We start from the raw sequence: 72,089 nt of genomic DNA on the forward strand, positions 1-72,089 counted from the left end.
ACATGAGAAGCAAAGTAAAATCATTATCTAATTATTTAATTGAGAGGGAAATAATTTCCCAGCCTACAAAAATCACAAACTTAACTTTTTTTATGCTATTTCTCACTAAATCTGTATTGCACACAATTGGAGTGCACATGTATAGTGCACTGTCTGATTTACCAGCATCAGGCACATGTTTCCTACTCTAGTTTTCTGTTAGCCATTTAACCCGATATCTATCCTACTCACCTCCTTATGGCTCCATCTGTCTCTCCCCTGCTTCTATACAATAGCATTTTAAGGTGTCCCTGCAGATATTCTTGAATTTCTTCATATCCCCTTTTATCTCTGTTAAGGCAATTATTCATCTTTTGATTGTTCTGATATCTTGCACAAAGCATACTTGGTTACCTCTTGTCTTCCTTTCCAGTTCCTCACTAAGATGATTTTTACTCCATATGTCATTTATCTTCATGTCAACATATTTAAGTTTACATTCTAATTCCCCTGCTTTTTTGAGTCTCCACATGTAGTGCTCCCATGCTGATTTGATTTATTATTAGAAATATCTTTTCCCAATTCTTCCTGGCAATTTCCAATACCTGCTAGGCCCAATTGCACTCCTAAAACATATGTTTCATCCTTGTTCCCCTCTTTCTGTAGTATTTCAGGTATCTAGAACAATCTATGGAAAATCCTCTGTGGTGTGGTTAGATAATACTCAGGTCTGTAGATTTTTCATGGAATATTGTCAAGATTAGAATCTGGCTATATTACCAAAATATTTTGGGGTTGGTTTGACATAATAGTTAAGGTTTTCAATTCATGGGTACAGAGTTTCATTCCATCCTCAGGTTATTGGCTAGGCTTAAAATGGCCCTTCAGGGCAGTTAGCCTAGTATTTACACTTGGACCATCATTGTTGTTTCCCCCCATTTCTTGTACCTTGTTGGCACCTTCAGCTACTCTCATCAGTTTATCCTTCCTCCTTCCTACATTTCTCTCTCACTCACCTTAAGACTACTTTACTACTTTACTTTTCCTTGTTCTCACACCCTCATAAATGTTTATACACCTCACCTGGTTTATCTTTTCCAACTTTTCCATGGTGCTTTTGCTCCTCTTCTTTCTGTCTCTCTTGCCTTTCTTTGTACCATATACTTCTGGAATGCTATGTAGCGCAACCATTCTCTTTAGGCATCTTTATATTGTTCTGTCAATTCTAGCGTATCTTGAAACTTCCTTATCCATCTTCTGAAATATGCTTTCTTTTGCACTGTATCCTTTTCCTCTTTTATGATCAGCTCCTTCCACTCAGCCTCTTTCTTCTTTTGTATTTTCCTACTCCATCCTTCATCGTCTGATAATGACCTCTCTTCTCTGTCTTCTTTTTGCATTTCCCCATCTTCTTATGAACGTATTACTTTGTGTCTCCATAATATTTATCCAGCTTCTTTCTCAATCAGTTAATTTGCCTTTACTTTCTTTCTTCATTTGTCTAATAATATTAAATGTCAGTGCATGCATGTGACACTCACGGTCTTCTCAATGCTCACGTAGCCCCCAGCCTATTACAGTTCTTTGTCCCTTTCCTTTCTTCACTCATCTCTCCAGTTTGTACTGGAACTCCCATATGTCTTTGTTGTTTAAGTCCATTGGAAAATCTCTAAGCATTTATGCTATCAGTGGGTTTACCACTAAATCTATCCCATTCACAAACCCTATTCCTTAACACTTAGTTACTTTTTACCTTCAGGTTAATCCTTGTTGTGTCCACTGTGGTGGCATTGCCTACAGTTAGGCCCAAGTATTTACAATGTTGCTCCTGTCTTATTTCTTTGCATTGCCCTGTTCCTTTTAATATTTCATTCAGATTATTAGTGACTTGTTTTGGTTATATTTTAAACCAGAACTCTCCTCAAATCTGCAAAAGATAAGGATTGCTCTTCCCAGTCCCATCTCTATAATCTTGAATGGCAGAATAGTCATAACAAGAAAATGAGATTTCATTCCTGTCTCCTCCCTCCATTTTCCTCATCTCCTCTCTCACTGCCATTTCTAGTTATCATTTTGTTAGGAAGAATTGACCCAGAAATATTGGACGGCCTTGCCTTGTATTTCTTAATACCTTTGCTGTGGTGAACTGCTTCCACTCAACATTTCCTCAAGTCATTTGTTTTTCTGCATTGTCTTTATCCAACAAATGCATGTTTCTCCCACTCCATTGATTTGTATAAAAATTCCCATCTCACTAAGTCGAATGTTTTTGGAGGTCAAACAGCACTGCTCCTCATTTTCTCTTTTTTTCTGCTCCTCCTTTTTACGAAGTCCATTAGTTTTCTCAATTGTCCTATAGTTTTTAGTCTTTAAGAAATGCATTCAGGCCTTCCTTTATTATTTTGGGGAGCACTGTATCAAATCTTCCTGCCAATACTTAGGCAAATATTTGATAAGTTCCCCCTGCTAGTGTCTATATCCATTACCAACAGACCTTTCACTACTTAATGCTTCCATCTCTGCAGCAGTTCTAAGTTTTCATTTCCATTTCAGATTTCAAACAATTTCCTTGCAAGATAATTCCACCACCCTTCATCACCCTTATTTATGATCATTGCTGCTGAACCATGATCTGATATGAATCTTTTCTGTAATCTTTATCTCCCTCATCCGTTTAATCAAGTTTCTTTGTACCGATAATTTTTTCCAGCCCACTGGACTTTACCAGGCTATTCTTAGTGAACATTTACTCTTTTATCTCTCTTTTTCCCATCATACATCTATGTACCCTTCTCTAACCATCTATTAAGCACTTATGCACTGTTCCAGTGTATTATTCCCTACTCACATAGCATATCTTTATTAGGTTCCATTTTCTCCCTTGCATTACAATTCCTCGACTATTTAATATAGAATTCTTCATTGTCTCTGTTTGGGGCATATGTTTTACTGATTGGCTACCTTTCTTCCACTAGTTTCCTTTCCAGATTTCCCATCTATCCTTTGTGCTATTCCTTACCTTCTTCTGGACTGCATTTCCTCTGGGTGCTCCAGTTTCCTCCCACATCCCAAAGACATGCTGTAAGTGGATTGGACACTCTAAATTGGCCCTAGGTGTGAGTGCGTGCATGTGTGTGCCTTCTGTGGAAGATTGGGCATCGGGCTGGTGACCCCTAACTGAGAAAAGCCAGAAGAAGAAGATTAAAGTCTTGCCTGCATTTGTGATATGAATTGAGATCTGTGATATATCTCTTTTTATATAACCGTTAGGATTTTTCTCCTCAATTCATTCACCCTCCAAATCTATAACTACCAGGGGCAGTCATATTTGTTTGGTGAAAGGTTTCTAGTGGCCTTTGAGATGTCTGATATCCTGGCACCCAAAAGACCACTCACTGTCACCCGGCCTTTGTCTAACCTAGTTAGTGGTGAATCAATGTGTCTTACTATGGAATTACCATTTAATAAAACACTTTTGTTTGTGAAATAGTCAGGTGTACTGGATTTAAGAAGTTTATTCTCTCATTTAGTTGTTAAATATGTGCGGATATGATGTTATGTTTGATTTTTGCTGAGATCTAATCCTTACAGGTCTTGGATGGTTTGGTAATGATATTTTTACAGCATCATCATATGACAGTACATTTGGTATCAGAGTGGAGAGTGCAGAGTACAGTAAATCAGTGTGTAGTTCACAGACTGTGCTTTCTGAGAGTGCAGCCTCCATGACTCTTAAATAATCACATTTTTCTCAAACAGAACTGTTTGTGCTTAGTAAGAGTTCATTGATTGTGGGCATAAGGTAGCTACTGTACTGCCTGTAAGGACACCTAATGCTATGAAACTGGCAGCAGATGGAAAACAAGTAGGCTGACCTTCCATATTTGCCAGACAGTAGTAGAACTTGATTTGATTTACAGAGAGTTTTAGACCATAATTTACTAAATTCAAAGCATATATTTTATTGAGATAGTTAATAGTTTTAAGGCAGGTTAAGTCTGGCATAGGTCTATTCAAGTAATTTAACTTGGGTTGATATGTTACCATGATGTTGTTGCTATTGTCTTTCAGCTTTTCCCGGTTAAAGGTCACCACAGCGGCACTCCGGTCCACTAATGATTGGCAGTAGATTTTCACGAAAGCCGAGGTGCCAGCTCGACATTCAACCTTCAATGAAGGCACGCCCATTTATGCATGTCTTTTGAATGCCCACCCAACCACAGGGAGGACATACAGACTCCAAACAGAAGGCACTCTCCGCACTCCAGCCGAGAATCAAACGGGAGAACTTCTTGCTGTGAGGCAACAATGCTACCGCTGCACCACCACATATTATTGCTATGTTACCATGATAAACACAGAAAATTTGAACAGCTATGGGTTAATTTGGGTAATGTAGCATGGTTATGGGCTGCACACATCTATGCACTGTGTACCTGTACATATCAACAGCACTTTTTACTTAAAATATTTGGTTGAGTAGATTGTAATTAGTAAAGATTGAAAGTGAAGGTGTCTGTGTCTAAGGAGAGCATATTCCTCAACTGTGCACTGTAACATAAGTACAGAAATGAAAGAATCAATGAAAAATGGCTAAAAGTTGAACAAAGCACTACGTGATCAGCTACGCAGAACCGTAGTAATTACGCTACTGTCACAAGAATAACTACTAGGTTTAGATTGACTCACACACCTTGCCAAACTGTCTGCTGTAGAAATGAAAGTGAGATTAAAAACAAGGCAGACAAATGTAGGAAAAATTAGTAAACCACTTATAAGCACAGGAAACACTAAAAACAGTGAAACAGTAAAACAACATCAATTAATAGCTGGTGTTAGCTGTAACTGTGAATCTTAGACAAAATACAGAAAAAATGTAAAGAATGGCAAAAACACTTAATAGCAAACACTTAATACCACAATAACACTTTAAAAACAGAGGAATTGTTAAATGGTTCCAAATAAAGGCTGTATGCAGATGTAACTTGTACAAAGCCCTTTTCAGCATGTACCTTACCAAGCACATGCAGCAGCTGGAGAGACCACATAGGTTCCTGACCAGGAAAATCCAGGGTCTCAAACACCTGTTGTATACTGATAGGCTAAAAGCCCTGTCCTTCTACTCAGTCTCATACAGACTGCTCAGAAGTGACCTGTGTTTGTCATACAAGGCCATCTCAGACCCAGACGTGATGGAGTTGCTGCATATCCGTAAGTCAAACTCTTCTCACACAACCCACACGCAAGACCTCAACCTGATCTGTGACATTAATAGAACTTGTCGGTGGAACAGATTTCTGTCTCAAACATTCCTCCATCTATGGAATAGACTCCCTGTCCATGTCAAGCATAGTACATCTCTAGTCTTCTTTAAGAGGAACCTGGATGACTGGGTGGGAAACAGAAAATACACCCCTGGGATCCCATCTGTGTACCTGCTGGACAGGGGAAACAGGTGCTGACTTTGTGGGAATATGGGCAAAATTCTTGACTAGGCTTATAAGGGCCTCTGGGCCAATAGCCTAGTATCATCCTATGAACCTATGACCCTATAACGTTAAATCTCACATAAGACAAAGAAAGTACAATGCAAATAACAAAAAACACTTCAAAGTAGTTTAAATAGCAAGGCAACTATATGTGCAGCAGAATAAATGTACTTTCCTGCTTTTTTGATGCAAATGAAGTGAACACACTACTTTACTCTAGTTTCAGCTTGTACACAGAATTGCTTCTGGCAGTCTTAGAATAAAACAGCAATGATGTTCCATTCCACACGCCTAAAAACATGGAAAGTGAAACTATCAATGAAAAATAGCTAACGCTTTTACCAATAGTGCTTATCTCTCCAGAATCACAGCAATTATTCTCCTGCCTTTACAATAACCACTGCTAACTCTAGATTGACTTACTGTCCAAACAGGCTTATTTGCTGTAGAATTGAAACTGAGACAAAAAGAAGGAAGAAAAGTGTAGCAACAATGAATAAACCACTTACAACAAAAAATGCTTTAAAAGCAGTGGAACACTTATCCATCCCTTACATGAGTTGTTAAACCCAGGTCCAATATGCCTGAGTTGGTGATAACTTTGGTGGATATAAAAATTCCATGGTACTTATTGAAAAAAGAGTAGGGAAACTTCTCTGGCTCCCAGACTGAACTGACACAAGTACGTATGAATAAGACCTCAAGTCTCCCTTGAAAAGGGGCCATTGGTGTATTGGGACAAGCCCGGATGACAAAGTGTAAATATGAATAATGAAGATTTATGCAGAGGTTTGCCAAGGAGTTAATCACATCTAAACAGATCCTACAGTGTCACCTATAGTACATACTCCAAGGAAAATTGCAGGAGTTCTGACAAGTAAATTCAAAAGGGAGGTGGACTAAATGAAGAACGTGAGAATGCCTATGAAACAGACACAGCCTGCTGAATGCAGCATGGTTACTGCTGTGAGGCCAGATAAAATGTGTATATGCACAGATGCACACGATGTTAATAAAGCTGAAAAGTGGAAATGCTATCTACTTTGTACAATAAAAAAGTGGTTTTAGCTATGTTAGGACAAAGGATTTTTGCTTGATTGATGTTCTCCAAGAACATTGATAATGTAAGCTTGACAAGGAAAATTTCATGCTGTTTACATTTATCTTGTATGCCAGGAAGGTACATATTTTTCAGACAACCATTTGACATTTGAGAAGTGGCTATGTGAGGGTGGGTAGCAGTAAATTGCTGAAAGGAATGAAGTATACCAATACCTTTCTTTTAAAGATGATATTGATTGCATTCAAGGCTTGATGTTCAATGTTGTACAAGTATTTCAGAGAGTTTTTGCTTAAAAACAATATGATTTATACTGCTCAGACAAGCTCCACGTGGGTATACAGAGTGGTCCTAGCAGCAAGGAACTCGAAAAAGCGACTACTTTCTGGATTTAAGTATATTTGCTTTTTTTTTCACTGGAAATAGCTTCTGTTCCTTACTTTAAACTAGCCTGAACTGTTTTTTTTCTGATTACTGCATTTATTTTTAAATCTGCACTTAAAGTTACATTTAATCGAATTTAATCGAAAGTTTGCTTGTTTGTTTGTTTAATTTAACTGTGGAGGCTGCCCACTAAAGTGTGCTAGCCTGTGTAACTAATTTATCACTGTCTCTGCATTTTCTGTGTATTTCTACAAAAAAACAAAAAAATAATCCTTGTTTTCCCGCCTTTCTCGACTAGTTTAGACCAGTATACAAGCATTGCTGTATTCTGGGCTGTGGTGTAGTTCCTGTGTTGTCCATTACCTTACTTGGATAGAAGGAAGTTTCTTTGCTCACCAGTGGGAGTGGGGAGCCTTGAGCAGCCTACCTGTCCTTGGGGGAAGTGACCTCAGCACAAGAAGCTGTAGTAATTGGTTGTTTGGGACCATTCCTAGCTCTTTTGTAGTTCACTGCTTAAAATCCGTCTTTGCACGGCTTTGCGCGGTCGTGCGCATAGCCTCTGGGCATTTTTTTCTGGCTATACTGCTCAGACAAGCTCCACGTGGGTTTACAGAGTGGTCCTAGCAGCAAGGAACTCGAAAAAGCAACTACCTTCTGGATTTAAGTATATTTGCTTTTTTTTCACTGGAAATAGCTTCTGTTGCTTACTTTAAACTAGAACCAAAAACAAGGTGTAGGCACTCGAAACCAACCAATAAATGTTAAAAAAGTGCCCAGGTCCGCTTGTAAGTATCCACACAGTATTACACCAAGAAAACCAATCACTTGAAAAGATGTTACGATAGCAGCAGGATCTCATCCAGATAGCAGCAATACTTAGAAAAAAAAGCAGCGAAACCTCCAATTGAATGAACGCTCTTTAATACACTTTACAAACTGCGTTTTCGTCACCAAAGACTTCATCAGACAACATAAAAACACAATAAACACATTTAAATACTCCATTGAAGTGATTAAGAACTACTGGATTGGATAAATTTTATTCCAAACACACCTATTATTTCAATACTTCGTGTAATTCATGAATATTCATGAGTTTCTCATAAAGTGCTACGTGCTTTGTTAAAAACTCCTATGTTAAAAACTCCTATGTTAAAACCAGAATTTGTCTTATAAACTGTTCCTAAATGAATACTTGCTACAAATTCATATTATAAAGTTAAAAAGTACAAAAGCTAATTATAAAAACTATATTGTTTAAAACCACTTTTGGTATAGAAAATATATATATATATATATACCCATAATGAGAGAAACCAATGGATCCTCAGTGTTTATATGCCCTCAAGTGTCCACAGTTGGAATTGCATTATAGTTTATTTGCCCTTATTTTTAAAAGGGGAGTTATAGTTAAAAAATCATTTATTCCTGGGCTATTGTTGGAATCCAAGTAAACCTGCCACCATAGTTCTCTATTTTCGAGGATTTCTTCCCATAATCCTCCCCTACTGTCAGGTTTAACCTGGTCCAACACAAAAAATACATATTTGGCTCCAGTGCATGCAATGCTGTGTTTGTATAATGCATTGGTAACTTTAGCCCTGGAGATGTCATAATGATGTTCGTAAATTCTACGTTTAAGACATCTCTCAGTCTTTCCTACGTAAAAAGACTGGCAAATTTGACAAATAGCTATATACACTACCCCCCTACTTTCACAATTATAATGGTCCTTACTTATAATTCTTTTTTTCCTACTGTCAATGTAAATTTCCGACCTGTCAACAATATGTGGGCACTGATGACATCTACCACACTTATATGTCCCCCATCTCCTGTAAATGCCCTCCTTTTCTTTTTTCTTATTTCTTTCAAGTATATTTCCTATATTAGGTGGATTTTTGAATACTATCTTGGGTGTCATTTTAGTTATCTCATCAATGTCCGTTATAGAACTGAATTTATTCCATTCTTTTCTAAAGATGTCACTTAATTTTGCATTGGAATTATTATATTCCAACACTAAACTTCTCTTATAATTGAGATGATTATTCTCATTATTATTATTACCTTCTGCAGTTGGCCCTGTATCCATTTTAGTTTCATTGCCCCTGCCAGATGAGAGATGTCTTAAACGTAGAATTTACGAACATCATTATGACATCTCCAGGGCTAAAGTTACCAATGCATTATACAAACACAGCATTGCATGCACTGGAGCCAAATATGTATTTTTTGTGTTGGACCAGGTTAAACCTGACAGTAGGGGAGGATTATGGGAAGAAATCCTCGAAAATAGAGAACTATGGTGGCAGGTTTACTTGGATTCCAACAATAGCCCAGGAATAAATGATTTTTTAACTATAACTCCCCTTTTAAAAATAAGGGCAAATAAACTATAATGCAATTCCAACTGTGGACACTTGAGGGCATATAAACACTGAGGATCCACTGCTTTCTCTCATTATGGGTATATATATATATATTTTCTATACCAAAAGTGGTTTTAAACAATATGGTTTTTATAATCAGCTTTTGTACTTTTTAACTTTATAATATGAATTTGTAGTAAGTATTCATTTAGGAACAGTTTATAAGACAAATTCTATTTTTAACATAGGAGTTTTTAACATAGGAGTTTTTAACAAAGCACGTAGCACTTTATGAGAAACTCATGAATATTCATGAATTACACGAAGTATTGAAATAATAGGTGTGTTTGAAATAAAATTCATCCAATCCAGTAGTTCTTAATCACTTCAATGGAGTATTTAAATGTGTTTATTGTGTTTTTATGTTGTCTGATGAAGTCTTTGGTGACGAAAACGCAGTTTGTAAAGTGTATTAAAGAGCGTTCATTCAATTGGAGGTTTCGCTGCTTTTTTTCTAAGTATTGCTGCTATCTGGATGAGATCCTGCTGCTATCGTAACATCTTTTCAAGTGATTGGTTTTCTTGGTGTAATACTGTGTGGATACTTACAAGCGGACCTGGGCACTTTTTTAACATTTATTACTTTAAACTAGCCTGAACTGTTTTTTTTCTGATTACTGCATTTATTTTTAAATCTGCACTTAAAGTTACATTTAGTCAAATTTAATCGAAAGTGTGCTTGTTTTTTTTTTTTAATTTAACTGTGGAGGCTGCCCACTAAAGTGTGTTAGCCTGTGTAACTAATTTATCACTGTCTCTGCATTTTCTGTGTATTTCTACAAAAAAAACAAAAAAAAAAATCCTTGTTTTCCCGCCTTTCTCGACTAATTTAGACCCGTATACAGGCATTGCTGTATTCTGGGCTGTGGTGTACTTCCTGTGTTGTCCATTACCTTACTTGGATAGAAGGAAGTTTCTTTGCTCACCAGTGGGAGTGGGGAGCCTTGAGCAGCCTACCTGTCCTTGGGGGAAGTGATCTCAGCACAAGAAGCTGTAGTAATTGGTTGTTTGGGACCATTCCTAGCTCTTTTGTAGTTCACTGCTTAAAATCCGCCTTTGCACGGCTTTGCGCGGTCGTGCGCATAGCGCAGCGCCGGTTAAACAAGGTTAAACTTGGTTAAACAAGGTTAAACTTGGTTAAACAAGGTTGAACTTTTTCTGGCTCCGCCGAGTCTGCTCTTCAGTTTTTCCCTTTGAACTGTTCTACTTGCAATCTAAACAGCCTATACTCTATCTGAAAAGCTCAGCACTTGCTCCTAAAGCATTTTTATACAGGTAAAGCACTCTTAAACAAAAGAAAGTACTTCATTCACCTAAATTCTGTTGAGTACACATCTCCCTATAGGTCCTTTCTGACTCAGTTACACAGCAATCTTTTTGACTATTTCTAGCATGTCGAAGGGTCAGTTGCTGGCGTCCTCTCCTGTTCAGCTGGTGAATCTGGGAATCTTGAGGCAATGTTACAATTGCCTCATGTATACAGACAACCCTCTTCTCCTCCCAACAAATACAAATATATGCGAGAGATGCAACTATATAGCCAAACTGGAGGCTGAGCTCTCTCAATTCAGAACTGGCAAGACCAGTCAGGAGGAGAAGGTAACCACGCACACCACAAACCCAGTCTCACATAGAACTATCACAACAGCAAACCAAACACATAAACACACAAAACATACTGGAGGCTGATTAAAAATCTACCAAAACAACAGAGGCCTCCAAAGCAGACACAACCACCACCTCAAGACATAGCACATGCAACACATAGTTCACAAAGTCAGTGTGCTAAACAGTCACAGCCCTTAAGGCCAAACAACATGCCAGACACACTTGTAATAGGTGACTCCATAGTCAGACACACTGACGTCCCGCTCACCAGACTGATCAAGGAAAAGGTCACAGTAAGCTGCCTGTTGGGAGCTAGAATCCGCCACATAACACAAGCACTCAGGTCACTCCACAGCAAGTACAAATATGACTCAGTCATTGTACATGCCGGTGTGAACGACCTGAGACGTACCTCCCTGGACTACATGAAAAGAGACATAGAGGAGCTCTCTGATTATGTAGCCCAAGCCGGTATGACCCTGACCCTGAGCAGCATCTTACCCTCACCAAGAATGATGCCACAGTACAAAGACAAAATGATCAGTTTTAACAATTGGCTTAATTACTGGTGTCATTCTAAGGGGATCCAATGTCTGTCTGCTTGGGATGACATGCTTGACAAGCCACGCTGCTTCAAGGGATGGCTTGCACCTGTCACCCTGGGCTTCGGATATTGGCCAAGGCTCTTGCCACCCCATAGTGCCTTTTTTAGGCAAGGCTCAAATGACAAACCTACCTCACTAGAAAACACAAGTGGAAAAAAACTAAGGGTAATGCTGCTCAATGCCAGAAGTCTAAACCTCAAGATGCACCCTCAAAGCCCTCCTCAGTATGGAGAACATCGATGTCTGTGCAGTGACTGAAACCTGGTTCAAGGCTCCTGAGAGCACCCCAGCACTATCAGGTTTTACCTCATATCATGCTTTCCGGCCCCAAAACTTGGACCGAACCACAAAAGGAGGAGTATCCATTTTCATCAAAGATACCCACACCTCCAGGTTAATGGCAACGCGAAGCATCGGAGACTATCCAGGTGCAACTAACCATAGACAAAACTGCCTTACAGTTTGTAGCATGCTACAGACCACCCTCTCAAACTCAGGAACCCCACACAGCCTTCCTGAAGACACTGGAGAGTATGAATGTCTCTCCAAATACCATCATTTTGGGAGACTTCAACTACCCAAACATAGACTGGGAACATTACTCAAGCCCAAACACCCTAGCCCAAAGGTTCCTAGAATTCATAAACTCAAATGCAATGGAACAACTAGTCACCATTCCCACAAGAGGAGACAATATACTAGACCTGATCATCACAAACATGGGGACAAAATGCTCCACACGAAGTATATCCCTCTTTGGTAAGATCAGACCATAAATTAATCTCACTGGAAATCCACATACCGCCCCCACCCCCTGCACAAAAGACCAGAGTGAAGAACTTCTCAAAAGCAAACTTCACACTTCTTAAGACTGAAGTGGTATCCTTCAAGGCCCCTGGGCCAGTGGAAACCACAACCCACACTGCTGAATCCTTTGCAAATGCCTTCTATGGGCACCTTCAAGAATGCATGGATCATGCAATCCCAAATAAAACCAAGACCCATTCCCCAAAGGCAGGCGCCGGTCTGGTGGACCCCAGCCATAAACAAACTAAACAAGAGGAGGAGGAAGCAACAACATGACAGAGCAAAAACGCAAAAAGGGAAGGCCTCTGATCAGTACTAAAACTACGATCACTCATAAAATCATCCAAGGCCAACTTTGAGAGAAAAATCGCAAAAGACACAAAGACAATCACAAGGCCTTCTTTAGCTATGTTAGAAACCTGGGTGGAAACTCCCAGATATGCTCAGAGTTAGTCCAAAATGACACAAAATACACTGAACCCACTGACATTGCCAACATTCTGGCAGACAGGTTCAGTGAAAATGTTTCCTCCTCCCCCCCCCCAAAAGGAGAAATAACTATCCCAGCAGAGTGTAGCCTCCCTAACATCTCAGATGCCCAGGTGAGAGCCGCCCTCTCTAAAGCTAAAAACACAGCATCAATGGGACCGGATGGTGTCCTGGGCTGTGTGCTACATGAACTCCAAGAGGAACTAAACCCACACATAAGGCTGCTGTTTAATCTTAGCCTTACTATGGGATACATACCCAAAGAGTGGCGTACGGCAACAGTGGTCCCACTTCACAAAGGCGGTGCTTCTACGGACCCTGGAAATTACCGCCCCATAAGCTTGACGAGCCTGGTCTGCAAAGCTATGGAGAGGATCATTATGGAACTCATAAACAAAGACATTGGGGACCTACAGACATTGGATCCTACCCAATTTGGCTTTGTCAAGGGCAGATCCTGCCTTTGAACTTGGTCGACTTTTTTGAAACAGTCACTAAGGCCATTGATGAGGGTAAGGCAGTTCACACAGCCTACCTTGACCTTGCAAAAGCCTTTGACACAATACCCCACTCGGGCATCATAGACAAACTCACCAGCTTAAATGTAAACCCATATGTTACAAGATGGGTTGCAAACTGGCTCAAGGACAGAACCCACAGGGTCAGAGTTGCTGGAGCTATGTCAGACTCTAAGCCAGTCACAAGCGGTGTCCCACAGGGCTCAGTCCTGGGACCCCTCTTGTTCGGCATTTATTTTTCCGAGGTACAGGCAAACATAGGAGGATTGTGGCTGACAAAGTTCGCAGATGACTGCAAACTGGGCACCATAATTGATACTCCAGCGGACAGAAACATCCTTCAGAGAGGCCTCATAGAAACAGATAATTGGTGCCAGAGCCATGGCCTTAAGCTGAACGCCAAAAAATGTATAGTCATACCCTTTGGGAAAAACAAGGTACCGACAAATTACCACATAGGCGGTAATCCATTAAGTTTGGAAGAGGTAATCAGGGACCTAGGGACCCAGGTTGACAGTAACCTCTCATTTGACACTCACATTGCCAAAGTGGTTAGGAAGACCTTCTATATTGCCCACCTTATCATGAAGGGTTTCACATCTAGATCAAGAGAAGTCATTGTGCCCCTGTACTCTTCTCTTATCAGGCCAATGATTGAGTACAATGCCCCATTTGGGATGTATCTCACCCGACACCTGCAGCAGTTGGAAAGACCCCAAAAGTTCCTCACCAAGAGGATAAAGGGTCTTAAACATATGTCATATGCTGCCCGACTGAAAAAACTCCAGCTCTATTCAGTCACATACCGCCTACTCAGAGGTGATCTGTGCCTGACGTCCAAGGCCATGTCCAATCCTGAATTAATGGACATGCTCCACCTCAGAAAATCCAAATCCATCAGAGCCACGAGAACAAGTGACTTAAACCTCAACACAGAAATAAATAGGACGTACTGGAGGGACAGATTCATAACCCAGAGGCTCCCTACACTCTGGAACAGAATCCCAGTCCATGTTAGGCAGAGCCCCTCACTGACTCTATTCAAGAGAAATCTCGACGAGTGGATGGGAGATCGTAGGTTTACCCCGGGGGTCATCTCTGTGTCACTACTAGACAGAGGCATAGTAAACTAAATCCTAAAAGGGCGTAGTATTCTCATCCTAAGGGGTGGTGTAAGCCACATACACTCTGGCTAGGCTTATAAATGCCTTAGGGCAGATAGCCTAGTACGAACCTATGAACCTATGAACCTATTTATTATTTGCTTTTATGGTGTGTAACCAACAAGGACTATAAAGAGACACTGACTAAGTTATTAAACAGGTTAAGGTAGAAAAATCTCAAATTAAACAAGATTGCATCTGAAACTGAGGCTGCAAAGCTAAGGTATTTGGTCAATGTTTTAGATGCAGGGGGCTTCAAAGTTAATAATGAGAAAGCCAGAGTAGTGGTTCAGATGATTTCAGCAAATCATAAACACAAGGTCATGTGATTTCTTGGTTTCCAAATAAGTCAGCCATTAAGAAACTGATTAGAGCAAGATGTGGCATGGTACTGGACTGAAGAGCAAAAATAGAGTTTTGATTGGTCATTTATTGGTAGAAGCATCCTTACTGATATATTTTGATTTGAATGAGCTATTTAAATTGCAGGTATTTTGCCTGACAGTTTAATACAGAGAATTAAGTCAATGACCTCCTAAATCATGTCATCCTAAAAGCCACAGGTTTAATTTCCTCAGAACCCATTTACAGGTGGTCTACTATTGAGCAAAGCACAGTCAGGCACTACTCTCATGTCATTGCTGCAAAGATGCACTTGCGCCTAGTAGGATTACCTGGTTGATAAATAAATATAATTAAAAATGAATGCTAGAACTGAATTGGTGCATTAATCTAGGAGACAAATAATTCACTAGCATATGGGTCCAAAGCTTTTGCTAAATATCAGAGAAAAGTATACTGTGGTAGAAACAGCTAGTAGATTAAAGTTCCATGAATATGAATTCAAGACACTATTGCACAAAGGACTACCCAGACTATAACAGATGTTCTGACATTATTAGTATGACATGGTTCTGAATTATACAGAAGAAGTGATATGTGCTAGCATATATGTTGAATGGTTCATTGTCCCAAAAACAAAATTTGCTTGGTGATGTACTGGAAGTTAACTCAATAATTCTGCTGCCAATGGGTGAAAAGAAACTGGCTGAGTTACAGCAATGAACTGAGAGTGAGTATGAGAAGGAGATGCTCTGAGATCAGCTATGTGAGTTTGGCCAGAGCAGAAAACTGCTGTGAAGAAGGAAATATAGTCATATTTTTCATTTAAAGAACAGATTAGTTACATTCAAGGCTTGATGTTCAAGGCTGATTTATTTGGCAGTGCAAGTAGTTAAGGAAAGAAATGTTTGCAGGAATGCAAGAGTCTCACTAGGGAACAGTGAATTGAAAAGAGCAAGATTGTGATGTGCTAATTTGGTAAAATATGTCTATGCAAAATAAAAAATAAGTTCACAATTGTGTTGCATGTAATGCTTATCCTAACAACAACTGAACAGAAAAATTGATTCCTTACGCAGTTCTAGGATCACCATGGAGTAAGACTGGATAGCTCTTTGTCAATTCCAAAACATTATGAGATTTACAGATACTGTATATAATCACTGCATCAAAAGCTATATTTTCAAGGTACATAATTCCAGATGTTGTAATAACAGATATTGTCAATATTATTCAAATATAGAGTTTGTGAAGTTTTCAAAGGAATGGAAATTTTATCAGGTTACCTCCAGTACTAACTAAGCACAATCAAATGATCAAATTGAGAATGCAGTGTGCACATTTGAGAATATCATATAAAAGTCATGGAACATTGATAATGATTGTTATGCTGGCTGCCACTTTGCTTTTTTGGAATATAAAACTAGTCTACTGCAAGCTTTAACCCTACTGCCTGCTCATTTACTGATATATAATAGATTACAATGTAGAATTCCTGCATCTATATCTTTGTTTACCCAGAGAATCAATTCTAGATGTAGGAGTGATGAAATATAACTAGTCAAGACTCACTTCTAATATCAACATGCAACATGTGCTATTTCAGAAAGAAGGGCAATTTGAGAATTCATCTGGGTTGCAGTGAGAAGCAACCAGATGGCATTTTCCTGAAACAAAGTAAGCAAACAAGGTATTTATTTGCTTTTATAGCTGATAGGAAACTGCTTAGGAGGAGCAAAGACACATCTGTTCATCATAAATATGCCTCCTAGTATTGTACAAAATGTGAAACTGTGCTCACGATGCTTTCTGAAATGCTGAAGTATTCAGAATCCTGTCCTGAGAGAGAACTCTAAGTAGTATCCAAGTAGATATTTAGACAAAAGATTTGGAAAGTTTTTTGTTTGTGGAAGAAGGAACATGTGATGCATATGTGTACATATTTAAATTAATGGCACCTTTAACACCATTCAGAGTTATTTGCATGTATCTTGTGGTCTGGCTTCCTGCATACTGCTGTACTATCTGAAGTAAAGCTGTTGTATTGATATTTCTGCTCCTTTTATCACATCTCATTATTCACATTTTTGAATGCCAGATATTACAGTGGGAATGACAAAAGAGACTAAAACTACCACAGTGCATTCTAAATATGGTAACCCTGAAGCCAGAAAGGGAGTCAGTCAGAACAAGGTGATAGCTGAAGAAGGAGATATATGTAAACAAGACTGGATGAGGTGCAGGGGCTGCAAGCAATAGAAGAGGAGTGACTGGAGATGCCAGGAAAAAAGGTAATCAGAAGATAATAAAACCACAATAGTGGAACACTGAATAGGAAAGAATGGGTGTAGAGAGGATTGTAAGATTTAAAACTGGAAGATATAAACTGTTAACCATCTTAGGCCTTATAGAAGCTGAATGTAATACAGAGAACATTTCTGAAAGGTAGAGGATAAATGAGAATGACTAGCTGGCGAGTGGAAGTAAGATCTCTTAGCAGATGGCCTTTAATTCTGCAGTATATCACGGCATTTTCTATCAATAATTGACTCTATGGCTCCTCGTTTATCTTAAATAAAGCAAACACCTGTACATTGGGTCACGCTAACAATAAAGCAACTGATATTTTAATGTAACAAAACCTGAATACAATAGCGTTATGCTCAATTTCTCTTAACACATTGATTATGCAGTCCGATGAATAATAGAGTAAAACAATGCTAATAAGTTACAAGAAAGAGCACTTACCTCATGGCAAATTGAATATTAGTGCAATAGCATCAATTACTGTCAAAGTATTACAACATTTCTCATGTTAAGCAAAGTACAACCACCAAGCATGTGTCTCCTTACTCATCCTGCTAGATGCTGCCACAAAACTCTTCACCATTTCACTGACATACATCAGTTATATGATTACAAAGAAACCACCCAATCTATCGCTGTCTTGCCCCATCTCTGAACAATGTGAGGCTACATCATCCCCAAACTCTGAGATATATAAGCGCTTCAAAAAAGTAAAAAAAATGTCCTTATGCATATATGAAACTACCTACATTTTCTATTGGGCAGCCCTCGGACTCAACAGCTTAATCTAGGTCTGTTCCCATAAACATTATAGAAACCTGTATCTCAAAGTCAAGGGGGCCATTGATAACAGTCTCTCTCTCTTTCCACAAAGGAGGACAGTCTGCAAAACTCAACCAGTACAAACCCATTGCTATATTTCCCCTATCCAAATGTATTCACCATCAGCTATAAAGACACTGGCATGACTGCAGTCTTCTCTCAGCCTCCTAACAAGGATTTTGTCAAGCACATACAAAGGCAGCAATGCTTTGCTTCTTCCAATCCACCTTTGCAGAAGATACGCAATGAAGAAAATGGGTCGCATCTTCCTTTAACTCTCACAAGCATTAGGTATGATCATTCTTCAACTTATACTGCACTATCTCCCAAACTTTAATTTATTTACCAGAAATTTGAACTGGTTGTCCAGCTATGTGGCTGACAGAACCCTCCCATGAGAGGTGAAAACATCCTGGACCTGTTACTAACCAACATAAGTAGCTTCTGTAGCACCTCTACAGTGTCATCCTCCTTGGTAAGATTCGACCATAAAGCAATCACTTTTAAAGTCACCATCTCCCCTGACCAGCCCCCCCAATCAGGATCAAACAAATCAACTTTTCCAAAGCTGAATACAGTCTCCAGAGAGCAGGTATAACTAGCTTCACAGCCACTGTCCATTCGGTTGAAACTAGCACTAATGTCCAAGCCTACACCAAAAAAATATATATTAGCATCTACATAGCTGCATGGACTCAGAAATACCTGACATGATCAAATCATCTTCCTCTAGGAAGAGAAAACCTGTCTGGTGGACAGCAGTAATAAACAAGCTCTATAATAAAAGGAAAAAATTGCTGTCCAGGACCAAGAAGGAGCAGGTGCCAAGTTGGAAGCAATCTCTCCTTTGTCTGAACAAGAAAATAAGGTCACTGGTGAAATCCTCTAAGGCTAACTTCGAGTCCAAATTGGCCACATCCACTAAGGGCAATCACAAGGCCTTCTTCACATACATCTACAGTCTCAAAGGTAACACCCAAATCTACTCTGAACTGGTGGTCAAGAACACCACATACACAAATGCCATAGATATAGCTTACATGCTGGCAAACAGGTTCAGTGAAAACTTCAACCCCCTGTTCTCTATTAGTAAACCAGGACATCCCCAGCATCTGCCTCTCTCCCCTTGTCACCAGGGAGCAAGTCTTTAATGCCATCTCAAAGGGAAAAATGCAGTCTATATGGGACGTGACAATATCCCTAGCTGCATCCTACATGAACTCAGGCATGAGTTCTCAGCACTATTAGGGACCCTATTCAACCAAAGCCTGAGCATCACCTTCATCCCAGCCAAATGGAGGACAGCCACTGTCATCCCTCTACACAAAGTTGGAGCGTCCACTGACCCAGGCAATTATAGGCCCATCAGCCTAACTAGCCTGATCTGCAAGGCCATGGAACGTATTATCATGGACCTTATAAATAAGGACATTGGCAACCTCCAAATGCTTGACTTCACACAGTTAGGTTTTGACAAAGGGAGATCATGCCTGTTAAACATGGTTGACTTCTTTGAAATAGTCACCAAAGCCATGGACAAGGGGAAGATGCTGCATACCACCTACCTTGACCTAGTTGAACCTTCGACACTATTCCCCACTCGGGCATAACAGATAAACTCTCCCAGCTAGGCATCAACTTATATGTTACCAGATAGGTAGCTAACAGGTTCACTGATAGAACCCACTCAGTCAAAATAGAGGAAGCTACCTCTAGTAGTAGACACGTAATGAGCAGCTACCCCAAGGATCGGTCTTGGGGTCTCTACTGTTTAGGATATACTTTAGTGAGGTGCAAGCCAAAACCAGTGGTCTGTGGCTGACCAAGTTTGCAGATGACTGCAAGCTGGGTGATGTCTTAAATTCCCCTAATGATGTGAACATCCTCCAAGAAGGCGTTACCCAAACTAATGACTGGTGCCAGAAGCATGGCCTCAAACTGAATTCCAAGAAATGCATTATTATCCCCTTTGGGTTAAATGGTGTCCCCACTAATTATCACATAAATAACATATTAAGCATGCAATCAGTCATGAGGGACTTGGGCACCCAGGTTGATAGCAACCTGACTTTTGACCACCATGTTGCCTTCGTTGTATGGAAGACTTTCTACATGGCCCACCTCATAAGTAAGAGTTTTTCATCCAGGAACAAAGAGGTCATAACATCCCTTTAATCCTCCCTTTATCAGACCTATTATCGAGTACAATGCCCCCTTCAGCATGTACCTTGGCTAGCACATGCAGCAGCTGGAAAGACCACAGAAGTTTCTGACTAGGAAAATACAGGGTCTCAAACATATATCCTATACAGATAGACTAAAAGCCTTATCCCTCTACTCAGTCTTGTACAGAATGCTCACAGATGACCTGTGTCTGGCATACAAGGTCATCTCAGACACAGCCTTGGTGGAGTTGCTCCATATCTGTAAGTCAAACTCCACTCATGCAACTCACACGCAAGGCTTCAACCTGGTCTGTGATATTAATAGAACTCATTGTTGGGTTAGATTTGTGTCCCAAAGTCTCATCCATCTGTGGAACAGACTCCCTCTCCATGTCAAGCAGAGTACCTCACTAGCCCTCTTTAGGAGGAACCTGGATGGCTGGATGGGAAACAGAAAATACACCCCAGGGATCCCACCTGTGTCCCTGCTGGACAGGGAAAACAGGTGCTGACTTTGTGGGAACATGGACACAATTCTTGGCTAGGCTTATAAGGGCCTCCAGGCCAATAGCTTAGTATTGTCCTATGAACCTATGAACCTATTCTCAAGTTTTCCCTTTTATCTCAATATTATATGAAGTACCCCAAGTTTCAGTCTTTGACCTCCTTGTTTTTGCTAGTCCTTCAATGTCTCCAAAAAGATTTGTGAGACTTAAGTTTTGGTTAGAGGAATACATTTTGGGGTTTTATACTAAAAAGTGCAGGCAATGCTATTTTACTGATAACTACAATGCTTGCTGAAAACCTTACTGCTCTGAATTAAATTACTAGGCTGCAATTGCTCAGAACTGAAAACTGAAAATTGCCTCCTCAGAAATGTAAACCATCTAAACAAATTTAATTGTATAAAATTTTGTTTCCTGCACATCTAACCACATAAAATCAAAACAATATTTTTGCAAAGAGCAAAATCCCTACACCACTAATGCTTTATGTATTCTCAGATCAAAATTATTGCAAAAGAGAGGAAAAGGGATCAGTAAAAATTAACAGAAAAAGAAACAAACAAGGAAAAAAATTCTGTCTTGCACTTTCTGTCAGGAACGCTACATCAATCCACAACTCCTTTCCCATTTTGGACATGGGATTGGGGTACCATTTCAATAGTAACAATCATCTAGAGCCAGCGTTCACACTGGTAGGTGGCTAGCCCTGACATGGTTGCTCTTTCATACCACTTGCACACTCACACCTATGGCCAATTTAGAATATCAAATCCACCTAGTGCATGTCTTTGAAACATTGGAGAAAACAGGAGAACTTGCAAAAAACGCACACAGACAAAGAGAAGATATGCAGACTCTGAACAGAAGGTAAACCAGCTGAGAATCTAACTGGAGAATCTCCTGCTGTGAGGTGACAATGCTATCTGCAGTGCTACTCAGACTATGTATTATTTAACACACTTTGAACCATACACTCTGCAGCTATATGGAGTGTAAAAACAGACCTAAGGCAACACTGCATTGATCATTAATGCTTGAGTAGTTGTAAAATTGCAGCCATGTACTGAGCACCAAAATATAAACCCATTAGTTTAGCCATTCTACACTTGTAGAATTAAAATAATTGACAGTGATACAAACTGCATAAAGTAGTACTTAATTTCAAATTAATAAGTGCTACTTTTTATCCTGCTCTAAAATTTGACAACCGCATCAATAAAGTAATACAACAATGGAATCAAAAGAAAGGCATGCTTTTTCATTACCCTCATTTCATAATAGTCAAAGCACTGTGAAAAACCATTGCAGGTTTCCTACTGGTCACTCTTCCACTGTTAAGTGCTTTTACCAAGCTTAGCTACTCCCTAAATTCAAACTTCAAAAATACATGCCATGTCAGCTGCCTCAGCTCCATATAATCACACCACTGCCTCTTCTTCAACTATAACAATTTGCTACATTGGCCACTCTCTATGGATTTCAGACTGTACCATCTCAGCAAATACCCATCACTAAACTTAAATGGTAAGTAACCAACATGTCCTATGACCAATTTCCCTGACAGAGTGTACAAAACCTTGAACTACCCTACATTGTGAGAGCTGAAAATAAGGCCAAAGCCCTAAGCAGACCCTCAAGAACCATTTCATATCTTCATTTAGTAGATGTGATAATGTAACTGCTTAGTAATTATCCACAATTATTCAGCAGATTGTGCAACTGGTACTTAGAATAAATGACATGTGCATGATGTAGAAATACTGTGGCACATGCTCTCTCTCTCTCTCTCTCTCACACACACACACACACACACACACACACACACACACACACACACACACACACACACACACACCCATCAAAAAAAGTGACTATTAATAATGGGCCCTTCTAGATCATTTGGGATGTACAGCAGCAGGTTAAAATTGAGTTTGACTGGTGTCTGGCTACCTATATTGGTCCCCCGTAGTGCCTCCTCTTGATTTCTGCTTGAGATTAAGTGCAAGAATAAATGCATAAATAATGGCCCAGAAATATCTCAGCTTACTAGTGTCAAAACTATCCAGTGCAATCAAATGCACCCCCCCTTCTTTTGTCTCTACTTCATAGCTCGAAAATCAAAGTTCCAGAATCAGGAACAGAATTTAAACATTTATTTATTTTATTTATTTATTTATTTAACATTTGTTAACCGGAAAAGTCCAACTTGAAACGAGCCAATTTTCAGTGGAGATCTGGGGAGAAACACTCCAGACGCATGTCTTTGTAATGCTGCTATATACTTAGAAAGTTGGTATTTTAACAAGCCTTACACTATCAAGCATGTCTCTGAAGGATATGAAGTCTGAAACCGCAGTGCTAAGAGTAGCTTGATAAATTGATCAAGAGGGGACCCTGCCATAAGTCTGTCATCTCCATGGCTGACAGCATAGGGGTTCCACTTCTTGTAGCAAAATGGCTGGAATGTGACATCTGCACAATTCTATCAGCCACATGAGGAAGCACTACAAGGTGTCAGTGCAGCAGCTAAACACCCATCCAACTCAGTTCTCATGAGTTGTCACACTTCCTCTTTGACCTAGAAGGGCCTGTCCACTCTACTCTTAGATGGGGAGTTTTTACACTCCCTCTTAAATGTGGACATGGAGGTCTCCATCAAACCCTTCAGGTTAGCTTCTACAGGGTAACCTTTGTCATGATATAGAGATACAGGCCTTGAGACTGCTGGGGATGCAGCAGTAGGAACAGTGGTCAGTGCAGAGTGTGATAGCCAGAGTTTTCAACACTGGCTGCACTACAGTTGGTCCCACAAAAATAAATAAATGGAGAAAAAGAAAAAAAAGGCAAATAAAAAGAGACCCAAAGACAGCAGATCAGTGATATGTGTTATAGTTTTTGCGTAAGTTACTCCCACCGATGCACTACTCTTACCTCAATACCTGAAGTGCATGTCTCATCTCTTATGATATGTTGTCTTATCTACTTCTATGTCCTGTGGTGTTGGGAATCATAAAATAAACAGTAAACAGCACATCATATACTTGAAAATGGAAGGTAATTAATGCCTCAGGTGTTAGGCTTATTGTACAGTGCCAAACCAAATCCATAATGCTTAGAATAAAATGCAGCTATCTTTTCCCAAATTCTTCCTTTTGGCAGAGAGGGTCTGGATGGAATCTGCTAAAGTAGTCACCTTTACATTTGTGCCTGTATTGCTTAGTAGAGTAGGAGATACTACTGTTATTACCCATTGCCTTGCCAAGTTGGTGCCAGGCATCAGCTTTGTAACAGGATCTTACATACTCCATCAGCAGGAACTCCCTATAGTCCCTATGCAGCAGATAAAGAAATATTATACACTCTCTGATGCACTAGGCAGAAGCCCTGTCAGAGTCCATACCTACTGAAGCTATGCCTTGTCTCTAAGCCTAATAGAGGAGAGATACTGTAGCCTGATGTGCACATCTGCACACAGTGGATGCCATATGATGTCCCCTGATGAGCAGCATGGCAGTACAATGCATATAAATATTAGCATGATGTACATGGTCATTAGCATGATGCAAAATTACATTGTGTGGCCAGACTTTGAAGGGCCAAGTACATTAACATACCACACTTGATCCTCAGCCCAGGAAAGAGCAGGTACAGGCATCACAACATGAATTAGAGCTGATAACAGATTTCATTGTAGGTGCAATTGGGACATGATTGTACTAAATCCCCTCATTCGCATAACTGCTGTGCTAAAAAATGCTGGTATAACGTGCACATGTGCCAGATGTGCAAATCATGGAAACCGCCTGGATGGTACAGTTGCATTGTGAATAACACCCTGTGAACAGTGTGCCATGAGGCAATTGATGCAATAGAAGCCTTTCCTTCTGAAACAGAGTGCTTTGTGGAGCAAGTGTGGACTCAATGGCAATGTGGGTTCAGCCAATGACATCCCAGACCTCATGGGCATGAGCTATGTCATAGAGTACCTGCCTGTTAGTTGTCTGTTAACTCATGTATGGCATCTTCGTTGACATGGTAGTTGTTGACAGTGTTCCAGTTTTGGGGGAGTGATGGTATGTGAGTTGCTACCAGAATTTTTTTTGTGATACAAAGAGAGGTGACATGTAACATCACAGATACTGGCTCCCAATGTGGCCACTAAGACAAGCTGACAAGCTACAGCAGATGTTACTCTCATCATTTTAGTGAGAGCAATACTTTTGTAATTTAAAATGACATTAATATTAGCTGAACACTGCAGTTCATCAGACTAATTTTATATATTTTTGAATTGTACTGCTATGCTTTATTTCATTATTTGCATATGCAATCGCACAACTAGCATATTGAATCTCATTTTCATGCCATTATTTGGTTATTTGCATTTAATGCATACTACACTATTTAAAATAAAACATCAAAGATGGAGAGGGAATGAAGCAGGAGTTCAGTACTTATAAAAAGTCCACTTAAATTTATTCTCAAAGAACGATAAAAATATATATATATATTGTATACAAGATAAGCGCTTTTGCTACAAGAGCTTATTCAGATCATAAATAATACATCAAGCCAACTTCTTCCTATATATGCATTCTTTCAAATTAAACAACCTATCACACTCAAGAATTAATCAAGCCTTAAAGTGAAACCATTCATCTATACACTAAAAATTAGATATATAATAACACATATAGAACACATATAACGCCCATGAGATACATCCTATGTAAATGAATAATAAAAATAGTAGTAAAATAAATAAATAATCTAAAAAAAAACAATATATATATATATATATATATATATATATATATATATATCTATATATATATATATAAAATATATATAAGAAATAATGAGATAAAAATAAATATTTTATCTAACATTTGGGTATGTTATTTGATGTTCCTACGTTTCCTTAACATGGGCTTAATGGAGGCCCTTTCATTCAGTCCAGAGCCACTGTCTGCCCTCAACCTAATTATCCATTGGCTCTCCTTGGACTCAGTGTGGTTTATAATGTCACCTCCATGCTTGGTTGGTACTATAACCTCAAGAACCCTGAATAAGAACCTATGCATGTCCCCTGTATAGAAACATGCTTGGCCAGGGCATTATGTGCTGACCCTTTCCTAATGTGTAGACATATAGTTAGTCTTGCCCACATAGAAGGAGGCACAAACCTGGCATACTGCTAAATATAAGTAAATGTTGAAAGATGAGAGCAGTCACCACGAACAATGTCATCAATGCAAATACAGTCCAAAGTAGAAAGCAGTCACAGTAGAAATGTAAAAAATCATTTATTTGAACAAAGAATGAGCGCCGTGATAGTCTAGCTATGCTTCATCAGATACATTAACTCAATACAATTTACCAAATATATATACCCAACATTTTGGCGGGCTCATTAATTCTATCACTCATTATCACCTAAATCAATTAGTAACCATAGAAATAGGTTCGGGTTGAAATGAAGCACACTGTATTTCCTTTTTAGTCCACTAAAAATCATATAATACTAAACACATTATATTTTAAAAACAACGGTACTTGCAGACTCAGGTAATGCACAGAACTTATAAGCGTCGTTCAAGCAAATAGGTACCTATTAGAGCCACTAGAAAAAATACACTAGTGCTTACAAGTAATACCGCTCGCCCCTTGATATAATATCAGTAGCATCGGTACATTACTTACAAATACATTCCATCGCTAAACAACTTGTGCGTATAACTTGAGTTGAACATCTATATTGAAACTGCACCATGATCGCAAGCAACTTGATAAAGAAAAAGAAAAAGAAAACAAGATCTTAGTCCACAGTTATCTTCAAAAATGCATACATACACAAACATCAACACTGTGACGTTCGCTGTAGAATTAACCCCTCCTTCTATACGCAAATGATGTCACATGTACTTAGAGCTCCAATGGAGTACCTCAGGAAGTTAGTTGGTGGCTTCCCTAGTCCTAGTGCCAACATTTTAATCCATAGTGAATGTTTAATGACGGCACTTCATTCAAAACAACTCCAATCATAAGGGAAAACATATATTCACTCACATGGAACATAACAATTCCGATGACACTCGGGTATTGATAATAATTCTAGATGCATTAACTATAGAAAAGTAACTGTTATATTTACAAACTGGTATTTCATGACTACTGTATATAATTATGTACACTAAATACATATCGTAACTATAATACAATACATGAGCTACCAGATAAGACAAAACAATATACAAAAATATATTAAGAATCTCATGTTCAAATATGATCAAATAAACAAAGTTATAAAATTCAAAACAACATAACATAACTATGAATCACAATACTCTTACTCTATATTAAAAGTTAATATATATTAAAAGCCTAAGCTATTGGTATTCTAATTATATAGTACAAAGCTTACGCCTTAAAAAACAAGGCAATGTTCCCAATGTTGAGGCTGATAAAGGGATACTTAGGTTTAGGAATTTAAGTGAATATGTGCCTCTATTTCACTCTCTTGTTGAAGTTTACTATAAGTTAACTGAAGAGGAGCTTTATAAATATTATGGCAATTTAAATACACTAGAAAGGTTTAGGAGACATGACAATCTTAGTTATCAGGAGAGGCAGAGCCTAAAGAAATTACAAGCTGAAACTGCCATTATAATTAGACCGGCAGACAAAGGTGGACGGGTAGTTGTTATGGACATAGGACACTATAATGCATCCATGGAATTTCTTTTAGATGACAAGTTTTATAGAGTTGTCAGTATGGAAGATATGTATCAGATTATTAGATATGTGAAAGATACGTTGTTGGATATTTTCAGAAGTGGTATTATTGATCAAGAACTCTTTGAATATCTTACTATCAAGACACCTTTAATCCCCATTATACAAGGCCTCCCCAAAATTCACAAACATGCCAGAAACCCACCAATGAGACCGATAGTCTCAGGAAGGGGGTGGGTAACTGAACATTTGTCAGTGTTTGTCGAGAAACACCTCAGGCCCATCTTAAACAAGAATGAGTTTGTGTTGAAGGATTCAAAACAGTTTTTGATTGGACTTTATGAATGTCTCAAGTTACATGATGAGGTAGATAAATATATCTTTGTAACACTTGATGTTCAATCTTTGTTTACAATAATTCCTAATGAATTAGGACTTATATATGTTCTAGAGTATTTAAGAAAACATAGTGATTACTCTGCGGTCTTGATTGACTTGATAGTACATTTCCTTGAGTTGGTATTAGAGAACAATTTGTTCATGTTCAGAGAAACTGTCTACAGACAGCATGATGGTGTAGCGATGGGTTCCCCATGCACCAATAGTTATGCCAACATGTTTTTGCTGCATTGGAAAGATCAGGTCCTTTTTCAGGAGGCATTGATCAAGGAACAGGTGATCTTTTATTGACGATTCGTCGATGACCTTTTTGTTCTCTGGAGTGGCACAAGGGAACAACTTGAGTCGTTTGTTACCATCATGAATAATTTGACCAACTTCCTTAAATTTACCATGCAATTCTCTGAACATAGGATTGAATTCTTGGATTTGTTTATAGAGAAATTGCCTTGCGGCCTGATCAAAACAGGGATACATCGCAAATCATGCCACTGTAACACTCTACTTATGAGGTCAAGTATGCATCTGGCCTATATTTTCAGAAATATTATCAAGAAACAAGGTGTTCGAGCCTCGAGATTGAATCCTACAGAAGTAGGCTTTGTAGAGGAGGTCAATAATCTAAGGGAGAGGCTTTTTCAGAGAGGGTATAGCATCAATGAGGTTAATGAGCATTTGGACAATGTTTCTAAGCTACGATCCAATACAGCGGCACCATATTTTGGACCAGTTACTATGGACAAAGTGGTAGATGTCACCAAGGAATCAACGTACAAGGAACCAACGTATGCCAAAATTTCCACCTTTTTTTCATCAGACCATAATGAAGTGAGGGATATCATCACCAGGCATTGGTCTGTTTTGCAGGTGGACAGTGATTTAAGGCATATCATTGGGGAACAACCTCATTTCCTTTTTAAAAATAGAAACAATCTAAAAAGGATGCTTTGTCATCCTAGAAATGCAAGGAATGATGGAAAGGGTGGGAATACCAAACCATGTGGACACTGTCATTTCTGTTCGTATATTGACATTACTACTACATTTCTTCATCCTGATATGGGCATTGAGTTTACAACCAGTGTTGCAGCTGATTGCATGACCAGTAATCTTGTATATTTAGCAGTATGCCAGGTTTGTGCCTCCTTCTATGTGGGCAAGACTAACCGCTCCCTTAGAGACAGAGTAAGAGTATATGTCTACACATTAGGAAAGGGTCAGCACATAATGCCCTGGCCAAGCATGTTTCTATACAGGGGGACATGCATAGGTTCTTATTCAGGGTTCTTGAGGTTGTAGTACCAACCAAGCATGGAGGTGACATTATAAATCACACTGAGTCCAAGGAGAGCCAATGGATAATTAGGTTGAGGGCAGATAGTAGCTCTGGACTGAATGAAAGGGCCTCCATTAAGCCCATGTTAAGGAAACGTAGGGACATCAGATAACATACCCAAATGTTAGATAAAATATTTATTTTTATCTCATTATTTCTTATATATATTTTATACACACACACACACACACACACACATATATATATATATATATATATATATATATATATATATATATATATATATATATAGTTTTTTTTTATATTATTTATTTATTTTTACTACTATTTTTATTATTCATTTACATAGGATGTATCTCATGGGCGTTATATATTTTCTATATGTGTTATAGGCCATGCACTCCTGTTACATATCTAATTTTTAGTGTATAGATGAATGGTTTAACTTTAAGGCTTGATTAATTCTTGTGTGTGATAGGTTGTTTAATTTGAAAGAATGCATATTTAGGAAGAAGTTGGCTTGATGTATTATTTATGATCTGAAGAAGCTCTTGTAGCGAAAGTGCTTATCTTGTATACAATATATATATATATATATATATATATATATATATATATTTTTATCGTTCTTTGACAATAAATTTAAGTGGACTTTTTATAAGTTGTGAACTCCTGCTTCGTTCCCTCTCCATCTTTGATGTTTTATTTTATTTTCGTGACTTTGGATAAGGAATGTCTACCTGGATTATTGGCAGCAGTCTTGTTTTTGACTATTAAACTATACTATTTGTCTGATAGCATGTTTGCACTAGATGTGCTTTGGACTGTCTGTGTCTTGCACATCTCCACTCATTGCACTATTTCACAAAACACACTGCACCATTTGCTTCTGAATACCCCACACAGTCTTGAACCACATGACTGCTATAATGTGATAGTAACAATGAACATCCTTGAACAAAACACATACAAAATGCAAAGCTTTGTAAGTTGCAGTGACAATAGCAATAATCGGGTCAATATCACTTCATCAAGTATGTGAATATCGAATGCTCATATCATCAAATATTCACGGACTCGAAGTTTGTGAATTTTTTTTTGCAGTACAGGGATTTTTGCCCTTTCCTCACTGTAGTGCGATCTTGGAGTAGGAATATATATTTAGCAGGGGGTGTATGGGGTGCAGCCCCCCACAATATAGTCTTTGAGTACATGAATATTCGATGATGCAAGCATTTGATATTCACATGCTCGATGAAGTGATATAGACGCCAATAATAAAATGGATAAATAACACAGTTTCAGATGTGGCTTAGATGAAAAAACTGCAGAAAAAAATAATTTCTTCAATAAGAATTTAACATAAACATCAGTGAATCTGGCAACTGGAACAGAAAGGTGAAAAACAAATACGCCAAACAATACAACTCAAATATGTCAGTAAACCAAAAGAGCTTTTAGAATCACAGTGTAACACATCCAAATAATTTTATTAACAGTAAACTAATAACAGATATTACAAGTAATATAGATAATCCAGATGAGAATTTATCCATTAACATCCATCAACTACCATGTTGTAAAGAAAGGGGTGGAGAGTATAACAGTAAAATAAAACATGGAATGTAGGGGTCTGTCAGGTCTGGTGAAGAGGGTAACATTATTTGGGAAGATGGAACTGAAGGAAGGTAGTCATTATGATAAACAAATCTGAAACTAGGAGAAGGAGAGAAACTCAAAGGAAAGAAATACAGAACTCAAGAGGCAGACAAGGCAACAGATGGAAGTTGGAGAGGGTAGCTTTTTTTTTAGAATGAACCTACTATGTCATTAAGAAACAACAGTCTGTACTCTAGGAAAAAAAACATTCATTCTCTGTATCTGAATCTACTTGGGAAACTATAACTATACTAATACTGGGACAGAATGCAAGACCTACAGCAGTCAGTGCTGACAATAATGGCCAGATCATTCCCTACCCTTATTCACATATGCAGGCAACTATATCTCAGGCATAAATATGTCACCTTGGACAACATATTTAAGCTGCTGTACCTGGCAATGGCTTTTTGTTAAACATGACTAGACAAAAGAAAAACTGTAATATAAAAACAACAGAATAAAAAAACAGCCAGGAATTGACCAAATAAATTTAATGCTTCTCCAGTGCTTCAGCAAAGCCTTCAAGGAGTACATAAAACAGGAATAAAACACACTCTCTTAAATACAAATAATAAGACATCAATTAACCAATTTAAAATAATTAATTCAAATTAGCAGTTTCCAGTTGCATTCTAAATTAAGCCCCAAAGGAGCCATAGTATTACATTTTAAAATGAATACACTTTCCTTATACAACAAGTTCCTTTTATACACAGTTTCAGAGTGAAAACCCATAACATTTCTTTCCAGTATAGTAGTTTTTAAATCATGGGGGTCTGAATTGTGAAATTCAACAAAATGTTTAACAACAGGACTATGTTTTTTATTTCTAATATTTCTAATGTGTTCTTGGAGTCTACACTTACATTTCCTCTTACTCTCCCTTATATAAATGAAATTACATCACAGCTATACCTTTCAGATGGACTAAAAGCCTGACCATTAATATGCTCACATGTTCTTGCAATATGTATGCACACATTACAATGACCACAAGCAGATGTACCAGTAAATGTATTAATAGTGAAATTGGGGTTCAAAACAGAAAATATAAAATGATTATGTACCAAAATATTCCTTAAATTTCTACCTTTTGTATATGCTATACCTAATGATTGCGATAAAATCTTTGCCAAATCATTAAACTTAAATAAATATGTCCAATAATATTTTACCAAATCTAGAAAAATGGGGCTAAATGCATCATAAGTAGAAACAAAATATATTTTTTCTCTTATCTTCTCTTCTTCCTACAAAATTATTTTTATAGGTATCATTATTACTTACAAACGTTTCATGATTTCAAGAAGGATCCCTAGTATCATTAATCACTTTAGTCACAGAGGCCTGTATAGATTCCATGTTATATCCTCGGGATAAAAACATGGAACACACCCTCTCCATCTTTATATTAAAATCATGTTCATTTTTACATAGTCTCCTTAATCTTAAACATTCACTGTATGGCAGAGAAGACATAGTATGTGGCGGATGACAGCTAGTACCAAACAGATATTTACCCCCATCTTCAAACTTCCTATGAACTTAAGTAAATAATACATTTTCATTATTAATGGTAAGATTAATGTCCAAACACATAAGTCTTATACCCACTTGCAAACCATTAAAGGAGAAACCAAATCTACTTCTATGTAACCACTCAATAAACTCATTTACTTCAGCAATACCACCTTTACATATAAATATAAGAGCATCAATAAAGGTGTAGTACTTAATTACATTTTTTTAAAGAATTCTCCATGATAAAGATGTTCTAGTTCATATAAACTCATCATTAAATTGGTGTACATGGGGGAAAAGGTGCCCCAATGGCTGTCCCTTGTAACTGATGAAAAATCATATTATTAAATGTAAAATAATTACTTTTCAAACAAAAATCCAACAATTCTAATGCATAATTTGCTTGCTGTGTATCCCCTATAAAATATTTAACTGCCTGTATGCCAAATTTATGTTGGATGTTGGTGTATAGACTGCATATATCTATTGTAATGAAATACATGTCCTCAGGCTATTCAAGATGAGACAATTTATCCAAAGAAATCGATGCTATCTCTTATGTATGAGGGAAGTTTCACTCCATAAGGTAATAAATATTTATGTAACAACAAGCCTATATTACTCAAACAATACTTCCGAGCAGAAACAATGGGTCTGCCTTGGGGGGGGGGGGGGGTTAAAGACATCCTTATGGACTTTGGGTAGGCAGTAAAAAACTGCCATTTCACAACCTTCTAAATTAAATTTTCTCTCAAAGTCTATTTTGTAAAAGTAGCCTAATCTAAATCCCTTGTACAAAAGAGATTCAAAATCAGTTATTGCTTTTTTATATCCCTTAATATTACTAATACTTTAGTTTTTTTCTATCATCCAGATTTACCATACACATGGTTAAATATTGTTGAGCATTCATTATAACAATTTTACCCCCTTTGTCAGAAGGTTTAATGACAGCATTCCTATTTCTAGATAATAGTTGAATTTCACACCATTCTTAAGCTGTTAAGTTATAAATAATGTCATTCTTATTATTCACAGATTCATTACATTCACACTCCATTGCAAAATTTAACATTTGAGAAATGTGTTGTATACCATCATGGCTATATGGGGGTATAAAGTCACTCTTATATGTGATATCGGTAGTATCAAAAATACTGTATGCAAAGTCTTCAACAAACAGATTCACTGCAGCAATTTTAGATTCTCTCCAAGGCTTTAAGACACTCATGTGATAGAACTACTTTGGCTTTACCTTACCAGCATGTCTTACTTTGCAACTCTCTTCCCCTAATAGCTCTGCCACTTCAAAAGGGCCTTGCCATTTATCCAGAGTTTTGTTCTTGCCAGCAGGTTATAACACAAGTATTTTGTCCTGTGTTTTGAACTCTCTAATACAAACATTTCTACTATATGTTTTCTGCTGAGCTTCGTGTGCTGTCAATATGATCTCCAATTATACATATTATGGTTCTTAGCCTGTTTTACAGGTCTGTGAAATGTTCTATCCTGAAAGGAGTATTTTCCTCTTTCCAAGTTTCCTTTACTATACCTAGCAAGCATCAGGCTTGTCTGCCGTACACTAGCTAAAACAGTCTAAAACCAATTTAAGTTAGTGGTACTCAAGGGATGGTAAGTTAGTAGCTGGTCCCAATTCTTTGTATCTTTTTATATCTTTCCAAAGCAGAGACTTACAGTCTTATTAATGCTCAGAGGTAGCATAAAGATGTTTTTAATAGCATCATTTTAAAGAAAATATGTTCATGCATTACTCTAGACATGATTGAGGTACCTAGGTCAGTAAAGATTTTTCAGTCCATTTCTGCCCTTGAAGAATGTAATATCTGCTCTCTTGCTATAAGCTTGGCACTCTCTCTCTCCCTATAAGAACGGACACTTCATCTGGAAACTTTGCTAAATAGAAAATGGTTACCAATATCTGCTAGTATCCTCTATTCAGCTTCAAAAGTGGACCTACTATGTCCATGTCTATGCACTCAGTGTGTACTTGGATTACAGGTTCATTTATCCATATATGCTTATCATTTGGCAACAACATTCAAAACTTTGAGTGATTTTGCAAGCATCAGAAGCCACATGAGGCTAATAAAATGAATCAAAATATATGTTTCCACTTGCAGTGTATGTTTTCATCAACTGTGAAGGTCTACAGTGTTATTTAACTGTTTTTTTCTGCACTTTTTCAAAAATTTAAACTGTTTTTCTAACTGTTGTAGGGCTCCTGCTCTAAGTAATCACAATGTATCTAGTTAAATCATTAAGTTAGTTCCAAACACTTGTTAGTTGTTCCCAACACTTGGGCTCATAACTAGTCATATATATTAACAGAATTGAAGTCTGCACTCTGGTGGCATGAGAGGGCTAGTTTCTCTCATCTGAGTGGGGAATGACTGGTGCAAAGCTCATTGTGTGCTTATCTAATTGGCCTGTGGGCTTAGGTAGTGTTAAACTTGTTTTTATTTAAGCCTGGTGTTGGGTTATGGTGCCTTGTATATATGCAAATGCCAAAAGCTAAAACTGACATATAAAACTGCCTCAGAACTGTACCCTAGTCTCAAAGCATTCACCAGGTGATTAGATTTTGTGGTGAGCAGCACTTCCGTACCCAGTTAAGAATATGTTAGTTTACATTACCTTCTCTTAGGACCCAAGATTATCACCGCTCAGTAAGCAGTTGATTTGGGTGCCAGCCAGCATTATAGGCTAGGTTAGCTGCAGATTGATCAAGTAAGCACCCCCCCCCATTTGGTTACAAACATCCACCACTAATATCCCTTGCAAGTTCATTAAGACCAGCAACCATGGGCACTTTCCTAGCGTCTCTGTTTCTAGCTTGGAGGACGTGGGCATCATGAGGCAATGTAGCAATTACCTCATGTACACTGACAACCACTTAATTCTCAAACAGATAAAAACAGTATGTGAGAAATGTACTTAGACATTGTCACTGGAGGCCAGACTCTTGCATACAGACACAAAATGCAACAGACAGATTGTCAGAGACCCACACACACACCACTCACTATACACACTAAGGACCATAGGTCTACATATGAGGAGGTACTTGCATGTAACCTACCTAAGTCTCAAGAACCTCTCAGGTAAAATCCTCAGAACCTTCACATGCACACAAACAAGACACTTACCAGCATGACAAAGCCACATCTCATTGTGTCATCTACCAAGCCCGTAAGGAAAAACTTTTCACAACAAATATTCTGGTCATAGATGACTCCATTGTGAAACACACCTATGTCACCCTTAGAAGGCTGACTAAAGAGAAGGTTAGAGTTAGTTGCCTATCAGGAGCCAGGATCCGGAAGATCACACAAGTAATCAGGTCACTAACCCCTAAGTACCAGTATGACTCAGTCATAGTTCATGTGGGCGTGAATGACCTGAATAAACAAAGCAAATGAAACACAACAAGGACCAAGCCAAGATATTGTAAGGAGATAATTTATTAAGTGTTTTGGTCTCCCAAAATCAGAGACTTCATCAGAATAAAATAAAATATTATCAAACAACTTGAGTAACCAGGTGGGAGTGACTGGCAATGTGTAGTCAACCAATCAGACCCCTGACTGGGCAAAAAAAAAAAACATTGCAAAGAATCTTAAATAAACAATGATACTAAAAACAAACTCCATGTGATATTATTGATCTTATTTACAAATGGAGAGATGCTTTTTTAAAATTAAGATATAACAAAAGATTAAGAACACATAGCTTGTGGTTTCCCTACTTATTTCTATTACTCTTTTGATTTTGCTGCATTCCCTTATTGACCATATGTGTACCAGATTTATAATATAACCATTGTTTTAAGAGAAGCTCAAAAAACAAAAAAAATGTATTCTGGTTGAGTTTAATGTTGTTGAGCTCACATAACCAGATCAGATGATTACTGCAGTGTTAGCAAACCAAAATCCTCTTCACTTTATTTATAATCATGCACTTCTTATCTTTGAAGAGCTTCTGAAATGTTTTACTTTTGCAGTTTATTAACTACAACAATGGGGATACTTGTCATAGATTAACAGTAAACAATCTGAATGAATTTCTGTGAAGACAAACACTGGGATTCATTAACAATTGTGTAATAATGGTTTATACTGCAAAATAAATAAATAATAGAGAAGGGCAACTAGGTAAAGTATACTCATATAACAGCAGGCAAATATGTCAAAGAAACATTTCTGACATAAATACTGCTGCAATGATAATTAATGTCAGTCACAATACACAAATAAAAATGGATATGCTAACAAAGAATGTGATAGGGATATAAACAGGCAGTGTAACAAAGGGTAGTTAAAATGTGATATGCATGCTAATAAAATGCTGAGATAAGATAACAGTTAATGATGCCAGAAGATACATTATGGAATGAATGCACAGACTGTTCAGCCATCAAATGGAGCTTCAGTCAAAGGAATGAACATTGATCACTATCCATTGGATGTTCATTCAGTGAACGTTCATTTAATTGATGGAGAAAGTAACTAGTTGGCCACCACTTCCCCGTGTGCCCCACTGCAGTATGTTAAACACACCCAGTTGGGGGCTTTGCCCCCCATACTCCCCTAATTACATATACCAACTCTGAGACTGCACTACAGTGGGGAAAAGGGCAGACGGGGAAGTGGTGGCCAACTAGTTACTTTCCCCATCGATGAAATGAATGTTTGCTGAATGAACTTTTGATGGATAGGGTTTGATGTTCAGCCATTCAATGGAAGTTCCATTTGGTGGCTGAACATAGACCTAGTTATTGCATATGAGATATATATACAGGGAATTTATGTATGCAAAGTGACATCACTGCTGGATTCTCCCCCTCAACATGGATACACAAAAACAAATGAACCTTGCAGCTGTCATGTGATACACATTAGGAAGGGACATGTCTTTTGCAAATAACATCCTACATATCTAGTTACACAACAGAGAGAGCACAATATTAGTTGCAAGCACCACAGTAGAAGTCAGAGTCTTAAGGGGAGAGAGTGCACTTTTTTCAGAATGACCTCATCAGTGTGTTTCAGAGAGGATGTTTCTGTCAAAAGTGGGATAAGGCAGCTGTATACAGATTTAATTGTATTCTCCTCACATGAAGTGGATACAGCAACCAGTGTTACACATGCATACATACAATTACATGCGTGAGCGTGCATGTGCGCGCACACACACACACACACACACACACACACACACACACACACACACACACACACACACACACACACACATACATGCACACCTATATGCAAACACACAGAAGTAAGTTTCCTATGTTGAGCATCAAACTTCCTACCTATCTAGTTACACAATCTACAGAGCACAGTATTATTCACAAGTGCCACAGAGAAGACTAACTTTAAGGATGTGAAAAACCACATTTGTACTTCTTGAAAACCCATTGTCTGGAACAGATGGTACTGTGCATCATGAATATGTGTGTGCAGGCCAGTATAACATCACTATGATTGCCCCATGTAATTAAATATTTCTCTACTAACATTCAGATACAGCTCTTCATGTACGTTGTGTTACTGTGAGGAACATAGACATGTTTCACATTATGTGATGCCATAGAAATTCACTGTTGTAAACCAGTAATCAAACTCTCCTGCCACTTCTTGCTGGGATGATTGCACACTTGTATTGTCTTATACTTGCACAATGTGCATTGGCAAGACAAACATGCAAGTCATACATAGGAGAGTGCATTGCAGAATAACAGTGATGGATTATGTGAGAATAAGATAACCAAACTTGTAACACAGTTGAAAATGTAAACAGTGTAGAGCATATATACATTAACTGACTAATTTAATTGAGACAACATCAGTCTGAAATCAAGATAACCTGCTGACAAAATTAATACAGGCATACAAACATTGTGCAACCTAAAATAAGTGATTTTGTTTTTTTTATTTTACTCTTTGAGCACAGCATTGCTGATTGCAGTGTATTAGCACATGTGTAATCATATCCTGAAGTGTTAAATTTAGAATGCCAGTTAACTGTATTCTATGTTGCTCTGTGCCAACTTTCTTACAGTCTTCACAATAGGGAGTAGGAACATTAATATAGAAGCACAATAATGATGTGTTAAGGAAATGTGTAGCCAACATTTATAGCCATTGTAGCCAGACAAAACATTCTGCAACATTTTTTTCATCCATCTGGATTCACACTTTTGGAACACATATATATATATATATATATATATATATATATATATATATATATATATATATATATATATATATATTTTAATAGCTGACTGTATGTGACTGTATGTATTTAATGTATTTATCTTCATTACCCTTTTGACCACTATAATTTGTAAATCCAACTTTTCAGCTTCCTGAAAAGTACATTAAACTGAGAATTTCTTTCAAAACACTCTCTGGACTTATTAAAAGGCAAATAAGTATACACACTCTCTTGTCCAGTATTGTGACATAGTAAATCATACTTGTAATATGTAAACATGCAGTTGTTAAAAATATTTTAATATTTGAGAACCTTTTTAAAAATGTTGTTGTTAAAAATGTTTGAAAATATTTTAATAAGTCCAGAGGTTGTTTTGAAAGAAACTCTTAAAGGAAGTAATTACTTATCGAGTGAATCCTCATAGCATCATCAGTGTGTTGGGAATAGCCCTCACTCATTGGCTGACTTACAACATGCTTGTACCATGAACTGTATTTAAATGGACTGGTTTTAATGAGTGCCTTTACTTGAAGAAGTCTAATCACCAGGTGGGACGAAAAGCATTTTGTGTTCACGGTTGTTTTATCTTCTACTTCAGTATATATTCTGTATTTTCAATTATTTTTGCTTGTGCTATATTAAAGAAAAGGAACTACAGTACTTGGAGTGGACTTACCTTCTTCCACAAGTGTCTTGGATTGTTGTTTGGTCTTCTACATTTCCTGGTTTTGTAGAGGTATAATAATGATGGCTCATAACAATATGTTGCCAACAGGTACACATAAAAGAGTGTACCAAAAATAGTCAGTATCACTGAGCTAACAGCTGAAAATAGTCAAAAAAGTATCTACATTTTGCATTATCTCATCACGCCACAAAGGAATTACTTCTTCACCACATTTAAACAACACAAGTGAAGTACAGCGACAACTTTCTCAAGTAGAAGTGGTGAACAGATAGAGATAGGCAGATTCATGCATTAAAGAACAGCAACAATATGTTTTGTGGATATGTAGCAACATCTGTATGGTGTACTACTCTTTGTTTTTAAATCACCATTAATCTCTCATTCTCTGTACAATAATGTGCTTGCTATAGGGACAAATTATGGGTAGAAGAGTACAACAAACATGAAGACGTAAGTAGGATTAGGTTGGCTTAATAACTTTCAAAAGAAATAAAATGGTCACAGCAAAAATAACAAACAATACCACTTTATTTCAGGATTCTAGTAATCTGTATTTAACTTTCTGTGCATTGGTTTAAATTTCAGTTTGGCAGAATTATCTAGCAACAAATTAACCTTTGTAACCCCATGATCACTGCATATAATGGTGGTAAAACTTGACTTGAAGTAAAAGAAATTTCTCTGGGAACACAAACAATGTCTAGTATGTTCCGTCCCCAGGTAGGTTGTTTACAATCTGAAGCAATTGTTGTTCCTGAATATACATTGTGAATAATTTCCTTGCTAAAGTTGTTGAATCAATATTATTCCAGTCTGTTTCTGGTAAATTTATGTCCCCAGCTAATATTAGTCCCCCCCCTGTGTTTCATGCAAGAAATGTATGAATTCCTCTAGGTCATCTACACTTGACTTTGGTGGTCTATACACCAACAATTGTTATATGTTCCAGGGTTGTCTTTATTGTCACAGTTACACAGTCTATAGTATTGGTGTTTTCATTGAACATGTAATAATCACGTTTCATAACTATCTTTAATCCCTATCATAACACCTCCACCTGATTTTTTTTAGAATGTCTGTTACAGTAAAAACATTTATACCCTGACAAAACTGGTTTCCAGTCGTTGTTCTTTAACCATGTTTCACAAACAATAACAACATCAATCTTGTGGGAACGTAGCAAATTTTCCAATAAAAGAACTTTATTATTAAGCTCCTAGCATTAACAACCATTAGAGATGCATCACATGTTGCTATCTGTGAACTGTTAATTTTTTGACCTGGCAAAAATCCTGCCTAGTTTTTGTCAAATATTGCAAAATATCTGCTGCAAAAATTCTTTTCCCTGATCTTGACAAATGCACGCCATCCTGTTTGAACAAGTGTGCCCAAATGTATGCTTGGATCCTCTATACATTTCCATGTTTTTAAAACAGGCCATCTTTTCCATGTAGGTATTTACCCAAAAAATATGTTAATTCACAGTAAACTGACTATCCTTTCTATAGGTGATTTGTGACAAATATGTCCAAACACCAGTACAATCTATACTATCTAAGAGGGCTGTCAGATCCCTACTAACAGTCACAGAATCCTTGTGATGACATAATTTATACCGACATGAATAAAAACGGATCCATACTTCTTTACATAAAGGTGTTCCCAGGCTTGTCTCACATCTTCTCTTTTTGCTCCTGGCAATACATTAAGGTGTTCCCAGGCTTGTCTCACATCTTTTCATTTTGTTCTTGGCAAGCATAACACTATTTGATGTTCATAATCTTCTCTGCAAATGTAAGTATCAGTTCCTCTAATAATTGAATCACCAATTACAAGAATATCTTTGCTCGCCAGCTCTGAAGAATCTTCAGCTTCTGATACAATAATACCTGTTCTATCAATTGTTATGAAGGATTGATGTTCATCACCGTTAGTCTTATTACTCCTACTGTTTTCATTGTGTCTTAAATTCTCATCCAGCTGGTACTGTAAATCCACAGCTTGAGCCATGCAGTCAGCATCTGTCTTTCTCTTCTTTTTTCTTACAGTAATGTTATTCAGTCTTTCCACAATCAATTTTAATTTTTTCCTTTTCACCTGCCCCTTGCTTCTTTTTTCTACCTTCTCTTTTGGAACAATGATGCCTTTTTCTGCAGACTGAAAGTTTTCAGATAGAAAAATAGTATCATTCCCTGTAACCTGTGTCTTACATAATAAAGCTGTGTCCTTTTTAGCAAGTATTCTCTTTCCTTTACAACCGTTAATCAGTTTATTTTTCTTTCTTGTTATTTGTTGTGAATATCTTCCTTTCTTTCTTTTTTTTGTTTCCTTCTAAACAAACAAGATCCTCAGAATGCTGAACACTTGCATCCAGAATTCCAAGGTTGTCAGGGGCTTCATCTTGTTTCATAGGGGTTGAATGATCTTTGCAGACAATAGATGCATCATTTCCTAAATGTGTTCTATTTGTTCTTTACCTAAAATTATTTATTTCACCAGTCCAGTCATTAATATACAAAACAACAGTTCTCCAAGCCATGCCAATTGCACGAGTGCAATCATCATCATTAAGTCTAGATTTACTTCTAACAATGGTAAGCAAATCATCCATCTTTAGACTTGAGGAACACAGATCACCAGTGTCATCAGCTGTTACCTTTAAATATGCATAGCATGTATTATACTGTACAAGATATTTGTGCCTTAGCAAATCATTAATGGGATACTTATTTAAGGAATCCATATTCAGCTGCAAATGAATAAAATATTGTAAAAGAAAAGAATAATCAAAATCAATTACCACAGAATTCAAAGAGAACTTAAATCAACTTCTATGGCAAAAAATCACACGAGCACTATACAACTAAATACTGAAGTAAGTACAATAAAGTTGTTCTGACAATTACAAGTTCTGCAAGCCAGGCCAAAGCTGTAATTCTTTTGCATCTTCTGCTCACTATCGCTCACAGTTGCACTTTTTTTAACAGTAAAGATCAGTAAATCACAAACCAAGGTAGAATTGTTTAGATATGCTAAGGAGTAGAATTTTTGCATGGCAATGTGGGTATAAATGTACATACACTTTGCAAAGACTAAATAAAATAATAACAACAGTGAATAGCTTGTTTTGATGATGCTGAGAAAGAGATGATAGGATGTGGGACATATATTATGGCCATGTGTTATATTAGGTGCATTTAAGAGAGAACTTGAATACTTTTTAATGGGGTGATTACACTTATGTGAATTTTATTTGTTTGGGTTTGATATGTAAATAAATAGAATTAATTTATTTTGACTTTTTCCAAAATGAGCAGTATTAAGAAAAATTGAAAACAAATGCTTTATCATTTGTTTAGGAGGTAATAAAATTGATGGATGAACTGATTGTTAACAGAGAATGTGCATTCAAGACAATATACTACAGAGTAGGTATGTAAATATATGGTTGCCTTGGTAAATGCGTAAAGACAGAATTATGAAGTAAACAGACTTACTTAAAAAACAGAATGGGAATTGTAGGTTAGAATAGATTGGTGTGCTTAATAATTTAACTGTTTTATTATATTATTTAGTTTTCTGTTTGCCAGTGAAAGACAGAAGTAGGTTATTATTTTATTTGTGGTTTCTTGTTTTTGGTGTTATTGTAATAATTTATGTTCTATATTTTTAGTGAATTTTGAATTTAATTAAGTATGTTACATGGTATTAAACAATATGCCCCAATATGCCCCAGAGCCACAAGGGCGGGAGACTTAAACCTCGACACGGCTATTAATAGGACGTGCTGGAGGGATAGATTCATCACCCAAAGACTCCCTATGCTGTGGAATAAAATCCCGGTATATGTGAGGCAGAGCACCTCGCTGGCCTTGTTCAAGAGAAATCTTGACCAATGGATGGGAGATCGCAGATATACCCCAGGGATTACCTCAGTGTCACTGCTCAACAGAGGCACAGCAAAATAATGGGTATAGTTCCCCATACTAAAGGGGTGGCGTAAGCCACAAAACTATGGGCTAGGCTTGTAAATGCCCTCGGGCAGATAGCCTAGTATGAACCTATGAACCTATGAACCTATGTAAAAACAAAAAAAAATGTATTCTGGTTGAGTTTAATGTTGTTGAGCTCACATAACCAGATCAGATGATTACTGCAGTGTTAGCAAACCAAAATCCTCTTCGCTTTATTTATAATCATGCACTTCTTATCTTTGAAGAGCTTCTGAAATGTTTTACTTTTGCAGTTTATTAACTACAACAATGGGGATACTTGTCATAGATTAACAGTAAACAATCTGAATGAATTTCTGTGAAGACAAACACTGGGATTCATTAACAATTGTGTAATAATGGTTTATACTGCAAAATAAATAAATAATAGAGAAGGGCAACTAGATAAAGTATACTCATATAACAGCAGGCAAATGTGTCAAAGTAACATTTCTGACATAAATACTGCTGCAATGATAATTAATGTCAGTCACAATACACAAATAAAAATGGATATGCTAACAAAGAATGTGATAGGGATATAAACAGGCAGTGTAACAAAGGGTAGTTAAAATGTGATATGCATGCTAATAAAATGCTGAGATAAGATAACAGTTAGTGATGCCAGAAGATACATTATGGAATGAATGCACAGACTGTTCAGCCATCAAATGGAGCTTCAATCAAAGGAATGAACATTGATCACTATCCATTGGATGTTCATTCAGTGAACGTTCATTTAATTGATGGAGAAAGTAACTAGTTGGCCACCACTTCCCCGTGTGCCCCACTGCAGTATGTTAAGCACACCCAGTTGGGGGGCTTTGCCCCCCATACTCCCCTAACTACATATACCAACTCTGAGACTGCACTACAGTGGGGAAAAGGGCAGACGGGGAAGTGGTGGCCAACTAGTTACTTTCCCCATCGATGAAATGAATGTTCGCTGAATGAACTTTTAATGGATAGGGTTTGATGTTCCATTTGGTGGCTGAACATAGACCTAGTTATTGCATATGAGATATATATACAGGGAATTTATGTATGCAAAGTGACATCACTGCTGGATTCTCCCCCTCAACATGGATACACAAAAACAAATGAACCTTGCAGCTGTCATGTGATACACATTAGGAAGGGACATGTCTTTTGCAAATAACATCCTACATATCTAGTTACACAACAGAGAGAGCACAATATTAGTTGCAAGCACCACAGTAGAAGTCAGAGTCTTAAGGGGAGAGAGTGCACTTTTTTCAGAATTACCTCATCAGTGTGTTTCAGAGAGGATGTTTCTGTCAAAAGTTGGATAAGGCAGCTGTATACAGATTTAATTGTATTCGCCTCACATGAAGTGGATACAGCAACCAGTGTTACACATGCATACATACAATTACATGCGTGCAGCACACACACACACACACACACACACACACACACACACACACACACACACACACACACACACACACAAATATACATGCACACCTATATGCAAACACACAGAAGTAAGTTTCCTATGTTGAGCATCAAACTTCCTACCTATCTAGTTACACAATCTACAGAGCACAGTATTATTCACAAGTGCCACAGAGAAGACTAACTTTAAGGATGTGAAAAACCACATTTGTACTTCTTGAAAACCCATTGTTTGGAACAGATGATACTGTGCATCATGAATATGTGTGCACAGGCCAGTATAACATCACTATGATTGTCCCATGTAATTACATATTTCTCTACTAACATTCAGATACAGCTCTTCATGTACGTTGTGTTACTGTGAGGAACATAGACATGTTTCACATTATGTGATGCCATAGAAATTCACTGTTGTAAACCAGTAATCAAACTCTCCTGCCACTTCTTGCTGGGTTGATTGCACACTTGTATTGTCTCATACTTGCACAATGTGCATTGGCAAGACAAACATGCAAGTCATACATAGGGGAGTGCATTGCAGAATAACAGTGATGGATTATGTGAGAATAAGTTAACCAAACTTGTAACACAGTTGAAAATGTAAACAGTGTAGAGCATATATACATTAACTGACTAATTTAATTGAGACAACATCAGTCTGAAATCAAGATAACCTGCTGACAAAATTAATACAGGCATACAAACATTGTGCAACCTAAAATAAGTGATTTTGTTTTTTTATTTTACTCTTTGAGCACAGCATTGCTGATTGCAATGTATTAGCACATGTGTAATCATATCTTGAAGTGTTAAATTTAGAATGCCAGTTAACTGTATTCTGTGTTGCTCTGTGCCAACTTTCTTACAGTCTTCACAATAGGGAGTAGGAACATTAATATAGAAGCACAATAATGATGTGTTAAGGAAATGTGTAGCCAACATTTATAGCCATTGTAGCCAGACAAAACATTCTGCAACATTTTTTTCATCCATCTGGATTCACACTTTTGGAACACTCCAAGAAAAATATTTATACCTGAATATTATCTAAGCATACCACGTAGGAAGTCATACTTCTGATATATATATATATATATATATATATATATATATATATATATATATTTAATAGCTGACTGTATGTGACTGTATGTATTTATCTTCATTACCCTTTTGACCACTATAATTTGTAAATCCAACTTTTCAGCTTCCTGAAAAGTACATTAAACTGAGAGTTTCTTTCAAAACACGCTCTGGACTTATTAAAAGGCAAATAAGTATACACACTCTCTTGTCCAGTATTGTGACATAGTAAATCATACTTGTAATATGTAAACATGCAGTTGTTAAAAATATTTTAATATTTGAGAACCTTTTTAAAAATGTTGTTGTTAAAAATGTTTGAAAATATTTTAATAAGTCCAGAGGTTGTTTTGAAAGAAACTCTTAAAGGAAGTAATTTCTTATTGAGTGAATCCTCATAGCATCATCAGTGTGTTGGGAATAGCCCTCACTCATTGGCTGACTTACAACATGCTTGCACCATGAACTGTATTTAAATGGACTGGTTTTAATGAGTGCCTTTACTTGAAGAAGTCTAATCACCAGGTGGGACGAAAAGCATTTTGTGTTCACGGTTGTTTTATCTTCTACTTCAGTATATATTCTGTATTTTCTATTATTTTTGCTTGTGCTATATTAAAGAAAAGGAACTACAGTACTTGGAGTGGACTTACCTTCTTCCACAAGTGTCTTGGATTGTTGTTTGGTCTTCTACATTTCCTGGTTTTGTAGAGGTATAATAATGATGGCTCATAACAATATGTTGCCAACAGGTACACATAAAATAGTGTACCAAAAATAGTCAGTATCACTGAGCTAATAGCTGAAAATAGTCAAAAAAGTATCTACATTTTGCATTATCTTATCATGCCACAAAGGAATTACTTCTTCACCACATTTAAATAACACAAGTGAAGTGCAGCGACACCTTTCTGAAGTAGAAGTGGTGAACAGATAGAGATAGACAGATTCATGCATTAAAGAACAGCAACAATATGTTTTGTGGATATGTAGCAACATCTGTATGGTGTACTACTCTTTGTTTTTAAATCACCATTAATCTCTCATTCTCTGTACAATAAAGTGCTTGCTATAGGGACAAATTATGGGTAGAAGAGTACAACAAACATGAAGACGTAAGTAGGATTAGGTTGGCTTAATAACTTTCAAAAGAAATAAAATGGTCACAGCAAAAATAACAAACAATACCACTTTATTTCAGGATTCTAGTAATCTGTATTTAACTTTCTGTGCATTGGTTTAAATTTCAGTTTGGCAGAATTATCTAGCAACAAATTAACCTTTGTAACCCCATGATCACTGCATATAATGGTGGTAAAACTTGACTTGAAGTAAAAGAAATTTCTCTGGGAACACAAACAATGTGTAGTATGTTCCGTCCCCAGGTAGGTTGTTTACAATCTGAAGCAATTGTTGTTCCTGAATATACATTGTGAATAATTTCCTTGCTAAAGTTGTTGAATCAATATTATTCCAGTCTGTTTCTGGTAAATTTATGTCCCCAGCTAATATTATTCCCTCCCCTGTGTTTCATGCAAGAAATGTATGAATTCCTCTAGGTCATCTACACTTGACTTTGGTGGTCTATACACCAACAATTGTTATATGTTCCAGGGTTGTCTTTATTGTCACAGTTACACAGTCTATAGTATTGGTGTTTTCATTGAACATGTAATAATCACGTTTCATAACTATCTTTAATCCCTATCATAACACCTCCACCTGATTTTTTTTAGAATGTCTGTTACAGTAAAAACATTTATACCCTGACAAAACTGGTTTCCAGTCGTTGTTCTTTAACCATGTTTAACAAACAATAACAACATCAGTCTTGTGGGAACGTATCAACTTTTCCAATAAAAAATATTATTAAGCTCCTAGCATTAACAACCATTAGAGATGCATCACATGTTGCTATCTGTGAACTGTTAATTTTTTGACCTGGCAAAAATCCTGCCTAGTTTTTGTCAAATATTGCAAAATATCTGCTGCAAAAATTCTTTTCCTTGATCTTGACAAATGCACGCCATCCTGTTTGAACAAGTGTGCCCAAATGTATGCTTGGATCCTCTATACATTTCCATGTTTTTAAAACAGGCCATCTTTTCCATGTAGGTATTTACCCAAAAAATATGTTAATTCACAGTAAACTGACTATCCTTTCTATAGGTGATTTGTGACAAATATGTCCAAACACCAGTACAATCTATACTATCTAAGAGGGCTGTCAGATCCCTACTAACAGTCACAGAATCCTTGTGATGACATAATTTATACCGACATGAATAAAAACGGATCCATACTTCTTTACATAAAGGTGTTCCCAGGCTTGTCTCACATCTTCTCTTTTTGCTCCTGGCAATACATTAAGGTGTTCCCAGGCTTGTCTCACATCTTTTCATTTTGTTCTTGGCAAGCATAACACTATTTGATGTTCATAATCTTCTCTGCAAATGTAAGTATCAGTTCCTCTAATAATTGAATCACCAATTACAAGAATATCTTTGCTCGTCAGCTCTGAAGAATCTTCAGCTTCTGATACAATAATACCTGTTCTATCAATTGTTATGAAGGATTGATGTTCATCACCGTTAGTCTTATTACTCCTACTGTTTTCATTGTGTCTTAAATTCTCATCCAGCTGGTACTGTAAATCCACAGCTTGAGCCATGCAGTCAGCATCTGTCTTTCTCTTCTTTTTTCTTACAGTAATGTTATTCAGTCTTTCCACAATCAATTTTAATTTTTTCCTTTTCACCTGCCCCTTGCTTCTTTTTTCTACCTTCTCTTTTGGAACAATGATGCCTTTTTCTGCAGACTGAAAGTTTTCAGATAGAAAAATAGTATCATTCCCTTTACATAATAAAGCTGTGTCCTTTTTAGCAAGTATTCTCTTTCCTTTACAACCGTTAATCAGTTTATTTTTCTTTCTTGTTATTTGTTGTGAATGTCTTCCTTTCTTTCTTTTTTTTGTTTCCTTCTAAACAAACAAGATCCTCAGAATGCTGAACACTTGCATCCAGAATTCCAAGGTTGTCAGGGGCTTCATCTTGTTTCATAGGGGTTGAATGATCTTTGCAGACAATAGATGCATCATTTCCTAAATGTGTTCTATTTGTTCTTTACCTAAAATTATTTATTTCACCAGTCCAGTCATTAATATATAAGACAACAGTTCTCCAAGCCATGCCAATTGCACGAGTGCAATCATCATCATTAAGTCTAGATTTACTTCTAACAATGGTAAGCAAATCATCCATCTTTAGACTTGAGGAACACAGATCACCAGTGTCATCAGCTGTTACCTTTAAATATGCATAGCATGTATTATACTGTACAAGATATTTGTGCCTTAGCAAATCATTAATGGGATACTTATTTAAGGAATCCATATTCAGCTGCAAATGAATAAAATATTATAAAAGAAAAGAATAATCAAAATCAGTTACCACAGAATTCAAAGAGAACTTAAATCAACTTCTATGACAAAAAAATCACACGAGCAATATACAACTAAATACTGAAGTAAGTACAGTAAAGTTGTTCTGACAATACAAGTTCTGCAAGCCAGGCAAAAGCTGTAATTCTTTTACATCTTCTGCTCACTATCGCTCACAGTTGCACTTTTTTTAACAGTAAAGATCAGTAAATCACAAACCAAGGTAGAATTGTTTAGATATGCTAAGGAGTAGAATTTTTGCATGGCAATGTGGGTATAAATGTACATACACTTTGCAAAGACTAAATAAAATAATAACAACAGTGAATAGCTTGTTTTGATGATGCTGAGAAAGAGATGATAGGATGTGGGACATATATTATAGCCATGTGTTATATTAGGTGCATTTAAGAGAGAACTTGAATACTTTTTAATGGGGTGATTACACTTATGTGAATTTTATTTGTTTGGGTTTGATATGTAAATAAATAGAATGAATTTATTTTGACTTTTTCCAAAATGAGCAGTATTAAGAAAAATTGAAAACAAATGCTTTATCATTTGTTTAGGAGGTAATAAAATTGATGGATGAACTGATTGTTAACAGAGAATGTGCATTCAAGACAATATACTACAGAGTAGGTATGTAAATATATGGTTGCCTTGGTAAATGCGTAAAGACAGAATTATGAAGTAAACAGACTTACTTAAAAAACAGAATGGGAATTGTAGGTTAGAATAGATTGGTGTGCTTAATAATTTAACTGTTTTATTATATTATTTAGTTTTCTGTTTGCCAGTGAAAGACAGACATAGGTTATTATTTTATTTGTGGTTTCTTGTTTTTGGTGTTATTGTAATAATTTATGTTCTATATTTTTAGTGAATTTTGAATTTAATTAAGTATGTTACATGGTATTAAACAATATGCCCCATGTAAAAACGTTTTAAAGTTGTTAGTTTGTTGATATAATAACGACAGACAGGAAACAGATGCAGTGTGGATATTGTACGCTAACATCATTACAGATACAACACTTGAAAACAAACTCTAATATTAGCCAAATAACCTAAATAAATCTAGATAAAAGAATAATATACCTTAACTGAACTAAGTTAGAAGGAGTTTGTATAATCAGATTATGACACAGCAAAGACTACAACAGGATTTACATAATGTTCTTGCTCAGCTGAAAATATTTCGGTTTATTATTTTTTCCAGAAGAAAAGGATGTGATTAATTCATTTTTTGTTGCATAAAGAAAAATCAGTAGAATGACTGCTGGAAGTAAGCCCAGGATTTTACATCTTGTTGTTACCCTCTGGCTACTGACCCCGTTTGCAGCTTTTAGCTCAAAGTTTCCTGACTGCTTCATTTTTTTTGTCCTGCAATTACAAGCTAACAATTAATTATTTCAGGAGCTAGAAACATTTCTTGCAATCACTGATTCTTCAACAGAATAAATTTACAGGTTTCATACTTATTTTTTTCTGTATTTCATAAAACAACAGAAAGAATTCTCCAGTTACCATTAAGACACCTTATTAGTGCAACTCCACAGTGTAGTTTCAGCAACTCCATGGTGTAGTTTCAGTTGCAGATTTCACAACGATCAAATGTAGCTTATAAATGTGTTACACTATGAACCAAGACAAGAAATAACGTACAGAGATCACATTTTTGCACGAGTTTGTTTCCTATGGTATCAAACAAGCATGAGAAAAATGCATCTGATGAACAATACCCTTCTATGACTTCATAAGATACATGCACACCAAGGAAAAGTTTTCATTATTCAGGTGGCTAAGTATATGGTGTCACATAGATAGGATTTACTGCATTTGACAGCTTTATCTCTTTTTTTTTTTTGAGGAACACAGTGATTGAACAGGATATAATTCCTCCATAGGGCTTTTTTTGTTGCTCATTCATTTCACTGAGTCAAACTTTTTTTTGACCTTTGAGATTTTAGAACACCATGTCTGTCTGTCTGTGAATAACTGTTATTCTATGCACTAGAAAATTCATATTCATTATTTCATTAATGGTGTCTATCCGTCTTAGCCTTTGCTTCATCTTCTTATCTGACTTTGATCTTCCCCATGATTGTTGCAACTAATAGAGAGTCTGGTCTTTCTGTTAACAAGATGACTGAGTTTTAATCTTTACTATGAGCCATTTCAGTGAACATGCTGAATGTGTTTCTTTAAATATTGAAAAATATGATGTTCTTGAATCTCACAGAGTTCTTAAAAGTTTTCACCTGAATCACAGTTCAAAAGCATCAATTTTCTGGTACGTAGACTTATTTATTTATAGTTGAACTCATACAACCTTATGTTATCACTGGGAAAACAATAGCTTTGACTATATGGGCCTTTGGTGATGTTTTGTCTCTGCCCTTTAAAATCTTATGCAGATGTAACATAGCTTTCTGAGCATGTCATGAATCAGAATCTGCAGAGTTCTTAGAGCCCAGGAATAAATCTTCAACTGCCTCTACTTCTTCCCATCTATTTCCAAACACTTGATTAGGCAAGAAGACATAATTATAGTTTATTGATGCAGGGTAGCAAACTGTCTTTTCTGATTTTTACTTTTACTTTCATCAGTTCTTCCTCACTTTCGGCCATCTATATGACATCATCTGCATATCTTAGGATGTAAATATTTCCCCTGGCAATTTTGATTCCAGTATCTGATACATCTAACCAATCATTTTACATAATATATTCAGAATATAAATTAAATAAGTAGAGTGACAATATACATCATTTTCATACTCCTTTACAAACCTTGCGCAGTTATTCCTTATTTCTACTGTTCCTTCTTTTTCTCCATACATATTCCTCAACAGGCAAATGAGCTGACTTGATTTTCTCATTTCTGTAAAAACTTGTAAAATTTTGTATAGTCCACACAATCAAAGGCTTTAGCGTAGTCAATAAAGCAGAGGTTTTTTTTTCTTAAACTCCCTTGCTTTCTTTACCATCCAGTGGATGATGGCAGTTTGAGCTCTCATACCTCTGACCTATCTAAAACAACCTGTACATCTGGCATTACTCTTTCTATACATTTACAGAGTCTTCTAACTTGCTGAATCTTGAGTACCTTTTTACACATTTTCTAATTACAGAATGTAAAAACTTAAAAAAAAAATCAAAAACAAACAAGCAGAGGTAAATGTGATTTTGTTAAGTGCCTGGAGTCACAACAGTAAGAACGAGAGATTTAGAAATGTTCCCTGCTTGGAGAATATTGATATATATGCAATAAAATAAACCAGTTTGAAAATCAAAATTGCATATGCAATATTCCAGAGTTTGCCTCCTCTCATTCCTGCAAATGTGATGGGGTTTGTGATAAAGTCTCTATATTTACAAAGTAAACACAAAATCAGTGAACTGCAAAGGTGAGGCTTCTGAACAGCAACAAGAATACTCCAAAAACAGCAGCTTAACTCAAATTTCTCCAACCACGAGACAAGGATCTGAATTCCACTCAGTTGCAACACAGTTTATTGGTACACTGCACAAGTGCTTTCACAAATAGCTTCTTCAGGTGTATAGCTACCATTAAAATACACACTCTTTATATAGCACTTGAAATCAGTCACATGACTTCAATTAACAATTTAAAGGCATATATATATATTTTCAGTGCTATTTCTTAATGCAAGATCCAGAACTTTATATAATATAAAATGTTAAAAATATGAATAAAAATTGAACATTTCACCTATTCAGTGATCTCTTTTTCAATACTGGGCTTATAGGAATAGAGTCATTCAGTCCATGTCCTGAACTAGCCCTTAACCTAATAATCCATTCAGCTTCTTTCTCCTCAGTTCTTGCTCTTATATCACCTCCTCTTATATCAGTGAATGTTCTGCATAAAACAACAAATTTAAAAACATGTTGTTCATTGGTAACTGACACATGCTTCGCTAGTGCATTAAAACTACTTTTTTCTTGATATGATAGATATGTTCTCTTATCCTATCTTTTAAGAGACGATCTGTTTTCCCTATATAAAAATTGTGACATGTTTGACAGATGGCCAAGTATACTACATATGCTGTATCACATTTCGCATAGGTTCGCAGGTAAAACATCTCACCTGTATCTGGATGTTTAAATTGTGAATCATCACAGATAAAAATACAAAAATTGCACTTGCCACATGGTCTAGTACCTTTTTCATTTTCTTTACCTTTCAATTCTCTGTCTATGCAGAGTCTTCTTTTTAAGTTCTTCTTATTTTTAAAGCTAAATTGTGGTCTTGTGCCTACTAGCTCTTTCATTTTACAATCTGATGTTAATATATTCCAGTGTTCATTTATAATGTTAGTGTACAATCTAACATCCCTTGAATAATTCAGACACATTCTAACATTCTTATGTGTCACCTTCCCTCTCTCTTTCACTGTTTGTTTTGAAAAATATGGTTTGGCCTCGTTCCCTCTTTTGCTCATTACTTCTTCCATATTTTTAGCTACCATTTTGTTGTCATAACCTCTATCTAACAATTATTTTTCTGTCAAGAATAGTTGTTTCTCATATTCTTTAGTTTTTACACTCAATCTTGATGCCCTTAGAAACTGATTTTGTGCTACATTTCTGAAAATAAAATTAGGATGCATACTATCTCTGCTTAATAATTTATTTGCATGGCATGTCTTTCTAAACATCCTTGTGCTAACCTTGCCTATATCATGTTTTTCCACATATACATCCAAAAAACTAATACCATCCATAGAATGATTCATGGTAAATTTAAGAAATTCTGTAGCATTATTAATAAATTCTAAGAATTCATATAACTGACTTTCCGTCCCCTTCCATAAAAGGAAAAGATCATCTACAAACCTTCTGTAAAAAAATGATCATTTTGTCAAACTTTCCTTTTATGACATTTTCCATTTCCCATTTGGACATAACTGCGTTGGCATAACTATTAGCACAAGGAGTCCCATTGCCACTCCATTCTTTTGCCAATACATTTCTTCCCTAAATACAAAAATGTTATTTTCAAGCATTAATTTTAACAATCTTTGTAATATTCCTATAGTTCTACTTCCAAATTCCTTATTCATTTCCAATAGATGTATCACATTTTTAATGCCAACTGTATTTGGTATAACTGTGAACAGTGAAACTACATCTAGTGTAACAAAAAAGTACTGTTCTGAAGCATCTATTTCATTGATAAATTAATATAAATCCCTGAGAAAATGCTCTGTGTCTTTCAAGTTATATTTTGATTTATATACCAAGGCCTTCAGGTTTTTCTCAATGAATATTGAAGCTGGTTCAGTACACCAATTCTTTCCAGCCACTATTGGTCTCATTGGGGGTCTAATAGAATTTTTATGTAATTTAGGCAACCCCTGAATCTTTGGAATGGTTGGATCCGTAATTACTAAATATTTCACCATATTATTATCACAAAGCTCTAATTCTTCTAGGCATCTAATTTCTTTTTCTACTCTTAGTATCATATTCTTACTTTGTATAGATGTAATTTTTTGATAGAAGTCAGTGTTATCCAGCATTTCTAACATCAAACTATTGTAATCAGCTTTATTCATAACCACTGTTTGCCCACCCTTATCTGCTGGCCTAATAGTTATCAGATTATTGCTCTCTAAATCATGCATAGCTTTAAATTCTTCCTTACTTAAGTTATGCCATTTTTCACTTTCTTTAAGTTGTTTACGCTCATAATACATTTTATACATATCAGAGATACAAGTTTGCTCAAATGCATTAATTAAAACATTTTGTTTTGGAATGAATAAACTCGGTTTCCTAAAAATGGTATCATACTCTTTTTGTTCATTATCAAATAACGTTTTCAATGTCAAATTACGGGTAAACAGTTTTAAATCAAAGATAATATCAGTAATGTTCATGTCCATTGCCGGTATAAAGGATAACCCTTTTTCTAAAACATTCAATTCAGAATGTGTTAAACAATAGTCTGATAAATTTACAACTAATGTCTTACTTGTTGGAAGGCCTTTTTTATGGTAAATAGACTCACCGGACCTTCGTCGAATTTTCTTTTGTTTCTCACTGTACTTCTCCCCCTCTGTTGTTGTCGCGATCCGCCTCTCCCGTTCCTGCTCATAGATCTCTCCCTTATAGGCAGAGGGAAATTCAAGCCTAAAGGGACAGCTCCTTTTAAAAAAGAAGAAGTTGAGTTTACCAATACATTTTTAGTGCTTGGCATTTCATTTTCTGCTTCGTGATGTACTTCCGCACTTACTTGAAATGTCTTCTTTCTTGCTCCAAGATTGGAAGTCGCCATCACATTCGAAATGTCAGACGTCACTGTGTTTCCTCTATCGTCATAACGACAACGCTTGTCACCACAATCATGCCCTTCCACTTCCACTTGGCCAATCAGTGTCTCTCTAGGGATCGAATTTTGTGTGAACTGAGTTTTTTCATTTAGTGGTTGAGACTTTAAATTATCATTAGGTGCCATACCATTATAGTCATTCATATCTTGTGGCCAGGTGAAGATATGGCCCAACGAGAAATCCTTCCGATCTCTGCAAAGTTTTTTTAATTTGATTTGTAAAAGTTTTCTGGCATATGCTGTCAAATTATCAACCATATCAGTCATAGGCTTAAGTAGTGCTTCTGTAGAATAAGTTCTACATATGTCAGTATATTTCTTCTTTATACTGTCATTAGTTTTTAACATTTCTCTCTCTGCTGCCGAGATTAACAACTTTAAATACCCCAAGCTGGTGTTTATATTTAGTTGTTGTCAATCGCTTAACAATATGGGGTCACACTCAGACTGTGCATGATTTTTAAGCAGTCTTAAGCCGTGGGGTATGACACATTCTGTTAAACAAGCTTCTAATTGAAACTTCTCATATTGTGCACGCTTTAATTTATATAAATCTTTTTCTAAAGAGAAAATATCTCTTCTCATGGTCAAAAAGTCTATATTAGAGTGTTCTATCCCTTCAATGACCATCTCACTTTTCAAAAGAGGATTTTCTTCTTCACTCACCTTGGACAAAAATAGGTCTAAGTTGTTTTCAGTACATTTCACTTTTAAGCCTGGTGTATAATCAAGTTCTATATTATTATCCATTTCAGTAGCCATAATTCCTGAACAATTGGGTAAAAATTGTAGAGACTTCTAAATAGTGTAAACCACCCAATGTAACAGGCACCTTTGCATAAAAATATCCCAAAGTCTCTATATTTGTCAAAGAATGCCTGAAATCCGGGAGTAAAAAAAAAACAAATTTTGACTAGAAATTGTTCCCACAATAATAAATATCAGTACTATTGAATCCAAATAGCATTCCATATAATTGAACATTTGTAATTCCAAACATGTTTAACACTGGCAGAAGTGATAGAAAGTCATTTGATTACTTCTCCTGCTGTTAAGTCTGAGCAAGACTGAACACAGTGGGGATTGGGAAATTTGCCCTTTCCCTACTATAGAGTGATCTCAGAGTTAGTATCTATAAGTAGCTGGGGGTCACCTCTCACATAGGGGTGCCAAGGGGTTTGTCCTTCTGCAAAAAACAGAAGTGTTTTGTTTTTTTCATTTTCATGTCTTTTGATCTTACAAGATTGATCTTTAGCTGTTTGACGTTTGTGTACTTTGATATTTCGAAGTACACCCTGAATATAATATTATAATAACTTAGTGTACACCAGACTTGTCCCATGCAGGGCTTAAGAATTGACAAATTGAATTCCAAAATGTTACAATCAAAAAAATACAGCTTTTATGTCAAATGTTGACTACCCAAATATTAATGGAGTAATCTGTTCAATATCAAGTAATTTTGCCTGTCAATATTTGGCTATATTTTTTAAACACAGTAAGAATTAAATGCATAAAACCTAATTAAAAGTGGAACTATAATGAGAGCATAATGCAAACAAAAGTCTATGACCTGTCCACTTATCACCCATGGTTCTAGCCTTTTTGATTAAATCAGATCAAAACACCTAGGGGTATTGAGAAAGAAGTATAACATGACTACCCTGCAATAAATGGCATGGCGGTGATAGAGAAACATGGCCGGATAGGGATTAGGTATGCATAAGCCTTCTTTAGCTATGTTAAGAATCTAAGTGGCAACTCACAAATATGCACTGAACTAGTGCAAAATAGCACAAAATATACTGAACCTACTGATATTGCCAACATCCTGGCAGATAGATTCAGTGCAAACTTCACCCCCCTCTCATCTCCAAAAGGGCCCACAACAATATCAGAAAAGTGTAGTGTCCCAAAAATCACAGATGCACAGGTGAAAACAGCCCTTTCAAAAGCCAAAAACACAGCGTCAATGGGACCAGATGGTGTCCCAGGCTGCGTCTTGCACGAACTACAGAAAGAACTATCCCCCCACCTAAACACGCTATTCAACCTCAGCCTCTCCACAGGCTACATGGCCATAGAATGGTGCACTGCAACGGTTATTCCTCTCCACAAAGGAGGGGCCACAACCGACCCTGGTAACTATCACCCCATAAGCCTGACTAGCCTGGTCGGCAAGGCCATGGAGCGCATCATCATGGAACTCATTAACAAAGACATAGGTTACCTCCAAACACTTGACCCAACCCAGTTCGGCTTTGTTAAGGGCAGTTCATGCCTACTAAACCTGGTTGACTTCTTCTAGACATTCCCCAAGGCCATAGATGAGGGAAAGGTGGTTCACACAGCCTACCTTGACCTTGCCAAGGCTTTCAACACCATTCCCCACTCGGGTATTACAGAAAAACTCACCAGCCTGAACATAAACCCCTACGTCAAGACATGGGTTGTCAACTGGTTTACAGACAGAACTCACACAGTAAGAATAGTGGGCTCCAGGTCCGACTCTAAAAAAGTCACAAGTGGTGTCGCACAAGGCTCGGTCCTGGGACCCCTACTGTTCGGCATAAACTTCTCAGAAGTACAGGCAAACACAGGAGGAATATGTCTAACCAAGTTCGCCAATGATTGCAAACTGGGAGCCATAACTGACTCTCCGGCTGACATGGACATCCTCCAAAATGGCCTTACTGAGATGGACACCTGGTGTCAAAGTCATGGCCTCAAGCTATATGCCAAAAAATGCATAGTCATCCCATTTGGGAAAAACAAAACACCCACGAATTACCACATAGGTGGCAGCCCCCTTAATACAGAAGAGGTAATAAGAGATCTGGGGACCCAGGTAGATAGTAATCTCTCCCTTGACAATCATATTGCCAAAGTAGTTAGGCAATCCTTCTATGTGGCCCATCTAATTACTAAAGGGTTTGCATCTAGAAATAAAGAGGTTATAGTGCCCCTCTACTCATCACTCATTAGACCCATCATAGAGTACAATGCCCCATTTGGGATGTACCTCACAAGACACTTCCAACAGCTGGAAAGACCACAAAAGTACCTCACCAAGAGGATTACTGGTCTCAAACATATGTCCTATGTAGCCCAATTGAAAAAACTCCGGCTGTACTCAGTGGCATATCGCTTACTCAGAGGTGATCTCTGCCTGACTTACAAAGCCATGTCCAACTCAGAATTGATGGACATGCTCCACCTAAAGAAATCCAAGTCACTGCAAGCCACGCGCTCTAGTGAGTTAAACCTCACCACAACAATAAAAAGAATATGCTGGAGGGATAGACTCCTGTCACAGAGACTCCCCATGCTTTGGAACAAAATTCCAAATTATATCAGGCAGAGCCCCTCACTAACACTCTTCAAGAGAAACCTTGATGAGTGGATGGGTAACAGAAAATATACCCCTGGGATCACTTCATTGGCTTTGCTTGACAGAGGATCAGTTAATTAATCACTGGGGCGGCAAAAGCCGACACACTCTGGCTAGGCTTATAAATGTCCTTGGGCATATAGCCTAGTACCTACCTATGAACCTATGAACCTATAAGTGCCAACACAGTGTAGGTATGCTTGGGTTAATGCAGCATAATGATGCCTCATCATAGCAAAAACAATATTTACCACATAAGTGAGAGGGCCCTGCTATGAGTGAACACTTGAACTGAGGACATCGGCATGTGGATAGAATACCAGATACTATATTTATACACACACACACACACACACACACACACACACACACACACACACACACACACACACACACACACACATCAAAGTGTCTCATAGTTGTGACGTGCACAGTCTGGAGCCTATAAATGGCTATCCAACAAATTTCCAGTTGCTTTTGTTATAAAAATGGGAAGTAAATGGATAGATAGTCCAAGCAGAAAGAGGAAAAGTAAGAAAATTAATACACAGAAGGGTAATGAGGTGGGAAAAGTGGTGTAGAGTTGGGAGAAGATCATCTATTTTTTTGGGACAGGAGTCTTTTTCAATGAAGAGTAGAGGGTGAAAGTAGCATGGAGATAGTATGCGTTTGAAGAAGTTCTATGGACAGTAGTAGGGACCGACACATAAACATACTATTGAAGATACTCACACCAAAGAGGAAAACAATAAGGAGAGACAGACTGACAGAGCATAGACAATTAGTGACAGAGGGCTTTGACTACAAATGGGGGTGGAAAGTGACACAAAAGGAAGGTCATCATCATGTTGAGGAATATAGTGGGATGACAATGGCCTGCCAAGCTGGCCCAGAGGAAATTCATCTATAAGTCAATCATCCCTTATTGCCCATTAGTTGGGTCTGGGCAGCTATATGATTCTACTAGCCATGACAGAAAATGTTCTAGGTGCCAATGAGGATATTGAGTTGCTGGTCCACTTCTTTCTTCAACAGGCACCTAATTGCATACTGGTTAAACCCAGTAGGGTCTCTCTGCAATTCTCTTAGGAATAGTCAATGTCATCACTGGAGAATCAACAAAAGAAGCCACCAGCAAGACCTCCAAGTAACTTTCCACAAGATTACCTTCATCACCCTGTAGAGAGGCAGGCCTAGCACCTGCTAGAAACTCGGTGGTCAACAATGAGGCTGATGATGGTTGCTCATTCCTGCCTATATCATGTGGGAGCTCAGCTAGAGTTTGATCCTGTTGTTCATAGGTTCATAGGTTCATAAGTTCATACTAGGCTATCTGCCCTAGGGCATTTATAAGCCTAGCCAGAATGTGTTTGGCTTTCGCCACCCATTTTAAATTTATTTTGCTATGCCCTTTTTCGAGGTTAGTATACTGTGCCTCTGTCTAACAGTGACACAGAAGTGATACCCAGGGTAAACCTATGATCTCCCATCCACTCATCAAGATTCCTCTTGAAGAGAGTCAATGAGGGACTCTGCCTAACCTGGACTGGGATTTTATTCCAGAGTGAAGGGAGCCTCTGGGTTATGAATCTGTCCCTCCAGCATGTCCTATTTATTTCAGTGCTGAGGTTCAAGTCTCTTGAGCACGTAGCTCGATGGGATTTGGATTTTCTGAGGTGCAGCATGTCCATTAATTCCGGGTTGGACATGGCTTTATATGTCAGGCACAGATCGCCTCTGAACAGGCGGTATGCCACTGAGTAGAGCTGGAGTTTCTTTAACCGGGCAGCATATGGCATCTGTTTGAGCCCTTTGATCCTCTTGGTGAGGTACTTTTGGGGTCTTTCCAGTTGCTGCAGGTGTCTGGTAAGGTACATCCCAAAAGGGGCATTGTACTCAATTATGGGCCTGATGAGGGATGAGTAAAGAGGCAAGATGACCTCCCCTGATCTAGATATGAATCCCTTCATGATTAGGTGGGCTATATAAAATGTTTTTCTAACCACTTTGGCCACGTGGTTGTCAAATGAGAGATTGCTATCAACTTGGGTCCCCAGGTCCCTAATTACTTCTTCTGTACTTAATGGATTATCACCTATGTGGTAATTTGTGGGCACTTTGTTTTTGCCAAAGGGGATGACTATACACTTTTTGGCATTTAGCTTGAGGCCATGGCTCTGGCACCAGTTGTCTGTTTCTATGAGGCCCTTTTGGAGGATGCTTGTGTTGGCTGGAGAGTCGATTATGGCGCCCAGTTTGCAGTCATCTGTGAACTTGGTCAGCCACAGTCCTTCCGTGTTGACCTGTACCTCCGAGAAATATATACCGAACAAGAGAGGTCCCAGAACTGAGCCTTGTGGGACACCACTTGTAACTGGTTTGGAGTCTGACATGGCTCCAGCAATTCTAACCATGTGGGTTCTGTCCTTGAGCCAGTTTGCAATCCATCTAGTGACATAGGGGTTTATATTTAAGCTGGTGAGCTTATCTATAATGCCCGAGTGGGTATTGTATCAAAGGCTTTGCGAGGTCCAGGTAGGCTGTGTGGACCACCTTCCCCTCGTCAATGGCCTTGGTGACTGTTTCAAAGAAATCAACCAGGTTTAAGAAGCAGGATCTGCCCTTAACAAAGCCGAACTGGGTAGGATCCAGTGTCTCTAAGTCCCCAATATCTTTATTTATGAGGTCCATGATGATCCTTTCCATAGCTTTGCAGACCAATCTAGTCAGGCTTATGGGGCGATAGTTTCCAGGATCTGTTGAGGCACCACCTTTATGGAGAGGGACCACTGTTGCTGTACGCCACTCTTTGGGCACATATCCTGTAGTAAGGCTGAGACTGAACAGTAGTTTTATGTTTGGGTTTAGCTCTTCTTGGAGTTCATGTAGAATGCAGCCCGGGACACCGTCTGGTCCCATTGAATCTGTGTTTTTTGCTTTGGAGAGGGCGGCTCTTACCTGAGCATCTGAGATGCCAGGGGGGCAGCACTCTGCTGGGATAGATATTTGCCCTTTTGGTGGGGAGGGGGGGGAGAAGTTTGCGCTGAACCTGTCAGCTAGGATGTTGGCAATGTCTGTGGGTTCAGTGTATTTTTTGTCATTTTGGACTAATTCTGAGCATATCTGGGAATTACCACCCAGGTTCCTAACATAACTAAGGAAAGCCTTGTGATTATCCTTAGTGTCCTGTGCAATTTTTCTCTCATAGCTGGCCTTAGACAATTTTATGAGTGCCCGTAGTTTTTTGCTAATACTGATCAGTGATGCCTTCCCTTTTTGACATTTTGCTCTATCATTTAGTAGCTTTCTCCTTCTATTGTATAGTTTGTTTATGTTTGGGGTCCACCAAACAGGATGTCTGCCTTTGGAGGATTGGGTCTTGGTTTTATTTGGGATCGCATGATCCATGCAATCCTGAAGGCGTTCATAGAATGCGTTTATAAAGGATTCTGCGGTCTGGGCAGTATTTTCCACAGGCCCGGGGGCTTTGAAGGATTCTACCTTGGTTTTGAGGAGTGTGAAATTTGCTTTAGAGAAGTTTTTCACTGTGGTTTTCTGGGCAGGGGATGGGGTCGGGATGTGAATATCCAGTGAGATTAGTTTATGGTCTGATCTTACCAGTGAGGGATACACTTCTGGTCTGGAGCATAGAGTCCCCATGTTGGTGATGATCAGGTCCAGTATATTTTCCCCTCTTGTGGGAGTGGTAACAAGTTGTTCCATAGCATTTGAGTTTATAAATTCTAGGAACCTTTGGGCTAGGGTGTTGGAGCTAGAGTAATGCTCCCAGTCTATGTTTGGGTAGTTGAAGTCGCCCAATATAATGGTGTTTGGAGAGATCTTCATATTTTCCAGTGTTCTCAGAAAGGCCGAGTGGGGTTCCTGGGTTTGGGAGGGTGGTCTGTAGCAGGCTATAAACTGGAAGGCAGTTTTACCCACTGTTAGTTGCACATGGATAGTCTCTGATGCTTCGTGCTTTGCCACCAACCTGGAGGTGTGGGTATCTTTGATGAATATCGGTACTCCCCCTCCTTTTGTGTTTCGGTCCATGTTTTGGAGCCGAAAAGCATGGTATGAGGTATAACCTGGTAGTGCTGGTGGCTATGTTCACGTGCCAGATCAAGTTCATGACTGAGTGTAGACCAGTAATGCAATGCTCATCTATGGTATTGCAGTGAATGTGGTCATTAGCATAGAGAAATGTGGCAGTAACATGGGCAGTCTCTAGAAGGGTATGAAGACGCACATTATACTGCTGTCTTTCATGTGTAATGGAGTAGTGTGATGACCGCAGTCCCGGGATCAGTACATACTTATGTCTAGGATCACCATGCATGCACACCATATGTAACTCAAAGCCCATACATAGTTCACAGTCCACAGCTTCTACACTTTGGCACAATGTAAGAAAAATTACCTTATTCCATTTCTCAAGGTTGTGCATACCACAGGAGTGCTGTTGACAGTAAGGAGGCACATGATGAATTGCATAAATTGTTATGCATCTCCACACTGATCTACATGCAACCCCATAGGTGTAACTAACCTATCAAGGGACCAAAATAAAAGCAATAGCTGGAGAGGTTCACAACACATGAGATTAGGATAAGCATATCTTTGACAAGGATAAAGAAGACAAGCTCTTTTACAACCAGCTTTAATAGGGACTTGGGCAAGACACCAGTATAGTAGGTGTCCATAAAAGGAAAACAGTACAGATGCTTTGCAGGATCACTGATGTGTTCTAATATGCCCAGACCACGGCACAGAGGGAAGAGAAAAAAAAAAAACAAGATAGGTTGACCAGTGGAGGTTGACTTCCAAAAAATGTGATCTCGTAGATAATGAGGAATTCCTGCTATTCCTCAGGTGTGACAGCATACCACTCAACTGTACAGATTTTCACAGAAAGTCCAGATTTGGGCCTCATATGTTTGGTCCATTTTTCCTAAAATTTTGTTTTTCTGGTAAATTAATGACAAATCATTAAAGACTGAAGTTCAAACATAATGACAGACATTTGAGTTTCGGACTTCATATCCTTCAGAACATTCATTCGTTTGTGTCTTTTGGCTTTTCCTGGTTAGGGGTCGCCACAGCAGAACTCCGGTCTGCTAACGATTGGTAGTTGATTTTTACATGCTGAGTTACCAGCCCTGATGCACAACCTTCAACGAAGGTACGCCCATTCACGCATGTCTCCACGCAGAAGACGCTCTAGCTGAGAATCGAACCGGGCAGCGTCTTACTGTGAGGTGACAATGCTACCGCAGCACCACCACCGCGGTTATCCTTCAGAACATTCATGCTAATGCAAAACCTGTTATTCTATCAACATTATAAGTTTGTAAGAGCAATATTTAAAATTGACCCTATTTTTGGGACTTTGTCCCACTTTTATTCATGGCTTTATCGAGATTTCTTACTCTAAGAGGTTGAGAGGTATGAGTGACAGTGAAAGAACTCACATACCTGGTGATGGATTGCAGGTGGGAGTTGTGCTGGTGATGGTTGCCTGAGTATAGTAAGGGATGCTGCAGGTGAGTACTGGTCCATGTCATTCTGTTGCCTCTTGTCTTTTGTGTACAGACCTGGTAGATCCACCAGTTGACTCACTAATATGTTTTGGCTTCCCTACAACTTGTTAAGAACACTGTTAATCAGTTAGGTTAACACATGAATAATAACATGAAAGGAGACACGGTTAACTACAATGGGGTATGCCACAGAAATGGTCATTTAATTTGTTTTGTGTCTTGTTTTTAGAAAAGGAAAATATATATTTTTATTCAGTTGTACTTTCCGTTTTACTAGATTTCTGAAGGTTCTGAAGATTTGGCAGGATTGTGTGGATTTTGCAGATTTAAACTGCTTCCATGCCAATTGTCTAGTGGTCATTAGCTGCTTAGTTTCAGGAATCATCCAATGCATAGGATTGGATTTCTTTTTTTTCCTAGTGAAACTAGTGAGTTAATTAGTGTTAAGAACAAGTTGTTAAATTAGGTGACAGCATTATCTAATGCTAAGTGTTTTATTGTGGTCCAGTTACAATGTTGTAAGAAGCTCATAAATGAGGATTTCATAAAGTTGTATTTTTATTTGTTTATTTTGGAGCCTACACAATGATATGCATTTTTTGTATTTTTCTTATTTATTTATTTATTTATTATGTACGTATTTATGCTTTATTGAATAAGTTAGTTCCAATTGGCTAGTGGCTTGTCTTTAGGGGAGACCTGAAATGGTTTTCAGACTGACCAGGGAAAATTTGGCCAAGGCACTGGGGAGCTTCCCCTTTTCTTTTTTGATAAGTGCCATGGGATCCTTTACATCCATGTGAACTACTCCCAACTCTAGCAGATGGGACATCTGTTTAACATCTCATCTGAAGGAAGGTGCACTTATGAGTACAGAAACCCCCCTCATGCTGTACTCCAGTGAAAGGCATTGAAATAGAACCTACAGACATCAGACCTTCTGGCACCAAAGGTGACTGGACTACCCGCTGAGCTTAATAACTCTGCATATTGTTATTATTACACTGACAGAGGTCATCTTTGGGCTTGATTTCTAACTTTAAATTCCATTGCTGCATAGCAAAGTTATAGATTAATACAATTATCAAACTAAGACATACACACCTAATTATGGTTTCTGAATTGAGATAAGCACCCTGTACCCACAAATAAAGGGGTTGTATCCTCACAACCCTGCTAACTTAGATATACTAACTCTGAGATTTAGCAATACAGCAAAAAAGGTAAAACACTGTTCCATATTCCACATATTCAGCTGCTAATCTTCCATTTACTCTATTTGAAATATATTTTATTCAGTCTCCTTGCTTGAGTAAAATACATTTGACAGTAGTGTAATTTGACATCTACCAGGGAGACAAGAATGCTTATTATGGCAGTGGTTCTCAGGAGCATAAAAATATATTGGTTTTATGTGCAGAGCTGGATCATGGTCAAATGGGGCCCTAGGCAGGGTAATGGAGCAGGGCCCCCCCATATACACAGCAGCCCCTCCCATCCCCACTGCAGCCATTCCAATATCTCATTACTTGGCTATTTCTCCACATAAATGCTGTTCAAACCTCTCAGTGTGCATACTATTTTTTTCTTTACTTCTACATTTTGGATATAATTTTAAAGTTTTAGTTTAAATTTTATAGCACAAACACTGATAGACATTTGCTAAATAAAACAATACAGTCTCACAATGAAAACAGACTTAGCATTAATGATACATTTCTCTGTCCTTGAAGCTCTCATTCATTGAAATGGCATTAAAACCCACATTAAAAAAAATGTATGTGGGCATTGACAGATAAAGTTTCCTTTGGACTGTTTTCAAAGCATAGGCCCCTTGCACACATTTTTAGGACCATGCATACATGCATGTGTTCTTTGATTCACCTCCCTGATTGCATTAAATTATATTCTTTGAATAATACAGCACCACTTGTAACAGTGTGATTTAAATTTACAGCTTTGAACATTTTCTAGTAAGCAATAAAACAAAACTTATGTACTAATAATGACAAAATTTCCCATTTTAATGACAAAAGGCCACTCAAACTTCTGTCATTTTAATCCACCAATATCAGTCAATATGCACAATCGCTGCAGAAGTAAAAGTCATCTGAATAATTCCACATTAAAGAGTTATGCAACTAATGAAGAGGTTACTACTAGCAAACAACTTTATATTTCAGTGTTTCATCTGCAAATTCAGTGGCTGCTGCCCTTGAAGAATAAATTGCCCATGTTGCATTAAAAAAATGGTAAGCTGGCAATATTTTAATAGGGAATGGATGGCAAACCAATAACAGGTTCATAGTTGCTAGGCATCTCATTAAAAGGAGGACATACTCAGAACTGCAGTATCTGCACCCGCCTTAAAGTACAATATAGTTCCAGCAATACATCTGGGTTATGTGGGAGTAGAACCCACAGCCTTATGGATCAAGCACAAGTATGCTACATGTTGTTCTATTAACAATGTTTTTAAGTTTTATAGCACAAAGAGTAATGATCATTTACTAAACAAAGCTGCATAAACATGAACACACAACATGAGCAGCAGTAAACATTTCTTTCCTTGAAGGACAAAATTCCTTGAAAATGCACTGAAACTCATTTCTTTAAGTAGTCTGTGCTTCCTTCTGTTTCTGCAGAAGGATGGTTTGTCTGTACAAGTGCAGTTATCATCCAGGCAGTGGGAAACATCATGGAAAAAAAAGAAGCAAGTAGGAATGCCTTGTATTTAAATTTTACAAGCAAAATGCAGAAAAGAAGAAGCAAGCAGTGCATAAATGAATGAAGGGATATACAGACAAATAGGGCAATCTTATTACCCTTAAAGAACATGTGCAATTTTTTTTTTGTTGTTGTTAATTAAAAAAAGTAAATGTTGTGGTAGCTCCTTAGCAAGTCAGCCCCTCCCAGCAAGCAAGCCCTAAGCAACTACCTAGGTCACCTGGTGCTGGATGTGTCACTTTGTGTGTGTGTGTGTGTGTGTGTGTGTGTGTGTGTGTGTGTGTGTGTGTGTGTGTGTGTGTGTGTGTGTGTGTGTGTGTGTGTGTGTGGTATATTGCATGAATAGGATTACCAAAGTTTATGATTTGCATGTAGCAGTATTTTTTAAGATAATGGTGCGAGGGACCTGGTAAGTATAAGTATAGCACCATCAGAGGCACCAGGGATGGGAAAGGTAGGGGAACAAATTAAGCAGGCATTGACTAGGTGTGGTAATCAATCAGGGTGCATATTCATACTCAATCATCTCCTAACAGCTGAGCAATGGCAGCAGAAAAAGGAATTAAACTTGCAAAAGGTGCAATGAAGTCTCCTCTGTTGCAGTAGGATTCTATGGCACTGATGAAAAGGAGCTGTAGGGTTTACACAGTGCAGTAGAAATAAACTAGAAATGTGAGGAGTGGTTCTAATACAGATAAGTAAAAAGTGGTTGCTCATCAAGCTAGTAATGGGACAGAGTCAGAAGAGCACAGAACACCACACTGAATGTTCGTTTGCTCAGAACGCAGAGCCCAAAATGATCGGCCCACAGATTCTGCTGTTGCCTCTTGTCTTTTGTGTTCAAAACTGGCAGATGAAACAAGTAACTCATTAATATGGCCATGTTTCCCTACCACCTGTTAAGAGCACTGTCTCAGTTGTACTAACACATGAATAATAACATGACAGGGGACACAGTTAACCACAAAGAGATAATGCTGTTGGAGAGGATTTTGGCTACATAGGGAAGCAGACAAGGATGCATAGTCGTGATGCATGGGAGTTTGGTCCGCTCAAGATAGTTAGGATTGTTGCTTACACAGCTATGTGATCCTGCTTGGTCCATTATGGACAAGTAGGCTAATTTCCTTGCTCAGCCATTGTATTTCGTCAGGTGGGGGACAGAGAGAGAGAGAGCGAGCGATGCACAGACACATGCACGCTCGCACACACACACACACACACACACACACACACACACACACACACACACATACACAAATAGCTAGGTGAAGCCAAGAGATATATAATCAGCTAGAAAAGGGGCAAGTGGTTATTATAAACTGACAACATAAACTGTCAAACATATATATCTTTACTTCACTTTAGACCCTTCAATTTTTTCTAATTAGTCCATAAAGGCCCTAATAAACAAAGTTAATCAAAAATACACAGAGAAATAAAGGTGCTAAGCATTTTACCTGTTTTTTTTTCCTAACCAAATGGCTACAGATATATATTATTTGTTGACCTGCAAGATAACACAGTCCTTATATACTTTATATATAAATAAGGAAAGGAAGCTATATGAGGTTGTTATAATCAAGTTCTTAGGCTTACTGGCAGACAGGTAACCTTTATTATTCAGTTATTAACCCATATAATTTAGAAACAGCCATATTATAATCAACTCTAGTACTTACACTTTATGTGCTGGTATCAAGTAAATGAGTCATAAACATCTGAATATAATGTCTCTAATGCATTATAACTGTAATGCCCCTCTTGTCCACAAGCTTTATAAATACATTTCTATTTAAACTTAATTATTTTAGAATTTGCCATTCTTTTCTAGTCACATAATAATTATACTGTTTTGTGTTACAAAATTCATCATATAATTCAGAAACATATGAAATAAGCATCATAGAAAAAGTATTAATATATTTGATAACAGACATAAAACACTTTTTATGATATAAAATCAGTTATCATTTTCCATTTGTCAACAAACATATAACAAACTCAGCATTAAAATAGTTTAGAAATTCTATAGCCCTTTCATTATTGCACACATTTTACAATAAATGAAGCTTTCATACAATTTTATAAACATTAGTTTTTATATTGTAAATTAGGCAAATTAGTTAAAACAAATTCTGCTCCCATTTATAACACATTATATATCTCATTTGAAAGGCCTTTGCCAGATAACTTTCTCACCTTAGTGACAAGAATTAAACAAGTTATTTCAGTCAAAGAAAATTAAATAAATAAATAAATAAACAGTTGGAAGGTAATTTTGCATGTTTCCACTAGCAGCAGACAAAAGTGAAAGTACCATGGACAGCCCCCCCCCCCCCAAAAAAAAAAAACTTATATGTACCAACTTCTTGATCATACGAACTAGAAGAGGGCAGAAATTCCACCAAAAGGAATCACTTCAGGCATGACTCACTGACGATTTCCTACAGAGTAATTCCAGTCATCAGCGAGGTTAAGTAGTGGAAGTCAAAGCTCAAGAGCTCAAGCTTCCTCTACCAGTAGGTTAGCCATTTGATGCAGTCAGTTTGTAAATTAGAACATAACTGATTAACATGTCTAATATGTACACTCTGTATCCTAGTTTGTTAATACACATAGGTGGGATACTGTTATCAATCTCTTTTTTTTAGCTGTTGACTTGGGAGGCACCATCAATAAAGGGAGTAGTTGCAAGTTTTAAATGATCTAATACATTTGGATGCAATATTAATTTTTTTCTATTTCTTAAGTTTCAAAAAATAAAATATAACAGTGTTCTCAGTCAATATAATTTCTCTAGCAGCTGATTTACATTTTCAGCCATATCAACAACATTATTAGGAATGAAAAAACTAAAGGGGATTTAACAGATGTTCCTTTCTATCATGGAATAATGATTTCACAGAACCATGAGAAATAGGACTCTGAAGTCATACTATATTTAGGATATGTTCACTGACCACAGAAAACAGCAATAATATCCAATAAATTCACAGCAATAATGCAAATCAGGATATTTATTAAACCATCACAATGTTCTAGTACATCAAAAGCTTAAACTTAAAGTTAACCACTTGAAATGTCAAGACCCGGTAGAGTGTTTCCTGAAACATAGAGAGTGAATGGCCATAAAAGAATTTACATATATTGTCTGAAATGACCATTTCTCAGAAAATTCTCTTTTGTCTGAGGTAAGACAATCTCGAAGTTGGTATTTGTTAAGTTCGGGGAGTGTGTGGGGTGCCTTGGGGAGGGGGGTTGTTTCCTGAAATAAGAAGTTTAAAGGAGAAGAGAGAACTTCAAAATTAATTAAAACATAAATATAAACCAAGCTATGACATCAGCAAACAATTAAGCACATCAATCTAGTGCAATTAACTTCTCGAGTTTATCCTATGGATTGAAGGTACTAAAGTTAAGTATGTAAACAGGCTGTTTGTATTATAACTATCTTTTTAAATCCATTTCATCTCTGTCTTAAAAATATACATGTGCTAAAATATTAATGTGGCTATAATCTGCAGAATGATATGACATTAAATTAAATAGCAATAAGGATTTCTTTTTTAAAACTATGTTTAATTTCCTCATCGATTGGAGACTCCACTTTGTAGGCATAGTAGAATGCTGCTGTTTTTCTTTGCTGCTCTTCCAAATCGTTTTCTTACCATTGGATCCTATGATATGACTGTCCTACATCTTTTTTCTGTTTCTGGCGGTACTTCTTCAGTTCTTCACTCCTATTTTAACATGTTGCTTTTAATCACTGAATATAAGCTACTGTGTTTTAAGGCATGCATTCAGTCAGCCAAAGTTCTTTTGCATCCTTTCAACAAACACTAAGGCATATCTTGACTCAGCAAAAAGAAGGCATAATCTTGTTGTTGTGTCTTTCGGCTTTTCCCAGTTAGGGGTCACCACAGCAGAACTCCGGTCCGCTAATGATTGGTAGTTGATTTTTATGTGCCGAGTTACCAGCCCTGACACACAATCTTCAACGAAGGTATGCCCATTCAAGCATGTCTCCACGCAGAAGACGCTCTAGCTGAGAATCAAACCAAACAGCGTCTTACTGTGAGGTGACAACACTACCGCAGCACCACCACCGTGGAAAAAAAGGCATAATGTAATTTCCAAATTTTTAATGCCACTGATGCATACATTGAAAAGGAGAAGTCTCATTAATTACTTATGTAATACTGCATGCATAACCAGCATTTTTCTAAGTGGATTCCATTTATTTTATATTTAACCAATCCTACCATTTGATCCACTCAAAGGCTAATGTATTAACATTCAAAAAAACACACAACCGGCCAGCACAAATTAGGTGAACCACCAGTAACTATTTATTGTAACAACAATAAATAAAAAAAATGCTCCAGAAAATTACAAAATGCTTCAGCAAAGCCTTCTTCAGTGTAAACACACGCAGAAATAAAAATCCCATACACAGTAACACTTAAATACACCAGACAAGACACAGTCCCCTCCCCACCTTTCACTAATTATAACACGTCATTTAAACCTGGAGGGAACAAAGCCCCTAATTTAATTATCCAAAACTTTTCTTTGTTGTTCAATATATATATATATATATATATATATATATATATATATATATATATATATATATACATATTCTTTGACAACAAATGTCACTAAAATTTCAGTGACATTCATTGTCAAAGTATGTCTAATGCTTTATATAGGCATGTTTTGCAACATTCTACTGCTAAGTTTAGATTTGCAGCTATTGATTATATTATTGTTAGAGGAAGCAATAATCTAGGCTGGCACAATATTGTTTTGGATAATTAAGTTAGGGGCTTTGTTCTGTCCGCAAAACCAGTTTGCAATTTTCTGGAGCATTTTTCTATTTATAGTTGTTACAATAAATAGTT

This window comes from Protopterus annectens, chromosome 6.part0 (assembly GCF_019279795.1).
Source record: "Protopterus annectens isolate FY-2018-M chromosome 6.part0, PAN1.0, whole genome shotgun sequence".
NCBI lineage: Eukaryota > Metazoa > Chordata > Ceratodontiformes > Protopteridae > Protopterus > Protopterus annectens.